The sequence below is a fragment of the Cryptomeria japonica genome, chromosome 3 (assembly GCF_030272615.1).
Source record: "Cryptomeria japonica chromosome 3, Sugi_1.0, whole genome shotgun sequence".
In the NCBI taxonomy this organism is placed as follows: Eukaryota; Viridiplantae; Streptophyta; class Pinopsida; order Cupressales; family Cupressaceae; genus Cryptomeria; species Cryptomeria japonica.
In genome coordinates, this window is record NC_081407.1 from 245,890,831 (window position 1) to 245,962,919 (window position 72,089).

General features: G+C 34.2%; 1 protein-coding gene across 1 annotated transcript; it reads right to left on the reverse strand.

Annotated features, from left to right (window-relative positions):
- Positions 1-33,583: 33,583 nt before the first annotated feature.
- LOC131074366 (peroxidase P7) lies at positions 33,584-35,756 on the reverse strand. The gene is made up of 4 exons (XM_058010961.2): positions 35,321-35,756; positions 34,869-35,051; positions 34,555-34,720; positions 33,584-34,195 (listed from the first exon to the last, which is right to left on the reverse strand). Exons 1-4 carry the CDS (start codon positions 35,522-35,524, stop codon positions 33,804-33,806), a joined length of 945 nt encoding a protein of 314 aa, XP_057866944.2. The 5' UTR covers positions 35,525-35,756; the 3' UTR covers positions 33,584-33,803.
- Between the last annotated feature and the right edge of the window lie 36,333 nt (positions 35,757-72,089).

A 72,089-nucleotide genomic window follows, 5' to 3' on the forward strand; every position in this document is an offset into this window, starting at 1 on the left:
TTCTTGCATTTGTCATCCCTAAACCACTTTGCTCAGTGATCTGAGAGCAAAGACATTGGTTTGAGGGACCTTGTGAGATAGAGAACCATGGAACCAACCTTGGGAAGCTAAACCATACTTCATGACTCCATAGCTTGCACCAAGAAGTCCCGTGGGTGTGTGAGCAAGGCTCCCTAGAGCTCCGTTTTTCACATTTTAAGTTCTATCGACTCGCTTTTCCCGCATACAATTATCAATCCATGTTTACAATTCTCACCAATGAAATGGTGATAATTGTCAACATAAGACTGCTTGAGAAGACCTCATGGTTACCCTAGGGGGTAAGGGTTAAGGTTAGATTATGGTTATCCATTGGATAAAAATTTTACCCAAAGGATAAAATATTGTGCAAGGGTTGAAGGGATAACTGTGGTCAAAGCAATGAATGCTTGATGAGACCCTTGGGTTAGATGAGGGTTGAGTTAGAGAGAAAGTCTCTAATCATGCAAGAGGGTTGAGTTAACCATTAATGATTTGGAAGACTTTCAAGGTTAGCTTGTTGAAGACATAAATCCTTTAATGGTTTTCAAAGACTTTGAAGGTTTGAGAAGTGACTTCCCTTTGCTTAGGGATGTGACAATATTTAGGGGATGGGTTTAGGGTAAATTGGAAGGGATTAGAAGAATCGAAAAGGGGGTTTAGGGAGGTAAGTGGGATATGTAGGCGAATGCAAGTGGATGGGGGGGGGGGGGGTGTAATTTTAATTAAAATAAATTATCTTATTTCAACTTAAATAGATGCAACTTGCATAAATACAAGTGGGGGATTTAAATAAATAATTTAGACTTATTTATTTGCAATGAACAATTTAATTAAATATAAATTTAATTAAAAGGGGAGAAAGGGGAATTAATTAAATAAAATGTTTTATTTAATTAAAGACTATGAGAGACTTAGGTGAATTTAATTAAATAAATTGAATAACTTATTTAATCAAATAGATGAATGTGAATAATTTAATTAAACAAAATTTAATTAAATAGAGGAATGCGGTTAAAATGAATATTAAATATTCACTTAGGAAAGTGGTCATTTTTATACGTCTACATGTATGTTTCTCAAGAATTTTGCTAGGTTGTGAACCTATTGATTCATCAATAGAGTACACGATCAATGGTTTTCCAAGTTTATGAACTTCTTAGTTATGTTGATGACCCATAGGAAGTGATCCTTGACTTATCCAGGTGCCAAGTTTTGATTGTAGTGTACATTGTAAGCTTATCGTGGGATATAAAAAGCTGGGCCCAACTATGACCACAATAGTTTTATAAGGTGATATGCGTTCCTCCTACTTAGAATAGGTTTCCCACTATGTGGGCCCCATAACGATGACTTGTAAAGTGGTCTATTTCCTAGTGATTATTGATTGGTTAGTAACTCTAAATGCATATAATCCTCCTAGTGAAAGATATTCAAATCAAGTAAAAACTTGTGATCACCAATGATTTAGCCCATTCTAATTGAGATAAATGACCAATATTCAAACACAAGAACAACTAGCTGTGAACATTCAATTTGATCTAAGAAGAAGCATCAGTGGAATTGATTGCTATCTATCTGATGCTTGACTTGTGCTTTCTCATTGGGATAGTAAGGTTTCTCACATTGTTCTTTCTGGTGAGCCTAAAGGCTCTGGCTCAAAAGCCCACCAACAAGACTCAATGGTGTTTTTTTGAGCATTGAGTCACAATTACCATTCAAGATGATTCTCCAACCACTAGGTTTCATCCATCACGCTATAGTTGAATCCCTTGAATTTATTTCTCATGAGAAAGAAAGCAATGTCTATGTTCCATTTATTGCTTATTTGTGTCCTTTTTCAAAGGCTCATTCTCAAATCATTAAAATCATGGGAGAACTACTTCATATTGGAAAGAAGTTAAGGTAGAAAAACAACTTCCTACACTAATATTGAGAGGAGGATTATGCACAAAATTTTAGATCTTTACAATCGTTATAAATTTTAGTGTCATAAATTGTACTCCTTTAATTATGAGTCCAATTTCACACTCTCCCTTGAACTTATTTTAATTTTCCCATTACACTATGCATTATATGACCTTTCATTGCATTAAATTAATGTTTAATTCAATATTATGAATCTATTTTACTTTTCAATACATCAACACTTTCCTATTTGGACCCTCATTTTAAGTGTACCCTTTATCTTATTTCATTTTAAAATTATATGGGTCCTATGTCGTTTTAAGTTCAATGCACTTTTTCTTGCACTTAAATATTGTCTTTTTCATATAGGTCACAATTTTGGTATCAAAGCCTTTTTATTCCTATAAATTTGTGCTTTTTTGTCGAGTCAATGCTATCTATAGACATTGACCGATGCTTTTTGGATAAAATTTTGAGAGGATAAAGAGTCAATCTTGCCATTTCTAAACCTATCCCCAATGTGAAAATGATTATTTTAAGTCAGCCACAAAGTAATTTTACTTTGAGATCCCTATACATAAGATCATTCCTAATTCATTTCATCACCTCATTCTTTACATCCACAAGTTTCATTCCTAGAACTATCATTTCATTTCAAGATAAAATCTAAGTCTAAGGAGCAACAAGCTACAACAAAGCATAGTCTTTGAACGCCATTTGAATTTCTTTGTTCTCACAACCTTAGTTAAAGAATCTACAACATTCCTCAATGTCTCTATCTTAACTAGCTTCACCTTTCCATCCTCAATTATATCTCTAACAAAATGGTATTGAGCATCAATTTTTTTTGGTCTTGGCATGAAATGTTGGGTTCTTAGCTAGGCAATTCATACTTTGACGATCACAATAAACTATCAACGTACCTTATTTTATTTTAATATCTAAACATAATCTCTTATTTTATTTATTTTCCTCTAGCATTCTTCATTCGGATGATGGATCACATTGTGTGATTCGAAAAATTGATGCAAAAAACTATGACACAATCAAACCCAAAAAACAACATTGAATAAAACTATGGATTGTGGAAACCTAATATCCGTAATAGTCTCTTAAGACAAATTGATTCTTTACAAGAATGAGTAGCTTCCATATGCGTATCTTTAGTAGTGGCTGAAGCAACCATATCCTATCACTTAGTCATCCAACTAATTGCACCACCAAATAAAGTAAACACATAAGCATTGGTGGATATTTTGGTATTGACATCACCTCCCCAATCTCAATCTACATAACCATGAATATAAAGGGAAATCTTGTCTCCTATCAAATTACCATACCACTAAAATATTTTTCTTTTATGCACATTCTTTTCCTAATTAATAACATTAAAATACATTTAATTTTTTTTTTTAATCATAATTTTTTTTAAAAAAAATTGATATAAATATAAACATATGGATATGGTTGAGATTAATTCTATCCTCTTGCATCCTTGTCCTCAATTTTGAACCATCGATTTAAAAAATGAGGTTGTCCATTTCATATATAATGTCTAGCTTTATCAAATTGGAGTTATTTTTAAAATATTATGTTTATTATTTAAGGTGGGCATCTCTATGTATATTGCTATGAAACCCATTTAAATACATAAAAACATCCATATTGGTAGACATTATATTTATTAAGGGAGGCCACAAGATAAAATATTCATCTATTAAAAAATCAGGGATAGTTACTTAATCTCCATCTTCATGGTGGTGGTCATTGAGTTGATCTGTCTACAATATTTTGTAAATGGTTTCATAAAAAATATTATAGCATTGTTCGCTCTTACCCATCAGGAAAGCACTTTTGAAAATATCACAATTATCTTAGATTCTTGGAGGAGGAAGAATATGTTATTGAGAAATTAAATATTTCATCAAACAATGTTCAATTGGGTTCTTTCTCCTTGAAGTTTTTGTAGAACCACTATTTCACTCTCTAAGAGTCAAATAGCATGGATATGCTTGACTCCCACTCATAATTCTTTTTATCTCAAACCATCCAAGTTCTCATTGACCTCCCTAAGAAGTATTTCATGCATGGTACTCATAAGAAGTAGTTAGCTCTAGATGTTCTTTTATTATAGGAAGTGAAGATTATTGGTTTCATGCTTTTTGTTGTATGTTGTGCCATGTCTTTTTAGTAATATTTTTTGTAAGAATAATGATGTTGTAGGTGGAAGGTTTACCACCTTTTATCTCCTTATTTTTAAATATAAAATTAAAACGATTAAAATAAGAAATTTTCAATAAAATATTTTGATATATAATTAATTTACTTATAATAAGCTCTCACCATCTGTAAGAGAGTGCAACCTTTTTAACCCTCTTTCCCAATTTATAAAATAAAAATCTTAGAGAAAGCAATTCTACAACAAGAATTAAAGACTTGACACTCCAATATTAAGGTTACCTATGTTGTTTGATTTTACTTGAATAATGCTTTGAAACCCATGATAGCTAAGCTAACCCGCACATTTAAATAAATAAAAAACATTCATATTGGTAGCCAATATATTTATCAATGAAGGCCACAACATAAAATTCATATGTATAAAAAAATTAGGGATAAAAATTGAATCTCCATCTTCATGGTGGTGGTCATTGAGCTGATCTATCTACAACATTTTGCAAATGGTTTTATAAAAAGTACTATAACATTGTTCACTCTTACCCATCACCAAAGAACTTGTGAAAATATCACAAATATCTTCTAAATATTCTTAGAGGAAGAATATGTTATTTGAGAAATGAAATGTTTCATCAAACAACACTCAGTTAGGTTCTTTTCCCTTGAAGTTTTTGTAGAACCATTATTGCACTCTCTAAGAGTTAGATAGAGAGGATATGCTTGAATCATACTCATAATTTTGAGCACTGAGTTAAATATTCTAAGAGTTAGATAGAAGTATTTCATGCATGATAAACATAAGAAGTATTCAACTCTAGATGTTCTTTTCTTATATGAAGTGAAGATTATTGCTTTTGTGCTTTTTGTTTTATTTTGTGCCATATGACTTGCTAGCAATATATTATGTATAAATAATTATGTTGTAGGTAGAGGGGTTGTCACCTATCTCTCTCCTTAGTGACACCCTTCTCTTTGCAATCATACCATGTTGTTGGTTTTTTAGATGATGTTGCACAAGCAATTATATGTTTGTATAGAGGTATTAAAGGCAAGGCGGGGTGGGGGGTGGGGGGGTGTAGGGGCAAAACAAAATTCCTCAGCTCTGGGTGATATTCTTTGATTTTGACAAATTGACAGTTGATCATAGGGTTCTTAGGCCTCTTAAGTGCAATGGTAGTGTCGACTTTGGCCCAAAATGATTAGAAATGGTAGGTACCTTTTGGATCTTGCAACCACATCTCAATTTTAAACCCTCATAGATTTATCCTTCAATGTCTGATTTGAATGAAACAAAAGGAAAAACTAACTTTATCGAACCTTTTAAATCCAATTGTGAACTCAAATTGACACCACCAAGCTCCAATTAAGATCTTTAATTTGTAGAGGGAATTATAAACGTCTTCCTTTCTGATTTGGTATTTTGTAAATTAGCTTATTGTGTTGGATAATGAATTTCTCTAATCGTGAATGAATTGGATGTATTTCTCTCTTTCTCCTTTCTAGAAATTAAATCTATTTGCATCTTGTGTACTTAGGGCATGTTTATGTCTTCTTGTGCTCAAAAGTATCACATTGAGGTAAAGTAAACGAAATTATATTTATGCATATGTTAAGTCTTCATGTGATTAAGTTTTTCCTAGGACTATTAAAATGATTACTTTATCTTTTGAACTTTGGTTTCCTTCTTGTAATATGTAGTTGACCTAATCTTGATAGAAAATAGTAATAGGGTATGGTGTTATTTTAAATGTTTGATTTAGCTGCCCCTAGTTGAGTGTTATATGTTTCTTCTATCACATTCACTCGAACCTCTGATAGTGTGTTAAGGGGGAAAACCGTGGAGAATGGATCTAGGCATGTTGGGAAATCAAACAATATTATTTAAGAAATAAAAGTTTAATCTCTATGTAAAAACTTTTTGTAACCTTTTTGAATAATTAGATGGACTAGGAAGAAGTATATAGTGGATCTAGTAGACTATGCTATATGATTGGTGATTTTGGTGTTAATATTGAAAATAATATCGTACTATGAACCAATCTTTATTCAACGTGTAAGGATTATGCATCTTAGTAGAAAAATAATGTATTAAATAGATATGAAATTGAGTACTTAATCTAGAAAATATGTTATATTTGCCCAGATATGTGGAAATAAGTGTATGTGTGAGATGTTGTATTAGATTTATATCTTTCATTTTTATGGTGTTTATAGATGTTAAGGAAGTGTTTTCATTTTGAAAAGTGTAAGTTTTGATGTGGTACTTTATGATATGCCCACTTTCATGAATCTCTGCTTTGCAAGAATATTTGTAGAATAAGAATTTAGAATTACTTAACATAAGTGTTATGGCTATGTGTTCTTGTTTGATTGTCTTATCCTTGCGACTTCCAGGAGTAAGTCGAACCCTGGGGAGGAGGATGTAATGCCCCTCCCTCGGCCAGACTCTGTTTAACTTAGTTTGAATTTGGTTGATTTTTTTGGTGGTATATGTGACTGGATGATAATCTCTTATGTGATGTTTTTTATTATGCAGGTTATGCATTTATCTTAAAGGATGGTTAGATGTTAGATTATATGTGTGTATAATGACCTTGGGCTGACATATCTTCTTTATGAATGAGATATTTCTTGTGTTCATCTACTTGAATCCAGGTATGAGTCTATATGGGGTGTGAGGGGATGATCTTCTATCACCCACTTCGGAGGGACATAGACTGTCAGGACTCTCCTCCACCGATGTGCCTGTTATGTTGGAATAATGATTTTGTGTGCGTGACAATTTGTTTATGCAATTGCAGGTACCGAGCATCAACTCCACTTGAATCTTCAGGTCTGAGCATGCTCTTTGACCCAATGGAAAAGTGGAAAAGGAGTTATCAGTCAACCCCTATACTTTACCCCCTCTATTAGGTAAACTTGAGGTTGTGGTTAGCCTTGTGTGGTCAGTTTACCCTTGTGTCATGTGGTAGTCCATAGTCGTTGTCTCCGTGTTAGTCAGTGTGAAGTTAATTGTCTTATGAAATGACATTTTAATACTTTGATTATTCACTTGAGTTAATAAAATAAAATAGTGCTAGTGTAGAATAAATTAATTAGTGTCGCATAGAATTGATTTTATTTTAAATAGTATTTTATATCTTGGAGTAATTATTTAATGTTATAATGCTTGTTTAAATTATTTTGATTAATTAAATTGGTTATTGTTTTTAAGATATTAAGATTTTATATATATATATATATATATATATATTCATATATGTATTTTAATAATTTAGTTGTTATGTGAATCTTATTTTATAATTCTTGCTTTATTTAAAAAAGAATAAATAACTAAATTCTCCACTCTTTGATTAAAATAATTATTATATTTAAAAAGAAATATTTTTTTTGGATATGGGCTTTTTTTGGATATGGGCATTTAATTATTCCTGTGCATGTTGAGAGTTATAGAAAGAATTAAATAACTTTTTCTGAGAGGAATCTGAGATTCAGGACAGAGACGGCTCCCGTGAGTTTTCTTGGTTATGGTTTGTGGGGGTAGAAGAGATTTTGGGTGAAGATAACCTGGATGTAGGAGAAGAAATTTGGGGAAAAGTGGGATGCTGGCTTGGAATTCATTGGGGGGGGGGGGGGGGGTTGAAGTTTTCTGGATCTTGTGCATCATGTTTTGTCTGTGGAATTCCTTGGGAATTTATGCTTTTATCTCTGTGTGATTTGCAAATAACGAAAATAGGTAGGGTTTCAGATTTCTTTTCTTTCGTGTAAGTAAATTTTTCCTTTCTATTCAATTCGATTGAGAATCAATTTGGTTTCGGTTATGGAAAAGAGTATATAAAATAATTGTTTGAATATGGGTTTAGATTTTTAGGAAAATGGGATTGGATTAGACCTGTTCGTATATCTGTGCTATGAAATTCTAATTTTGAAAAAACTTAGATTATATTATGTGGCGTTCAACTTGCAAGGTTTTAATTTATTCTGCATTATAATCTCATTTCATAATCTAGGGGTTTATTGAATTTATTATAAATTTGTGTTTTGGGTTTGTAGAATTTGATTATAAATCTATGTAATGGGCTTGTTGAATTTTAATTTTAAATTGGGTATTGAGCATTTTTAATTCATTTGATTTTTACCTAGAAAGCTCTCTGTGTTTCCTATCTTCATGATTCTGGATATATATATATATATATATATATATATATATATATATATATACACACACGTAGTGTGATAAAATTGTGACCCTAGCAATTTTTGACTGCATTAGGGTCCTCACGCATGCGAAATCAAATCCCCTAGCCTGATTGGAGACCAGAGACTGCTCAACCCTCAGAATCTCTTCTCCCTTGGCCTTCGCACCAGGGATAACTTTAAGAAACTCCCCCCGGGCAACTGTGTAAAATCTTGGCGAATCAGACATTATTTTCGGGGGGGAATTTTCATATCGATGGCACATTTTTTTTTTAAATGACGAAAAAATTATTTTGTATTGGTGATTTTTTTTCTAGGGTACGAAAATGCCATAAATTTCTGGCGAATAATACCTTGTTCTATGTGGAAAATATTTATTGTGGGAGGCGAATAATTATTGTTAAAAGGAACAAATATATAATTGTATGAGCGAAAAATTTTACTCCGAAGGAAAAATTATTTAAATGTATTGGCAATTTTTATCCACCACTTGAAAATTATTTAAATGTATTGGCAATTTTTATCCACCGCTTGAAAATTATTTAATTTGTTTTGGCGAATATTTTGTTATTTATGGTACAATATATAATTCATTGGCGATTTCATAAATTCATTGCCATTAATAGACAAGGCACATCACATCAGTACATCACATCACATAATACATTGAGTCTGGACTCTGCACGATGTATCAATAAGTGCGACCTCTTTGACACGTAAAGGATGACACATACCTAAAATCTATCAATGATTTTAAACTGTTCGATGATCGTATATCAATGGCTGAAGTTTTACTTCTGCCCAATTTTCTGAAGAGAACATAACTCACCAGAAAGTGCCCGAAATGGAATTGGATTCAATATACATGTATCAAATGTCACGAATCATGATGGATAATTTCGTTCATTTAATATATATTTATTCACTTACGGCAATCCACTCTGTCCCCACGACTTCCAATGTGATACTTGCCAATTTGGTACTGGTTCATAGCTGTTTCCAATTTCGCACACTTGTGCATTTATGGGAAAGATTTGCAGAGATACGAAAGATTTAAATATTTTTATAGCAGTTAATACTGTTAAAGAAGTAATTATTACAATCAAGAGCTTCAACAATTTATATACGATCTCTGCTTCTTTCATCTTCAATTAGCCTTTGCCATTTGGTAGATAAATCGTCAGAGCTCACGGTATATTAGGTTTATAGGCTCACTGCTTAGGTTGTTTAATTTGTTAATCTGTTTTCTCAAGATGGACACTCCCATCTGCTTGAGAAGCATTTCTGCAGAGGACAAGAGGGCCTTTCTAGGATCCATTAGAGACCCAACCCTCCAATCAGTCTGCAAGGAGGTTGGGTCATTCACCAATGAAGCCGTGTGGATGGTGCTGGGCAGAGAATTTCTGCGAAACGAAAATAGGTACCGTGTTAACACAGACCTTACATCTCGCTTCTTAGCGTCTCTTTTGGACTTGGGAGGAGATAAGGTGGATATGTTGATGCTGTTGAGGAAGGTTTTTAAGGAAGACTTCCTTGTAGATGACATTACTCTTGTCGTTGTTGCAGAAGTAGGGGTGGGGATCCCTTGGGCGAGTGATTTATCCAAGCTTCTCCTCCCTGACCAAACACTGCCAGTGGCCAGGCAACCGTTTCTCCTAAACCTGAATGCAGAGCAGCTGACGCGTCACAGAAAATGGGCGCGGATTGGTAGGGACTTCCTCCAGAAATGGTTCCTCCTGGACAACTTTCCAAACTACATGTGGCTTGAAGAATTCTCTCAGCTTATGCTGTCTGAAGAATTTTACATGGAAGGAGGGCCAGATTCTTAGGGCAAAATTGTAAACAATTCCACTACCTATAGTTTTTTTTTCCTATGTCCTTGAACTCTAATAGGTTGAGTGTCAGTGGCTCACTCATTTTGGCTTTTAAGTTTTTGGGGGACTCAAGTCTTTGACGAAAAAATTGTAAATTTCAAAAGCATAAATATTAATGATAATTTTTCAAATTCCAGTTTGTTTCACTTTGCCTCTTACAGTCTTATGGATATAAAAATTCTTTCTATAATTCTATTTCATTTTTATTAATTAATTTCTTTCAAATGCTTTTTGAATATGAGCTACGTTATTTCAATTATTTGTTAAACAATGGAAATAAATTTAATACCGTGATCTTTTTATGTAATGCTATTAAAAAAAAAAATTCAATTCATTCCATTAATTATTTGTACATTGATTATGGTTGATTATAATTTTATAAATATATACTATTACTATATAGTCATTCAAAATACAAAATTTCAAAAGTTGCAAGATACAAAAGTTTATCGGTCAAGGTTTTTTCATTCAATTAATTGAAAAGTCTCAAGATACAAAATTTGTCCACAACTTATAGCAAGCAGACAAAAAAACTAGTTCATTGCCGATAGGCCGCTCACTCAGTCTCACTATCCCCTTGGGTCACCTCCTCCCAGTCCCTTCCCTCCTCGGAGGTCGATGCTTTGGCTTTCCCTTTTGCCACTTTAGCTTTCATTTTTGGAATGCAGTTTAGGAACCCGAAGTCGGGGTCACCCTCCAAGCTTGCCAGTAGCTGTATGACCCTTCCTTCTTCAACCCTATCTCTCAATGCCCTACCAACCTCCATCCTTGCCACCACATGCAAAGCATTCAGGACTTCATCCACCCTCGTTAATTTAACAAAGAGTTTCATCGCTTCCCACCCCACTCGGGCTCGTTCACGGCACTGGTATTTGATTTCATCCTCTGGGCCACGAATAAAAGGAAGCAATTCCTCCTGGTCGTCCCCTTCCATAATTTGAATGCCAACTCCCGACACCACCAACTCCAATATTTAATCCAAGCTAATAAAAAACTCCCCATCAATCAATTTGACCAATGTGAATTTTACCTTTTCCACCTTCGGTTCGAATTCACAGGCCCACGCCATAATCAGAGAGTAAACCTCCATGTTAGTTCAATACCGATGACTGATATGTGCCACCTCCTCTGCAAGCATCAGTCAAGCTGCCACCCACAACTTCTCCTCTTTAAACCTGAATAGTCCTTGCATTCGTTTATTAGATACTTTGCCCAAAAAGGGCACCAACTTCTTGTCTGTTTGAAGTGTGAAATTGGCCTCCATTGTCACCTGCAATTTCAAAGTCACTTCTTGCAAAAAATGTCTTACAGAAGGTACGATTTTATGAACTACAGATTTGTTTAGTAGTTGCTTCAAAGCAAAAAGTGGTACATAGATCAAAAGGTAAAAAAATATGCCTCCGTCTTAACTCTTATATGCCAGGTAATGAATGTGCACGATAAGAGATTAATGCCATGAGATCACGAAAAAGATTTCCTACCATCCTCCCCTTCCTCCTTTCGTGCGGCATGCCGCAGACAACTCCTTGTGCAACAATTAATTGCCACCTTGGCATTTGTACTTTCCAAATTTGCTCACCTTAACAGGTTGAGGACTGCAATTGCACATTTTTTTAAATTAATAGACTAAATTTATGTTGAAATTTTATATATATTTTTAAACTATTTTTGAAAATTATATATTGTAAACATATTTTCAAAGAATTTTGTTAAACTTTAAATTAATAGTTTAGATTTAATATTGAATGTTTTCTTTTTAATATTAAACTGTTACCTTTCAAATTGCATATCAAAATTTATATTTTTATTTAGTTATTTGTTTTATTCTAGAAACTAAGTTTCATGTTTTATACTATTTTTGAATTTAAAATTTTTACAAATAATATTAACATTATATTTAATAGTTATCTCAAACTATTGCCCAATGCCCGGAATTGAACATTTTAAATTTAATTAAATAGAATTAAGTGAAAGTCTATAGTTTATAGACTATAAATCTCTTTTTCGGGCGAAATTTTAAAATGATTAAGTAGACTTTAAAAACAGACCCAAAAAGTAACACGAGTATGGTGACGTGCCAGAAAAAATGGCGAAAGTCATGGGACCCACTTCATCTAAAAACAGGTACCATCGATCGTTGGATGAACAAATATCAACGGCTAGGGTGGATTTCGGCCCGAATGTGGGAAGTGAACACCTTTCTGAGAACTTTGCTTGGAATTGGACATTTTAAATTTAATTAAATATAATTAAGTCTAAAAATCTCTTTTTCGGACGGAATTTTAAAATGATTAAATAGACTAAAAATCAAACCAGAAAAGTGACACGAGTATGGTGACGTGCCAGAAAAATGGTAGAAGTCATGGGACCCACTACATCTTAAAACAGGTACCATCGACCGTTGGATGAACAAAGATCAACGACTAGGGTGGATTTCGGCCTGAATGTGGGAAGTGAACACCTTTATGAGAACTTCGCCCGGAATTGGACATTTTATATGTAATTAAATATAATTAAGTCTATAAAGCTTTTTTTCGGGAGGAGGTTTAAAATGATTAAATAGACTAAAAATTAAACACGAAAAGTGACACGATTATGGTGACATGCCAGAAAAATGGCAGAAGTCGCAAGACCCACTACATCTTAAAATAGGTACCATCGATCGTCAGATGAACAAAGATCAACGACTTAGGGTGGAATTCGGCCCGAATGTAGGAAGTGAACACATTTGGGAGAACTTTGCTCGGAAATGAAACGTTTTAAATTTAATTAAATATAAGTAAGTCTATAAAGCACTTTTTTGGACGGAAGTTTAAAATTATTAAACAGACTTAAAAAATAGACTCGTAAAGTCACAACAGGTATTTTGGTCCCTCATCCGTTGGATGAGCAAAGATCAATGGCTTAGGGTGGATTTCGGTCCGAATGTGGGAAGTGAACACATTTGGGAGAACTTCACCCAGAATTGAACGTATTACATTTAATGTCCTCAGAATTTATACTGAAGTAGTGAATGTTTTGTCCTTCGGCATCGAATAGTTATTAATAATAATTAATAAAATTACAACATGATTCTTAATGTCCTCAGAATTTATACTGAAGTAGTGAATGTTTTGTCCTTCGGCATCGAATAGTTATTAATAATAATTAATAAAATTACAACATGATTCTTAATGTCCTCAGAATTTATACTGAAGTAATGAATGTTTTGTCCTTCGACATCAAATAGTTATTAATAGTAATTAATAAAATTACAACATGATTCTTGATATTTTGCCATTTAGGTTTTACTTTTCTACTTTTTAGAGTTTTCAAAATAAGAGACTCGTAAATCATAATTGTCTTTCATTTCTTGGACAAACCTGTAAATCGATGGAGATTCAAAAACAACTACTAGATTGAGGAATGCAAGTTGCAATAGAGACTGTCTACGCCAATCTAGTGAAATAGAAATTCCAATTTTCGGGTAAAATCTAGAACACCTACATCTCGCCTTTTTTGCTTTTGGTAATCCCGTGGTCCAATTTGAGGGTTAGCGTTTTCAAGTTTTTATCTAGCATTATTTTGAATTATTAACAATAATAGTGATGGGGAAAACGGGAAGCAGTAGTTCTACAAGAAGCCAAGTGAAAAACAAAATGTACCTAACTGAACTGGTTAAAACACTAGGTTTCACTGATGAATACCATGATATTTATGACCCTGCTATCCATGGTGAAAAGCGTATCATAGATATTAGATATACATTGTCTAGTAAGGCGACAGATGCATCCAAGGCAAAATTTATTGTTTTCAGCCCAATGTTACAACAAAAAACATATAAAATCGCATCGTGGGATGTTGGATTGGGAAGCATGGTGTTACCTGAAGTATTCCCTTGCCCTAATTTTGTCATGGTCTGCGTCAAAAATTATGATGAAGATAAATAAGCAATTGTCAATAAAAATACAAAAGAGGAAATTCTATCCATAAACGAGGGAGAATTTGCTCGTTTGTTGAACCTGAGATTTGAAGCCCAAAATTCAAACGTCCAAATTGACCTTGAAAAGATGGCAGGGAATTATAAGAGTCTCGATCCAAGTCGCAGAGATTCATTTATCAAAGCTCTAATAAAGATTGGTACTGGTATTGTGTTGGATCAGAATCATAAGCCTCCTCATGATTCTAAAATTTTTGTTCCATGGGTTGGGGATACTATTTCCTTGCTATCATTTTGCCTGGGATTGGAAAATGATAGGGAAGTGGGTGCAAGCCTTTTTGAATTGATTTATAATATCCATTGTGCAGGTCAGCCAGTAAGATATAATTTTATTGAGCACATTGTAAAATCCATGCAAAAACAGTTACTAATGATCAAAAAAGGTTCCTGTAAGACATTTAGGTTCTCATCCTACTTGTGCTATCTCCTTCTATCCAAGTATCGTGCAATATTTGAGACCAACAAGCTTCAAATTGTGAGCTATAAGATTGATGAGAAGACTGGGAAGAGAACAGAGTGTCCAATATATGATTGGACCCCAAAGATAAGGATGCATGGTAACAGAAAGAACTACAACCATTTTGTAGACTTCTTTTTGGCACCAATGTATAATGAAATTACAAGCACTCCAATGCCTAGGTTGCCTATGTCTTGTAGAGATTGCATTCAACTCGGAAGTCAAATAGAATTGGTTGACTGGTTCTTCATGGAAGAATTCACTATGTTAAGGTTTTACAGATCGACAGTAAAACCATACAGACTTCCAATACATGTGACAGAGAGGGTATTTGCATTAGAGTATGTACGACAATTGGAGAGCATAGATAGACACTTCCATGGTCAGCAAAAGAAGAGCATATTTCCTTCCTTGCCTTTCTCATGTGGAGGGTTCACATTTGAGAGAAAAGCATTCATTGTGGCACATGATTTCTTGACAGTTTTTAACTTTGGTGATGAGGGTCTCTAGCAGTATGATCCAATTAGTGTAGTTCAAGCAAGGCTTAAGAAAAATGAGAACTCTTCAGCGTTATGTCAACATAAAAGTAAGCCATTGCTAGAAAAGCTTAGAAACAAGGACTCTTGGGATGAGGTTAAAAAAGAGATGGAGAAAATTGCAGTTGACAATAACATTTCAATAGAAGAAATTTCATCACAAATTATGGCATTGCAAATGCACATAGAGAGGACAACAGAGGAGGGTCAGGGCATCCAAAATAGGAGGTCCTATAATTTCTACCTAAAATATGCTAATCCATCTAAAAAAACTATTCCCAAATCAATTCTGCACGAATGTAAAGAGAATTATTTCACTCAAACCAAAATAAATGATTTTTGGACTATGAGGAGGAATCTCGGTGAACCAAAGACAAGTGCAGAATTTGAGAGCATCGACGAGGATGCAAAGTTTAGCAAATTGTGGGTTATGGAGCATGGTGGGACTGAAGGTGATGATGATGAGCATGAGGTTTCCGTTGAGCCCCCTCCAACAACTACTACAGTCCCAAAAATATCAGGTGGAGTTAGTGAGTCCATGAAAGAAAAATATAGCAAAGGGGCAAACCCTGTGGAAAAAATGGGTTTTGAAGGTGGTGGTCTAGGTACCAGAGGAGATGTCATTTGGTATCCACTTCAGGTACAACTTCCATCACAGTCAAAATCAAAAGGTCCTTATAAACCAGTCATTGGACTTGATTCTTTAGATTCATCACGGATTGGTACTACTCATTACCCTCAGGGTCCACCTTCATTTGTTTCAGGTTCAAATCCACAACCACCACCACATCATGGTATTCCCATTGGTGGTGAATCAAGTACCACTACCACTGGCAGGGAATCTGGGGATAGTATTCCTATTATTGTTCAGTCAAGTGCCGCTGTGATTGTAGGGTTGGCATGGGGTCTACTACTGATACTAGTTGTCTTGGTGTTGGACAAGGGCAACAACAAAATATCTCTCGCAAGAGGCCACTAGAGGTAGATACTCAATCTCATACTATTGAGAATCCTATATCAAGTGCCACTGATACTACAAATCAATCATTTGTAGCTTCAGATCACACACCTCAAAAGACTATGAAAACTACACATGAAAGTGTCAGTGGGAGTGGGACGACAACAGGAACTGTTGTTGGTAATCCTGGTCAAGCATTAGTTACAACCATAGGAATAAGTGGAACTGGAGCCTATGGTATTCCTATGTCACCTTTCAAACATTCAATTGCTTCAGCAAGCCCAGATTTTCAATTTCGTGATTACTATGAAAAATATGAACACACAACAAAAGCAAATAAAGAAAAAAAGAAAGCATTTCATAGGAATTCTGTGTCTGAAGTTGTAAACGAACAACCTGCAAAGAATAGGGTATTTCCAACATATGACCCACAGAAAGATATGATGGAGTTCATGGTTGTTATGCCCTCGGACACATCTAATGATAAAAATCCACCACAGAGTCAGATAGATCCCTCTCAATTTCAAGTTGGCACCCTCCAAATGGATTTTTCCAAAGTACATAATGTGGACAAAATTAGTGTGTCAAAAAGGACTAACGAAGTGGTCTACACTTCACTGCTAAAGGTGGAAAGAGAAAAAAATAAACTAGAGAAACAAATAGAAAAGTTACAGGAAGACCTGGAAAACGAAAAAATCAAGGAGGAAAGCAACAGATAGCAAGTGCAATTATTTACAGAAAAGGATTAAAAATTCGGGCTCTGCAGTAGAAATTGCAGAGCAGGAGAAGAAGGATGCAGAATTGAAGGACCTGACTGAAAAACTGGCTAAAAGCAGTTAAAAAAATGTTGAGGAAAAAGCCAGTTTTCAAAAATTATACAAAAGTTATGAGTCTGCTGCCACAAAAATAAGAAAGTTACAGGACCTATTGGATCATGGGAAGGAAAAAGAAAAACATTTGCAAGAGGAAGTAGAGGAAGAAAGGAAAAAATGTGCACAAATGAAAGAAGACCTGCACAATGCAAATGATAAAATAAAAACTTTGGAGGATAGATTGAAAGATAATATGAAAAATGCAACGAAGTATATACAAGAAAATATTTGGCGGTGAATAATGCAGAGTAGTGAGAAGTTGTGTGAATGGTTTCAATTGACTGAAAGTATGAGACATATTTTTATAAAAATCAAATGGGCACTATGAGAAGAGCACACATGTTTATTCAAAAGAGGAAATGGCAAAAAAGATTATGAAAGTAGTCTACAGTTCCAGTGACAGCTACTTGGCATCCAGGGGAATTAAGAGCCGCATTGATGCCACAGTTAAGACATCATCTATCATTCAAAAATGCCAGAAGCTAAGGGAAACATCAGAAGTTATGGACAATTGTGGAAAAAAGATAGTGAAGCTGCAAGAAATGAAAAATAATTTGATTAAACTTGGTTTGCCAAAGCCTGTTGACACATCAAATAAATTCATTGGAGAAGAAGCTTACAAAAAAATCATGGAGATAAAAATGAAGTCTGATTTAGACTTGCTTCCAAAGGACACAACTCCCAAAAGCTTTCTAGAATTCATCCAACCATTTACAACTCTAAATACGGTATTGGATGAAACAGTGATGTCAAGTAAATCTTATAAATATGGAATGTTGATGAGGTTGGAGTTGACTTTCCATAGTTTACAGAATATTGACCTTCCATTAGATGAAGAGTGGAGAACCCTACAAAAACTGGCACAGAATTCTTAAGAATCATAGTATGTATTGCACAATTTTCTTCTTTTATTCTTAATTTCAAGGTTTTATGTTTTTTTTGTTTGCTATTTTGCTAATCCAGCCTATGAATCTATGATGCACTGGCTAATGCTATTTTGCTAATCCAGCCTACGAATCTATTTTATGAATAGGAAAAAAATAGCACTCGCTATTGCTATTTTGCTAATCCAGCCTATGAATCTATGATGCATAGTGCAAAACTTCAGCCAGTAAATTTGTATTCTCAAATTCTCCCTTGCTTTAACATTTATGCATTTCTCTATTTCTGATTAGTAGGTTTTAGGCACTGCTATTATCTATGTTTAATTTGTCATGGCATGAATTAATATTTAATTTCGAACTCTATTTTTTGAACGGGAGACATCAAACATGTAGCAGATGTTAAATTGCTAATACGGCCTGTGATGGCCATATAAATATGTGCTAAGTTTGTGATTTTGATGTTCAATGTTCACATATTGCAAACTTGCAATTCGACCTGAAGTTGTTGTTGCTCCCTTGTTTCTATAAAAGGGAATTCAGGGTCATTTGCAATTTTGCAAAGGGTTCTACTTCTGAAACTTTGTATTCACTTTTGCATGGACATTGGAGAATAACACAGGACTTGTTGTTGCTCTCTTGTTTTTATAAAAGGGAATTCAGGGTCATTTGCAAAGGGTTCTGAAACTTTGTATTCACTTTTGCAATTGGTATGGAGAATCACACAGATTGGAATTTGGTGTATTACTATTGAATGAATTGTATCATATGGCTATATTTTGAAAGAATTAATGAAAATCTAAGTTCTCGACATGTGTATTACTATTGAATAAATTGTATCATATGGTTCTGAAATGTATCACACAGATTTGAGACTCAAACATGTATAAATAAACAATAAACATCTTTGTATCAATAAACACATTATGCTTTTTTTTTATTATGCTATTTTAAATCTGGAAATAGAAAGTTGAAAAATATAATTACAAATCAATATTAAATTCTAATTGCAAAAAGTAATATGCTTTTGTAATATGAATGATGAGATACAGTAATAAGATTAATAAATACCAATCCCTTACAGTTGTCATTCACCCTCATCAAATTCAGTGCTTTCTTGATTCCGGTTTGTGGTTTCTTCACTCTAAGTCTAAGTCTGCATATCTTCGCCGAACTGCATCTCAATGCTACTAGTAGCTCCAGTAGTCCCACTGGCACTTTGGTTTGAAGTGTTGCCCAAACCTCTTCTTTCACATTTGGACCTCCAGATTTGCAATGCTCTATCATAAGGAAAAGTGTGGACATCATACCTAGATGTATAGAGCCTGAAGCAATTTTCCAAATTTTTGTCTAGTTTGTTTCTTAGCTTTGATTTTAGGAACCCCAAAGCACTGAAAACTCTCTCATCTTCCACCGAACCCAATATCATGGTAAGACATAAATAACAAGCTTCACATATTCTGGTATTGAATCACGCAAGGATTTGTTCTCAGCTATATATTTCCAAACCCTTGTTACTGATCCCTCTTCGTGGGGGTTATCCATTTTGGCATATTGTTCTTTCATAGTGTATGCAAAATGAGTTGATTGCTCTCGAAGATGAGTTTCGTCTAATATTCCATTTATAGTTACTCCATTAAATTCTCTGGAAATGCAAAATTGTTTTACCAAAGTCAGTAGCTTACTTCGAAAATCAGATGCACTGTTGAGGCTCCAATAATGAGGAAAGACAATAGACATGGCTTCGAGTAGGTTGTCAGGAGGGAATCTGCTTCTAATTTGTGAGAAAAGATCATATGCAATTTTCTTCACAGAAGTAGTTACAGTCTCAACAATCTTGTCAAAATCTTCCTTTGTAACTCTTGCTAGTTTCTTCTTGGGGCGCTTTCCTGGTTCCTCGGGGTCAACCATAGCATAGTAGTGCATTGGTATCTCAACTCCCCATACATTGGCACATACCTCCCCATCTGCATCGATTTGTAAAAATTTATTAGGATTGTTCAAATCTGTGAGTGTCCGCCACTTAACAAATTTTTCATCAGATAGTGTTGGTTGATTTCGATAGAGATTGTCGAGGGTCAGGTATGTCATCTTACATAGCATAGCATATTCTACAATATACAGAGCTCTTTTTTGGGCAGCCTTCATAATATTCCTCATTTCCTCTAGCATGGGCAGAAGAGCTACTAAAGTTAAGAGTGTCTCTAAATTACTTAACCTGCCAAGAAGTTCAGGAAATTTTGGTTGATCTGATTCGTCGCGAGTTGTGTGAAATAGTCCAATCAAGGATGGATATTTTGAAAACACTTGATGCGCTGGACCATCCAAAGAGATCCATCTGGTATCATTATCCTTGAGAAGCTTGTTCCCATCAGTTAATCCATCAGCAAAGTTTTGAAATTCCATAAATCACTTGGGACTTCGACATAAGTGTGAGTAGAGCTCTTTGATTAAAATTTCAATTTTTTTAACCGAAGCAAACTTGCTCACAATTCCAAAAGATAGATTCATTTTGTGAGCCATGCAGTGAATTGCAGTAATGTACGGTGCAAATGAAGTTTCAATCTTTGTACAAAGTCCGTTCCTGTGACCTTGCATTACTGAAGCTCCATCTGCTCCAACACAAACCAATTTTTTGGCCACTGTCATGTCATCCATACCTCCCTATTCAATTAAACTTCTCTTTACTAGTTGAAATAAATTTTCCGCTGTCGCACTCTCCTTCATTTTAGCGACAGATAGTAGATGAGGTTGGCGGGTATGATTCTCTATAGTATAAACATGCATGCATACCCATGAAGTATTGTCTACTGTGGTAACTTTGTCTAAAGAAAATGCAATGGAGTTTGACTCTCTTATTTTTTCCTGTACATCTTCTTTTTCAACCTCAGCAAGACAACTTGCCCATTCCCATCCACTGTTTACTGACCAGTGTCCATTAGGATAGTTAGGAACTTTCAAAAAGTGTAATAAACCACTAATTGATGGGAAATCTATCATAGCACACCCTCTGCTCAAAATATGAAAAACAACGCTTAACTGAACAACTTTTCCCAGTTGTTCTATTTGCATTGCTTTTCCAAAAACAGCTTCAATAGAACCTTTAACTTCAGCAGGCTTCATTTGTAATTTCTCATGAAAATAATACTCTTCGGCATTCCTCACATGCTTTCATTAATCCTTTGTTTTCCATCTTATCACTGATTTTTCAACCTCGTCTATCATTTGTTTTTCATAAACTTTACCCATACGCTTTTCTATGGTGTCAAATTTTAGCTGCAACCTAATTTCCTTGTTATGTTTCCAAGTGCAAATCTTACACCTGTATTCTATTGGAGGCTCGCCTTCAATTGGATTCTCGACTGGTTCAATGAATGGATACTTTGATGCCCAATTAATTTGAAAATTCCTCACTGACATATCCCACTCCCGATCCTTTTTTGATTGTGGCTCACCCTTTTTTGATATGGCTATTCTTTTCCCCTTCAGTGCATTATCATCAATGGCATTATCACCCAAGTCGATTATATCATTCCGGCTAACTTGGGTATCTACCAGATAATCTTCTTCAAGATCATCCTGATCTGAGATATCAGGTTCATCGCTGTCTTCAACATGCGGTGCAGGTGGTGAATTTTGTACTTGTACTTGTGATGATGTACCTTCCTGATTTTCACATCCAATGCCAAAGTATGAAGACAACGTTCTGCTTTTTGTTGGCCTCTCCTGGCCTTCCCCACATTCAGGTTTCCTACCCCTCTTCCTGTTCGACATCTCCAACGAAATAAAGGCTGCCAAAAAAATATCAATTTGCTGAAGAAGCAATAATAGGCTATAATGTATAATATACCACTTCAAAAATATGATCGCTCACCTTTAGGCTTTAGGTCACTAGCAGTCGCCAATACAGTCAACGACTCAACAACAATGATTTTCCTTGGTCTGAAACTTTGCTATTGATTAGAATTCAGAGCCTAGAACCCACCAGATTGTGTTGAGATATTGAGATAGATCTGATCTTTGGATGTATTTATACCAATCCTTATATGGTGAATTCTGCGGGAATTTAATATGGTATACAAATATTTGGCGAATCCCACGTAACTATAACATGACTTATGTAATTTTTGAGGTGATTATAGGTCATCCAAATAATAGCCGAATACAATATAGTTGGCGAAAGTTGGGGTGAATGGAGACACGCGTCAGCAAGATGTTAGGCGAATTGGGTCCCCCTGGCTAACAAATCTTCACATGCCTATAGGCGAATTAAGGTCATCTATTAAGGCAACCTCGGAGAGTGTAGGTGAAACAATTAAATTTACCGTGTGTCCACCATATATTGTATTGGCGAAATCATCGCATAGAAACATTTATTTGCATAAAACATATGGTGATTGGGCCATGACTATGATGGAAATTGATAATGTTCTGGCGACATGGCCACCCCAAACGGTACAAAATATTTGCCATTTCCGACATGGCCGACATGAAAAATTTGCCATTGGCGAATATTCGCCACTAAAGTAAACTCTGCTTCGCACCACCCTGTTTGCACTTTGCCTTGCAGAAAGGGGTAGGACAGGGGCATGGCACCCCTATCCCTGCCCTATTTTGGGGCAGGACCCTTTCCTGAGCTTACATTGTAGGTTATGCAGTGAGTGGGAAAACTTCCCCGATGTCGGCCTGTGACAAAAATCAGTTTCATTAACCCTAATTGACAAGTATCTAAGTGGAATTTGTCCTCTCATTTGCATAAGTTGGATGAGTGGGAAGTTTACATGAGATCAAGAATTCAAGAGCATTCAAGCATTCCTTTCAAACATTGAGCATTCTCAAGTCTCCCTTCAAGGCTAGGTGTTGCATTCAAGTCAAGGATTCAACCATTGAAGAGGAGATTGATTCCAACATTTAATTCCACACAAGAATTTCTATCAACATTTCTATCACAACCTCCCTTGAGGTGATTTACATTTCAGTCTTTCATTTACATTTACTTGCAAGTACTTTCTTTCATTACTTGGTTAATTCCAAAACTGGGGTTTGACCTGAAGGCAAACCCCCAATCCCAACCCCTTTTCCTCTCTTTTCTGTGTGTAGGTTGCAGGTGCCAAGATGTACTTTTGGATTTGGGATCCATTTGTAGAGGCAAAAAAACCCTTTTCATTTTGTGGATTTTTGGAAGGATCGTGTACATTCCCGCCACGGTCCAAGCAAATTTTCCTCAAATTCACAAGGTGACTTCGTCTTGACATATTATTGCCAGATCCAGGTGCACAGCTTTATCGCATACTCCGATCTCAAGTTATAATAAGTTCTTTGTCACTTTTACACTTAGTCTCTATACATAATTCAATCGATTCCTTTCAATTTCAAATAGAAGAGGGGATTAACTTATCATTCCCATTTCATTCAGAATTCTATCTTCTTCTTTGGAGGTTGAATCTAGTGAATTTTCCTCCCCTCTTCCAATGTAATGCGTGAAAAGTGCTTGAAGGGAAATCCGTAGTGAAACTCTCATCTCTCCTTGGAGGGAAAGGGTAGTTTTCCTCTTGATCTCTCATTCACACATTTTTCACCCACCATTACATTTTGGTGAACCCGATGTCTTGCATGCTTTCCTTTGAACAAAATTGCATATTTTTCATTTGCAAGTTTCAAATTTCTGCAAACTTAGTGGTTAAATCATCAAAAACCCTAATTTTTTGAATTAAAATTGAACTTGTGATTTGTAAAAATTGCTTGTGGTTATCTTAGATCTGAAAATTGTTTTGTTTGTCAAATTCAATTTCCTCATTGTCTTGTTCAATTTGCAAATCAAATTTACAAAATTAAGCGATTACTTGTTGAAACCCTAATTTTCAAAAATCATCTTGAACTTGTGCAAAAATTGGATTTCCATTTAATTTTCAAATTTATGATTGTTCTTAGACTTGTTTTGATTTCTACAATTCATATTTTCAATTTCCCTCCTTTTTCCCAAAATTCAAATTTCAAATTAAGTGGTTAGGTCATAAAACCCTACTTTTCAAATTTAATTGGATTTTGTGCAAATTTCAATCAATTTCATTCAAATTCATATTTCTAAACATTTTTCAAGGTGTCCCTATCCATCAGGTTTGACATTTTTCAAATTTGCCGTTTAATTCCTCTTTTTCTTCAAAACCCTAATAGGGTCCTATTTTTACATTTGAACCTTAATTTCGCCCATCTAGAAATCGTATAATTCGCCATTTTTGGGGGGTTGGCTTTGAAATCATCGTAATATTCATCCCTGAAAAATTTCAAAAAAGTTGGTCGGACCATGTGCATTCCCGCCATGGTCCTCGACTTTTTTCCCAAAATTTTGGGAGACTGTTATGACTGTATTTAATCGTTTAAATCTAGAAGATTGGTTGATTTTGTTGATTTTTGATTCATCTAGAATCGGAAATACCTCCAAAATTCAACATTTCAAAATTCAAGATTTTTAAAAAAATTAAGAGGTTAATTATAGTCTGCCCTGATTTTAAAAATTCTGATTTTAAAATTAAATGGTATTCCCTTGACGCTAATTTTAAAATTCCAATTTCCTTTCATTTTTTGAAATTGTGTTATCCTCTTCTTCCAACAAACTTTAAATTGTTTAATCAGTATTTTCTTACATTTTGCATTAATCAATTTTGTAAGCTTTGTTCCAAAATTCAAAATTCAAATTTTTCCTCTAGTGCATGAGTTTCACCACTATTAGTCCTACCTATACTATCCCCGTTAGACGAAGCATTAGAATTAAGGCCTCCCAAGGCTTAATTATTGAGGAGATGAAGCCTAATTTGGGTGACTTCTTTAATGAGGATCATGCTAATTCTTCCCATCCTAATCATGTGCCTATTCACCCCATTGATGAATCCCATGATGAAGAAGAAGCTTTAACAAGGGTCTCTATAGATCAACTTTCCACATTGGACAATCAATTTGATAACTTTCAACAATGGATGTCCCAAGAATACCCTAATAGTAAAGCTCTTCCATTAATTGAAGGCCTTAAACTCATGATTCAAAGTGATAAGAATAAAATTGATATATTATGTGGCATTTCCCATATTGTTGATTCTAATGTCATGCCTATCAAGAGTTGTGCTGAGAACCTAGGTTATTCACAACCTTCAACACAAGTCAATCCTTCTATTCCTTTGACTACTCTTATGACTAGTATTCCTAGTCTTACCTCCAACATCATGACTACATCAACTCAAAATTTCATTCCTACAACCATTGGTCATGGGGGCAATTCCTCTTCTTTATTTAATCCTCCATCTTTACCTATGTCTTCCATAAGTATTCCTATTATTCCTCAACCAATCAATGTGACACAAGGGGAAAATTCCTTCAACAACTTTGTTCCTCCTTTAAGTGTCCCTTTTCCTACCCAATCATCACCTATTCCTACTTATCATAATGTCCCACCACCTTATTCTCAATCCATGCCTTCCTTCCATAACATCACACTGCCTTCTCAATCAACAATGTCTAACATCAATTCTTCTACCGAAGTGACAATTAACAATCTTGCTCAATTTGTGTCTTCCTTACAACAACAAATTTCTTCTACGAGTCAATCCAAGTTTAGTGTGCCCACTTTGATGTTGCGAGCCCACTTTCTCTTGATATTGTTAAAGTCATGCCACTTAAACATGTTGAGGTTCCTCAATTAGAACTCTATAATGGAAAAGGTGATCCTCTTATGCATGTCAAAATATTTCAAACCTTGTGTACCGATTTTGCTTATGATCAAAGATTGCTTGCAAAATTGTTTACAAGAACACTAATAGATAAGGCTTTACAATGGTATTTCTCTTTTCCTTCTTATTCTATCACTTCCTTTCAACAACTGGCAATTGCTTTCATCCAACAATTTCAAAACAATATTGGTCCTAAAATCACTTTGATTGATTTAATACATTGTAAACAAGGTGTTAAAGAAAAAGTGACTAATTTCATTGGTAGATATAAGCATTTATGTTCTCAAATTTCTTTTCATGTACCTGATAATGATATTCAAAGAATTTTAATTCCTAATTTGCAAAAAGATATCAGGGAAAAGCTTCTTTTTTCTGAGTTTACTTCCTTTCCGCAGTTGTGCGCAACACTCCACAATTATCAACTGGCTGTGAGTCAAATGGAGCAATCCACTCCTATGGCTCCGAGTGATAAGGGGGAGAGTGTTCAACAACCGTTTGCAAAGTTAAAACCAACAAAAAGATTCATCAAGTTCAATGATACAATCAACAACAACAATGTGAATGCTACAATAGGTGTGCCTTCTATTTCTAATTTTTTCCAAAGAGAAAGACAATTTACTTCTTTGAACGAATCTTTACATAGTATTATGTCTCAGTTATTGCAAAGAAATGTTATCAAACTTCCTCCTATCAAACCAGTTGATCCTTCTAAACTTGCATCCCCTTATTTTGATAACAATTCATTTTGTCAATTTCATCATCAGCCTGGTCATGATATTGATAAATGTTTGACACTGAAAAATAAGATTCAAGATTTTATTGATAATAATACTATATCTGTGGTAGGTGTGACTGATAAAGGGAATACATCAGTAGCTCCTCCTAATCAAAATCTTAAGATTTTCACTGATCTTTTGCCTTCTCATACCTCTAAAGTTATTGAGATTGTGCCTAATTCTTTCTCTTTTGAGGAATTCACCTCTATGGCTCTGAACTTAGTAAATATGATAGAAAAACAAGATATGCCTAAGGATCCTTGTATTGTATTTGACCCTAGTGAGACCATTAGAGCACCTGATGGCCCTTTATACATAGTTGCAAAGGTTAAGGATATCCCTTGCCATGGTGCCCTTATTAATCCCTCTTGCATGGTTAATGTTATCACAGAGGAGTATCTTTTCACTTTACGGTTGCATAAACCAATATAAGATGCTTCTAATGTGGTTGTAAAGTTATTTGATGGATTCTCTTATGCTAACATTGGCTCTATCACCCTTCCTATTGAAGTTCATACTAAATCCATGGATGTTGACTTTGTTATCATACCCTCTTCTGAGCAATTCCGTGTGAAGTTGGGCTATCTTTTGATATCTTCCATGAAGGCTATTGCTTCTCCAATGCACAAGTGTCTGAAATTCCCTCACAATGGAGAAATCATAACCGTGAACCATAGCTTATTTTGCCCATCCAAAAGAAGCCCCGATGTTCCTATTGATTTCTTTTGGCCTGAACAATTTCAATCTCTTGAGAACCATCAAGGAGTGATACTCTTTTTAAATCTTATAAAAAATGGAAGAAAGATATGATCATATCCTTAAGTCAACCTAGATCCCCAACAATTGACATTCCTATTATTCTTCAGGATGAGGTTCTTCCCCTCACGGATAGAACTAATCTCCCTCCTAAGGAAGATTGTCAACCTATTCCTATGGATGTGACTATACCTTCTCCTAAGAACAACAACAATATTCTTCCTAACGTTAGACCTATACCTCCTCCTCATGATGGACCTGGTCTCCTTCCTACACCTAATATTCCTCCTTTGTATAGCGCAGTTCCACCTCCTTCCTCTTATCGAGAGAAGAGGCCTGCTTCTCCTCTTGTTCAACCTAAAAGACCTCAACCTAAACCTTCAACTATCAAGGAGAGAAACATTCCTACTTTTTCAAGTGTTCCTCCTCCTTCTCAACCTTCCACTAAGACTCACTGGAATCGTTGTGCGAGAGATCACCGACGAAGACGCCGTGTTTGAGCTCATGAAGCTATCCCTCAAAATACTCAATCTCCTCAGACTCCAACAATTGACATGATTCCCTTTTCTCCTAAGCAAGATGTTCAACCTACATCTCCAAACCATAAGTTGCACAAAACATGTGATGGCTTTACTCCTATTCGTGTTCTTTCTCCCCTTTCTCTAAACTTTGATGAAGAAATGGGTGAAAATGTTATTCATGATGGCAATACAACTCCTAACGCTTCTGATAGTGAGTATGAATATGTTGATGTGGACAAGCATTTATCAAATGAATTTTCACAAACTTTAATCCCAGCTCCTAGAATCGAACACAGTGACTTACAACATGAGCATAGTCCTTGTTTGGATCTTGTGATAGATACATCTATTGTGCTCAATGTTGCTCCTCTGGCATGTTGCACACTTTCCCAAAACAGTGATCAGCAAGATCGAGAGGTGGATGTCATGATAGATTAGCAATATTAGCACTGTAGATCTTCTCTCTCTCTCTCTCTCTCTCTCTCTCTCCTGTCTTTCTCTTTTGTGACAATTCTTCTATGTGTATCCCTCTTCTTCTATTATCCCCTAAATGTCTACTTGGGGACAATGCAAAGCATTGAGATCTTTTCTTGGTCTCTTTCATGTTGACTCAAAAGATATCCTCTCTTCCCTTTCTTCTAAGGTAGTGTCCTTCTTTGGGGAATGATGACTATTATATGCACATACACATACATGATATACATGAGTTATCATACAACATAGTGACCCCAAGGAAAGCGAAACTACCATGTACCTCATGTTTTGTGCTCATTATCCTTTCGTTTATTTCTTGATTGGGGGATAAATCCTTGTGATAACATGCTTCCCCTCTTCTCTCTCTCTTGGGTGTATCTTACCTTAAAGAAATCGCTCCCGATAAGGCATGCATGATCGCTTTAACATGGGGGCATACACTCCGCTCATATTTTCATTCTTGATACTTAGAATTTCTTAGTGAACTTTGTGTTGCTTTGTAATCTTTGGTATCCTTTCTTTCATGACTCATAGTGAGGGGAACTTTGCTACTTACAGTCATGGTTCTCCCCTTCTCGATCTTCCCTTTTACTTTGTCAATCAAAGTCGTAAGATCCTAAGTCCACTGGGGGCTTGGCGCATCTTGCCTCCTTGACGTGGTAAAAGTCTTTCAATCATGTTTCCTTGTACTTTACCAGAAGTATTGGTGTATGCTCATACTCCCTCTAAAATGGGGGCTAAATTTAGTGTCATAAAATTGTGAGCCTAGAAATTTTTGACCGCATTAGGGTCCTCACGCATGCAAAATCGAAACCCTTAGCCTGATCAGAGACTGCTCAACCCTCAAAATCTACTTCTCCCTTGGCCTCTGCACCACCCTGTCTACACTCTGCCCTAGAGAAAGGGGAAGGAAAGGGGAGTGTCTGTCCTGTCCCACCTAGGATAGGGGCGTGGCACCCTTGTCCTCCTAGGATAAGGGCGTGGCACCCTTGTCCCTGCCCTATTTTGGGGCAGGATCCTTTCCTGAGCTTGCATTGTAGGTTGTGCAGTGAGCAAGAAAACTTCCCCGATGTCAGCCTGTGACGAAAATCAGTTTCATTAACCCTAATTGACAAGTATTTAAGTGGCATTTGTCCTCTCATTTGCATAATTTGGATGAGTGGGAATTTTATATGAGATCAAGCATTCAAGAGTATTCAAGCATTCCTTTCAAGCATTGAGCATTCTCAAGTCTCCCTTCAAGGCTAAGGGTTGCATTCAAGTCAAGGATTCAACCATTGAAGAGGAGATTGATTCCAACATTAGCATTTCTATAAACATTGTTATCACAACCTCCCTTGAGGTGATTTACATTTCAGTCTTTCATTTACATTTACTTGCAAGTACTTTATTTCATTACTTGGTTAATTCCAAAACTGGGGTTTGACCTGAAGGCAAACCCCCAATCCCAACCCCCTTTCCTCTATTTTCTGTGTGTAAGTTGTAGGTGCGATACCGTACTTTTGGATTTGGACTCAATTTGTAGGGGCAGAAAAACCCTTTTTGTTTCGTGGATTTTTTGGAGGATTGTGTACATTCATGCCATGGTTCGGGTAACTTTTCTTCAAATTCGTAGGGCGACTTCCTCTTGACATATTACTGCCAGATCCAGGTGCACAACTTCATCCCATACTCCAATCTCAAGTTATAATCAGTTCTTTGTCACTTTTGCACTTAGTCTCTATACATAATTCAATTGATTCCTTTCAATTTCAAATAGAAGAGGGGATTAACTTATCATTCCCATTTCATTTAGAATTTTATCTTCTTCTTTGGAGGTTGAATCTAGTGAATTTTCCTCCCCTCTTCCAATGTAATGCGTGAAAAGTGTTTGAAGGGAAATCCGTAGTGAAACTCTCATCTCTCCTTGGAGGGAAAGGGTAGTTTTCCTCTTGATCTCTCATTCACACATTTTTCACCCACCATTACATTTTGGTGACATTACTATATATATATATATATATATATATATATATATATATATATATATATATATATATATATATATATATATATATATATATATATATATATATATATATATTTGTAGGGTTCCATTTTTTATTTTATTCGAAATATTTTTGTTTGATCCATGTTTCATATTGTCCTACAGATTGTTTTAAATTTGTTCTCTGCGATTTTAGTTATTGATGTCGATTTTGTGGTTTGGGGGTGCTGTGGACACCCACGGTGGTGGGAACCCCCTCTCACCATGGCTTCCATGGTGATGGGAGAACCCCCACCCACCGTTGGGGGGGGGGTCCAGGATGGTAAAACCCCGACAACGATTCCCATTTCTTGCAATCTATAAAAAAATAAAAGTAATAGTTTGCCATTTTTTTTTAAGTTGTACCAAAGTTAATATTTCTTGATGTTTTTTTTATGTGGGCAGATTCATTTGGAAAGGTATATTGTTAATGGTCAAATTTTTAGATGAGGATATATATATATTAGAGATCATTTTATTATTATGTTAATATAAATGCACTTGTATACGTATTTTGATGTTGGTCAACTATTTAGATAAATATGTTTATTTCCATTGTTTAGAAACTGAAGCTTATTTCGATGAGATAGAATAAAATAATAAATTAGATATTTTAGATTGATAGATTCGAGTATGGAGTTTAGTTTACGTAATATATAAATGCATGTATAATTGTTAAATGTAGACTTATTTGGGTATCAGATATATTTTCGAGATATAAATGCACTTAGATTTATATTTGAGCTATTACTTATTATTAACTAATCATGTGGTTAAGTTCTTCTTAGGATTATTTTATGCATGTTTTCATATTAACTTGGATAATCTTCTTTTAATTTGTAATTGATTAAATATAATACAAGCAAATTTGTAGGAATGGACTACAATGTATGTGAAATAACATGATGTTAGTAAAATGAGCTATTGGAATCTATGTTGATTTGGAACCTTTTGATGTACTAGTGTTATCATGGTCTCGTGGTGGATTTGAATGAACTTGTTTGTATTTGTCATAATGAGACCTTGCTTTTGTTTCTAGATGTTGTCTTTCATTGTGGGGATACTCAGATGTGTGGTTTATGCGTTTGAATTCCAGAGGCTTAGGAAGGGAGTTTGAGGATTCTTTATTGTATAGTCATGCTTTACTTTGATGAATTTATTCTAGTCTTGTTTGTTTTGGAAGCTAGATAGTATTCCTAGCCTACCTTGGATTCTCCCTGTATGTTATCTTATTCTAGCAAAAGAGTTGAGCCTTGCTATCGTACTTTGGTGAATCACCATCTTGAGATTTTCGGTTTGATCTGTGGTGTTGCTTGGATTCCTACGAGAAATCTTGGGAGAGTGGCTTTCGTTGGGGGCCGAGACCCAAAGTGATTGCCAGGGTAACTCAATGAGAGTTTTGTAATCAAGTGATAACATAAAATAATGGACTTGGGTGGGTAGCTAGATAACATTAAAAGATTAATTCTTGTTGCCTCTCTTGTGCTTAGGTGCTAGTATAGGGCTAAGGTAAGTAGAGAAGGGCATGAAATGACTTCCACCAATCTTGTCCCTTCGAAAGTTTGGTGTGGTCCACTAGTGTTTGTATGGGGATCAGGGGTCAGGAGAGGTTACCAGGGTAACCCAGGATGGGGGCCAAGACCTAGTGAAGACCTACTAGGGTAACTCATGACAACCTAGTGATGACACTCTTCCCCATTGCTACCTAGTGGTAACTTGCGTCTTTTGATTCCTTCTGTGGATTGTTTTTGGAACTCTAGAAGTGGTTGGGCAACTTATGTTGGTTTATCCTTTTGTGGATTGCTTTGGGCCTCTAGAAGTGGGTTATTAACTTTGGTGTTTCCTTTGACATTACTGTTGTGAGCCTCTTGTGGATTCTCTTGTTAGTCTCTTATGAGCATAGCTTGTGGATTATTTTGTGGTTCTTGAATGGTACCTTTGTATGTTTGCTTCTGTCTTGTGGGTCTAATTGATACCTCCTAGCACGGGGGGTGGACCTATTGGTACCACATGGTTGGGTGGAGTGCTATTCACACCTATTGAGTATTAGATGTTGTTCAACCTTGAGTTACATCATTATGGGGCCTTGAGGACGAATGCTAGTTGTTAATTGTGTATCACTTTTTATTTTGATGGATGTATCTCTCTTGCATATGTAATGCTATCTTTAATATATATATATATATATATATATATATATATATATATATATATATATATATATATATATATATATATATATTATTAGCATTTCCATTGTTTTTGTTGTTTAAGTCCTCTTGGCCTCATAGCCGGGTGTGACATCCTTACTCATAGCACCTAAAATTGAGAAATAGCATTGAGCTCGTTCAAAGTCAAATGTAACTACCACCATAATGCTTCACCTCCCTCATTATTGCATGTCAACTACTATCAAGATTCTAGGAGAATCTTAATTACAAATTATTCTCCATTTACACCTAGGTGTCCATGGTTGTTTTCTAGGAGTGTTGGAGACACATAGATATATACATAAGATTTGTAAGGTCAATGACACCTTAATCCTAATAATTTGTGCAACATAATTTAGATGGATATGATGTATCAATGGAATGCATTTGATTTCTTATATGTGGATGGTATATTATTTTTATATTGATTTGAATAACAATAAATTTTGTGAAACATTGTTTTTTAAATACATTTCATGTACAAAATGTGGATGCTATATGCTCATGATACATGTACCCCCCATCCACACACACACACACAATTTTGTTAAAAATGAAGTAAAATAAGGGATTTTGCCTCTTCATAAAATAGTATGAATTTAGAATATGAATGATTATGATGTTGTGAGTTGCTATAAATATTACTTGTAATATTACATTTTGATATGTAGATATAATTATTAAAGAATGTTGTGATTATTAATGATCACATAACATATTTTTAATATAAATGTAAAACATTAAAACAATTGTAACTAATTGAATAATTAGTTAATGATACATTAAATTAAATCATTAAAAAGATAAAAAAAAAATATATAACTAGATGTCCAACATATCAAATTGAAACTATTTTGAAAATGTTATGTTTATTATTAAATACTACTATTTACAGTAAAAGATAAAAGTTTTTGTTAACAAACTCAGGGTATTACACTCCACCTCTTATTGCTATTATAAAATATCTTTACACATTAATGAACCTATTATCTATTAATATAACTATTTTAAATTTATTATGATTTAATATTGTTAAATTATTGATAGTAACAACCCAACAACTTGAAGCTTCACTAGAAAATCACCTCACATTATTATTATATATTAAAATAGGGATTAAACACTTGATACTCCAATATTGAGGCTGCCCATGTTTTTTTGAGTTTACCTACTAAACAGGTGGCATCTCTATGAATAATGCTATGAAACCCATTACAGCTAACCTGGCTTACACATTTAAATAAATAAAAACACTCATATAGGTAGTCACCATATTTATTAATGGAGGCCACAGCATAAAATATTCATCTGTGCAAAACAAGCAGGGATAGTTACTGAATCTCCATCTTCCTGGTGGTGATCATTGTACTGATCTGTCTTACAATAGTTTGCAAATGGTTTCATAAAAAATACAATAACAAATATGTTATCTGCTACTACACATGAATGGAATGTTTTATTCTAGTTAGCTCTACGACAGTTCAATCTGATTTCTCCTGCAGTACCAGTCAGAGGTTTGATGTTTCCCATCTTCACCATGGCAGCTGCAAAATCAGTGAAAAAAGTTTGGAGATCCTCAGCATATTTTTTGACCAGAGAATCAGTAGAACCTCCATTGAAGAGCTCCTGGTCTGAGTGGAGAAGTCCTTTGTGTTGTAAAAGATTTTTGAAATAGTCATTGTTGAATAGAGTGGGTGTCCTAAAGTCTAGAGGAGCCAGATTGTCATCCCCTGAATTTGCTTGTGAAGGGCAATTTGATTGCAGTGATTTCGCATATGAGCTGTCAATGTTGGTGTCATTGTAGATGTGGCCTCTAAAACTTGAGCAGCGAGCTTGTCCAATCGTATGACCTCCTGATACATCACCATATACAATAAGATCGTTTATATTATCTTTTATAAAATAGCGTTAAACATATTTATCAAAAAAGATCGATGGAAATAGTCACACAACTAAAATTCAAATGAGACTACATCACTACAGTAGTCAGCAACAAACATTACAACAATAAAAAACAAATGAAATGACCAGAACAACCACAGACATTTGAGTAATAAATTTAAGAAAGAGAAAGTTCCACCCTCATGAAAAGAATGATAATGAAATGTGATAAGAGTTTCAAACAAGACCCCACAATTCTCTTCATGTACAGTTATTTCTAAAGCTTTCCTTTTCCCAATAAAATGTTTAGAATTGTACTTAAATTAATTACCTGAAAGAACCACCATATCTTGAATAGAAAGACCCTGGTTTCGAAAGCTTTTAGTTATGTTGGTGAGGTTCAAAGTTGGAGCAGGAATGCTGGTGTTGGCCAGTGGGGCATTTGCATTTTTGGAATCCCTCCTTCCAAGTGGTACAGTCCATTTTGGACCTCCCAACTGTTTTCATTAAGGCAATTCATTGCATCAGATAGGAGTGACAAAGAAAACGATCTACATAATAAGTGGAATAATAGATAAATAAAATAACTACTTCTATAATGATATTTTTAGATATGACAATAATTGAATTAGATAGATCACGAACTTCTACAACAGAATCACGAGCTGCTAGGGTCAAAATGTCTGCACAAGAAACAACTCCAGTGCAAGCTTCCTCCACTTTGGTTTTTATATGATCTATCACCTCAAAACCTCTGGCAGAACGGTTATTAGGCACTGCAAACTTTTCTGATGCAGAGCCATCTAGTAGTATGGATGCATCACAACCCTACACAAAACAGAATAACCATGGAAATTAGATTTTCATTGGATTCAAATAAGAATCTGAGCTTAAAATTGTGTTAGATTTATTGTCAATCTTTAGTATAATATTAGCAAGATATAGTTTTTGTCTAGATTAGAAACAATCTGTTAAACTTATACAGATCATTACTGGATCTCTCTTCCTGATAAAATTATATAAACAAAGAGCATATGAAAATAACCAGCTATATAAATTTGAAACAGAAAGAAAAACTATGGTGTTTCAGATTTTACTTGAACAAAACAGTCATGAAAGTGGAGTCGAAGAATTGAAGCACCAATCCTAGGCTCTTTTGCCACAGCTTTTTTCACTTCAGATCTGACTATGGACAGTAGATTTGGACAGGAGTGGCTGTAATGGTCAGCCCTAAGCCATGCATGAGCAGAGGTAAAACACAAGCCCAAAATCCAGAGTTTTAACAGACAAGATACATCCATTATTTCAATGCCAAGTATGCTCAGAGAGTTGCAGAACTAATGGGTTATATCATCTCCTTTTTATAGATGCCATGAATACAATTTGATACAGAGAATATCCCATCCTTGAATGGCCTGGTATATTGAATGCAAAACACGTACAACGAGTAAAACATCTAGAGCTTTAATCGATATTTCATTTCAAAAAAATCATTCCACTGGCCAATCTGATTAATGGTGGAAAACAAAGCGTACTAACCAAATTGAATGCTATCTTTTTTCTTTTCATTTTCCCATTTTTGTCCCAATGTCAGGCAGTATTTAATTTAGTTGAAATGTCAAAGAGCCTTTGATTTTGTTATAATGATAAAACTGTCAATCATAAGTAAAAAACATATAGTACAATGATAAAATTGTCAATCATGAGTAAAATTATAGAGTATTTCTTAAAAAAAATTTAATGGGTGTGGTTGAAATATTAGTTAATTGACAAGTGACAGAAAAATATCTTAAGCTGGGGGACAATTTCCAGCTCCACCCCAATTTTTCTGGGCAGCCCTAAAATGTAGAGGCTGCTATTTTTCAAAAGAAGATGCAAAATAATCCTGTAATATAAATTTTTTTCTTTCATGAGATCTCCTGCTCCATGAAAATAGATCTCCACCTTTTCTTAATAAAACTTCACATAATGAAAGTGTGACCATCAAACATGAGACAACCACCCAACAACTACAATAAATTTAAACTACAAATCTTTTATTTAAATTGAACTATTGAGTATGTTATATTTAAATTAAACTCAAACCATGAGTGGATTAATGTTTTAATAGTTTCAAAAGAGCATAAATGGCAGAATCTCTTTCATTGAGAATTTGAATATAAATGGAGGAAAACAAAAATAATAATATTGGGACACACTGATGTACCATGGCATGGATCACATCAAGCTTTATATTGCTTTCACCATTAAGACTAGGCTGACTTTTGCTGGAGGTAGTGGTGTCATTTATGTCATAAATAGTGGTGGGACAAACATAGCATGCTGCCATAAAGATGTCCCTTATCATGGGCATGGAGTGTTCCATGTGTTTTTGGCATTTGTCGGTGATCACACAATATACAAAATAAGTAATTGTGTATAAAATGAAAAATATAAAAGAATTTTCAGTATGATAATCTTAATAGTGTTTTTTCAAAGAAGGAAACATTTCTAATGAGGAGTTATGAATCGGTGAAATCATAAATGAGGGATCTCGTCTTTGACATAAACATTCAATAATAACATTCCAATGGAGTTTAAATCTTGGACGCAAGAACCACAATACTACCATTTAACCATCACTCCATGCTAATATCAACAAACAAGTGTAATAGTGTTAAAAACAAAAGAAAAGTGGTTGAGAGAATGAATCAGTGAAATCATAAATGAGGGATCTCGTCTGTGACATAAACATTCAATAATAACATTCTAATGGAATTTAAATCTTGGGCGCAAGAACCACAATACTACCATTTAACCATCACTCCATGCTAATATCGACAAACACGTGTAATAGTGTTAAAAACAAAATGAAAGTGATTGAGAGAATGACTTTAGGTTGGATTATAGCTATAAGCATTGACAGATCTATAAATAAGTAATGGAGATTTTAAGTTTTTATAAAAGTTGTAACGTAAATTATAAGGTTTTATAAAAAAATTAATATAATTTAATTTATTCTATGATATGTACAATGGAGATTGAGTTTCATATATGACTAGTATAAATATTTTAAATATATCTATTTAAATGAGACAAAAGATATAAGTATATTAGGGAAATTTTAAATAAAGTATTGTAGTTTATTAGTTTTTACAAATTTTTTACTCAGATTTAATTTATTTTATGATAAGTAAGGTGGAGATTGGGCTTGGAATATAACTTGACATGCAGAGGTACGTATAGCCTAGCATAACATTATTAATTGGTTGGCCAACTTCTTTGTTGTTATTAGTTGATTGGTATTTCCTTTCTTCTTGCTATAGCAACTCAATACAAAAGATAATGTCTATATTAGGTTTGTTACACAAAAAAAATAGAAGCCTCCAAATTAACCTCTTAGCATATTTTAAATAGATATATACATATTAATTTAGAATGTACATATTATCATATATTACTTATATATCTATAATGATAAAATTCACAATGCCTATGCCACATCATATTTAATTTTGAACTCATAAATAGCTAAGGGATAGAAAAAAGATATATTATTCTTTTTAAGTTTTATGTAAAAACTACTTAATTTCTTTTAAAGACATAAATTTTAACTTTGATTTAAGTACTTTTTTAAAATATTATTTGATTTAAGTAGATTATGCTATTGCAAAATTCTCTTGCACTACCTTTTCTCATATTCAGTTGAATTAGATTTATCAAAGCCCCTCCCAATAAAAGTCGCTTTGTAAGTGCTTGATAATTCTTAGAATTAGTCCTTGGATATTGGTGTCTAATGATTACACCTTAAGATTTCAAGATTTTCACTTAGTAGAAGGATGCACTTTTCATGAACATATTATGATGAATGTGGTCAATCTTGAATTTTATTTGAAGGCTCTTGAGCCCCTTTCTATTGATGGGTTGGTGCTCTCCCTTCCACTTATGTTTCTTAAAGTTCCTATTATAAGAATTTAACCTAATTTAGACACTTTTATTGTCTAGATCATGACAGAGTACCAAAACAACTCCTTTACAAATAACTTGCTAGTCATAAAAATATAACTACTATGATTTTTTCATTGTCTAGGTCATGGAAGAGGACCGACATCATGTGTTCTGGTTATGAGCTAATAATTTTTAGAAATGTGACCATCATATTGAACAACAATTAATATTGAATTCCACAAATAAGAACAACTATATGAAGTGACTAGTGGACCTAAATGGTATAAATGGTGAGTAGTTTGAAACTAAGATGTCCTTTGGACCAATGAAAATCCCAAAACACTAAAGGTGCATAAATAAATGACACCATTGATTAGAAGGACTAAAAAGGAGATCTACTACTAAAATAAAAAGCTTCAAATCTATGTTAAACCACTCATTGAAATTAGTATATTTTCATGTGTCCACTAGCATTAATTATTCAAATGAATGGAAAACAACAAGTGTAAGGCTTCATATTCAAAGAATATAAACATTATGTTTCATTCAAAGTACTATTCAAATTGATGAATAACTAAATGTGATTCTATTATTCTAAAGCCAAAGCCTAAGTTTTCTATAAATTATCTATAGCCACATAAAATTGCATTGAGATTTAGGTTATTCAAATTTTGGTGAAATGAAAAAATCCTCTATAATTTAAATATTTCATAAGTGAAAAGTACAATCTTACTCTTTTCTAAAGAAATGAATTATTATATTTTTGCCAAATATTTTGGTTTCAATTTTTTTATATTATTTTCCATATTTTATAAATTTATAGCCTTTCTAATTTTCTAGAATATATCCTTAAAGAGGGATTGGATGATACTCTTCTTAGTAACATGTTTCCTTCAAGAATCTCCTCTATTAGATGTCAATTCAACTTTAGGGTCCTAAAGGCAAAGGTGTTGATTAATTAGAAGAGACATTATCAAATATTTATTATTCCTCCATCATTGCCACTTTTACTAATGGTTCTTAAGTGCATTACTAGTTTGTGCTTTTGGGCTTGGTTGGTGTCACAAATGTTTGATTTTCTTGTTCAAGGTGGTAGATATTGACTGTGTAGTTTGTTGGGGTCCTCTTTCATAGGTTCATTTCATTAAGATACAAAAAAGATTTATCCCATATGTTTTATTTCTTGTGTCCTTTAGGTAGCTCTCCATCACATATTATCTCATGAAAAAGTAATAGCAAGCACACATGAGTGTTCATTGCCACTTTTACTAATGGTTCTTAAGTGCATTATTAGTTTGTTCTTTTGGGCTTGGTTGGTGTCACACATGTTTGATTTTTTTGTCCAAGAAGGTGGTAGATATTGACTGTGTAGTTTGTTGGGGTCCTCTTTCATAGGTTCATTTCATTAAGATATAAAAAAGATTTATCCCATATGTTTTATTTCTTGTGTCCTTTAGGTAGCTCTCCATCACATATTATCTCATGAAAAAGTAATAGCAAGAACACATGAGTGTTCATGTAAGAACCTATTATTATAAAACTTTGTAATGTAAAAGAAGTTGACAATTATTAATTATCTATGTGAGATGAGAATTACCATTTTCTACAAAGAGAATATTCATGTATATTGAATATTTATAAGGGAATATTAGGAGAGAATTAATGCAACATTCACTATGCACAACAAGAATTTAAATATTTCTATTTATTTTATTATATTTGTGAATTATCAAATTTTTAAAGAAAAACCAAATAATTCTTCATTTAAGATCTTGGAACTATCTTTATTATATTGATTGTAATTTTGTGAGTTAATTTTTCTTTAAAATGCATATTTCCTATTAAGAATGTGTCAATTGGATATTTCAAGAATACCATAAAATGTTAAGTTGAACAATTTTCTTAATGTAGTCTCTTACAGTTTTAAGTATCAAATTTATTTTCACCATAATAGATAACTAAGTAGATTTCCATCTTTGGTGAAGAGTTTGCTTCTGACATTAGCCACACAAAGTGTGGTCGATTAGTTGTGAGAGATATGAAATTTTATTTGCAATTATTGAATCATTAGTTGTAACCAACTCTTAATTCAAGACTACTCCTTCAATGAATTTTTAAATGATACATTATCTTACCATATTTTAAATAGCTTAGGGTGATTGTGATCTAGCATGAATACTATGGGTTGATATATATTATCTCTTACTTTGTTACCTAAGCTTTATTCCTAAATTTCTCTACCTTGTCAACATCATCTACATGTCTTTCAATAGGATAACCAAATTGTGCTAGTGACAACCAATTTGGGTTTACATCTACTTTAATATGAAGCTAATCCTATAAATTAGTCACTCTATTTGGTATTTTATATGAATGGTTGGTACTACATTATTTAGAGGAATTGTAGGGAATGCCTTGTAAGTTTGGTAGAACTCAAAGAATTAAGGAGGTAGGAGCTCTCTCTCATGTCTTGGTCCTATCCAATCATGGTAGTTATATTTCTTATCATTTTAGTCTTTGTAAGGTCAAATAATCCTCAAGGTTGATGGAATCTTATTAAAGTAAACTATGAGGCAAGTTAAGGGCTAAAATAAGAAGAAAACTCAATAGTAAACATACATAAATAATTCACCCCTACACATAAACACATCTCATATAACACTATATCTAAATATAATCGCATTCATAAGAATACCTTGTTGAAATAATCAATATCGTATTAGCAATAAATTTCACATCTTATTTAATACAAAACGTAACATTTAAATTGAACAGCTCAATTTTATTATAGCATCTAAATCAATATCATAATTAACATATAATTAAATATTTAAATTAATTCAAAAAACAATATATCATGAAGCTAATTAAATCAACTATGTAATATAAGATTAAATCTTGAATCGTAATATGATATCTATAAATATCATATGTAAATGTCAAAGTAAAATAGTTAACATAGTCTGATACAATGGAATTTTAAAACTAAAATGATTGTTGAACAATGAATCATAGGGTACACTTAGTGTCATAAATATCATAAAATAAGTGGACCTTATATTGTTAGAATGGTAGATTTTCCTACTTGAAAGCAACTGATTAACAACTAGAATGACTTGTTCTCTACAAGACAAATGATATAATCTAAGAGTCACAAATCATGTTGAAAACATTTTATCAAATATATGATTATTTAAAATGACAAAGGAAACCTTATTTTAAAATTAAAACTATTATTTTCAAAATTACTTAATATAACAAATAAATCCTATTTTCTCTCTAAAATTTTTAATTTTTTCAATCCTTTAAAAAGATTCAATTTATAATTTCAAAAACAAACTTAATTGAAAAAACTATTATAATTCATTTTCTTTAAAATACTTAGTATGTAAAGGAAATTCAACGTTAAAATAGAAATTACAAACAATCATTAAATTTACAAACATTACTCATTAAATTGAATTACAAACCAAAAGGTACGTAGAAATAGAATGCCATTTCTAATTAAATTCAAACATCTTTTTTATCATTTCTTTGGACAATGATTGCAATTGACTATCTAACGTATTTAACATAGTGGTTAATTGTTCATTTAAGTGCCATTGCTTTCATTATGAATTTTGTACCAATACATTTGCTTTCAATGTCACATCCATTCCTTTCTATGGAAAACAAGAAATTTAATCTAATTTAATTTAGAATAATTTAATTTAGAAAATAAATGATATGTTATTTAAGATTAGAAAAAAAATTATGAGATAATGTTGAATTTAAAAATTTGGAAATATGTGTTGATTCAATCTATTCATACGTGGAGACACTTTGAAAGTCTATTGCTATAATAAAATTCGGAAATGTGTTGATTCAACATATTCATACGTGGAAACATTTTGAAGGTCTATTGTTATAATGTTTGTCAAAAGAAGTTGCAAAAGTGACAATTGAGTTTTATCAAGGAGACTCTTGTAGAGATTTTAAAGCCAACACTATGATCCATAAGGTTTTTTGAGTTGAATAATGATAGCCTTTTATTTTATGCTAGCATAACCACAATTGTGAGAGAATATAATATTTATCAAAGGATTTCTAGAAGAATGAAATATACAAGAACGTTTCCATTAAAAGTGGTGCATGTGAATACTCTATTTCATTAGTGGATGGATTGAATTCATCAGAAAAAAAACACTAAAATAAAAAGAAATAGTTTCATATGAATCCTAGTATCCACAAATTAATCTACCAAGAGGGTGGAAGCTATTTCAACAGACAAATACCACCTCAAAAGTTATTATCAATTTTGTCATGGATTATATCATTACAAGATTTGGAATGCCCAACTAGATTATAATATATAATACCATTTTCTCCATAAAGTGAGTTGACAATGTACATATTATCATATATTACTTATATATCTATAATGATAAAATTCACAATGCCTATGCCATATCATATTTAATTTTGAACTCATAAATAGCTAAGAGATAGAAAAAAGATATATTATTCTTTTTAAATTTTATGTAAAAACTACTTAATTTCTTTTAAAGACATAAATTTTAACTTTGATTTAAGTACTTTTTAAAAATATTATTTGATTTAAGTAGATTATGCTATTGCAAAATTCTCTTGCACTACCTTTTCTCATATTCAGTTGAATTAGATTTATCAAAGCCCCTCCCAATAAAAGTCGCTTTGTAAGTGCTTGATAATTCTTAGAATTAGTCCTTGGATTTTGGTGTCTAATGATTACACCTTAAGATTTCAAGATTTTCACTTAGTAGAAGGATGCACTTTTCATGAACATATTATGATGAATGTGGTCAATCTTGAATTTTATTTGAAGGCTCTTGAGCCCCTTGCTATTGATGGGTTGGTGCTCTCCCTTCCACTTATGTTTCTTAAAGTTCCTATTATAAGAATTTAACCTAATTTAGACACTTTTATTGTCTAGATCATGACAGAGTACCAAAACAACTCCTTTACAAATAACTTGCTAGTCATAAAAATATAACTACTATGATTTTTTCATTGTCTAGGTCATGGAAGAGTACCGACATCATGTGTTATGGTTATGAGCTAATAATTTTTAGAAATGTGACCATCATATTGAACAACAATTAATATTGAATTCCACAAATAAGAACAACTATATGAAGTGACTAGTGGACCTAAATGGTATAAATGGTGAGTAGTTAGAAACTAAGATGTCCTTTGGACCAATGAAAATCCCAAAACACTAAAGGTACATAAATAAATGACACCATTGATTAGAAGGACTAAAAAGGAGATCTACTACTAAAATAAAAAGCTTCAAATCTATGTTAAACCACTCATTGAAATTAGTATATTTTCATGTGTCCACTAGCATTAATTATTCAAATGAATGGAAAACAACAAGTGTAAGGCTTCATATTCAAAGAATATAAACATTACGTTTCATTCAAAGTACTATTCAAATTGATGAATAACTAAATGTGATTCTATTATTCTAAAGCCAAAGCCTAAGTTTTCTATAAATTATCTATAGCCACATAAAATTGCATTGAGATTTAGGTTATTCAAATTTTGGTGAAATGAAAAAATCCTCTATAATTTAAATATTTTATAAGTGAAAAGTACAATCTTACTCTTTTCTAAAGAAATGAATTATTATATTTTTGCCAAATATTTTGGTTTCAATTTTTTATATTATTTTCCATATTTTATAAATTTATAGCCTTACTAATTTTCTAGAATATATCCTTAAAGAGGGATTGGATGATACTCTTCTTAGTAACATGTTTCCTTCAAGAATCTCCTCTATTAGATGTCAATTCAACTTTAGGGTCCTAAAGGCAAAGGTGTTGATTAATTAGAAGAGACATTATCAAATATTTATTATTCCTCCATCATTGCCACTTTTACTAATGGTTCTTAAGTGCATTACTAGTTTGTGCTTTTGGGCTTGGTTGGTGTCACGCATGTTTGATTTTTTTGTTCAAGGTGGTAGATATTGACTGTGTAGTTTGTTGGGGTCCTCTTTCGTAGGTTCATTTCATTAAGATACAAAAAAGATTTATCCCATATGTTTTATTTCTTGTGTCCTTTAGGTAGCTCTCCATCACATATTATCTCACGAAAAAGTAATAGCAAGCACGCATGAGTGTTCATTGCCACTTTTACTAATGGTTCTTAAGTGCATTATTAGTTTGTTCTTTTGGGCTTGGTTGGTGTCACACATGTTTGATTTTTTTGTCCAAGAAGGTGGTAGATATTGACTGTGTAGTTTGTTGGGGTCCTCTTTCGTAGGTTCATTTCATTAAGATATAAAAAAGATTTATCCCATATGTTTTATTTCTTGTGTCCTTTAGATAGCTCTCCATCACATATTATCTCATGAAAAAGTAATAGCAAGAACACATGAGTGTTCATGTAAGAACCTATTATTATAAAACTTTGTAATGTAAAAGAAGTTGACAATTATTAATTATCTATGTGAGATGAGAATTACCATTTTCTACAAAGAGAATATTCATGTATATTGAATATTTATAAGGGAATATTAGGAGAGAATTCATGCAACATTCACTATGCACAACAAGAATTTAAATATTTCTATTTATTTTATTATATTTGTGAATTATCAAATTTTTAAAGAAAAACCAAATAATTCTTCATTTAAGATCTTGGAACTATCTTTATTATATTGATTGTAATTTTGTGAGTTAATTTTTCTTTAAAATGCATATTTCCTATTAAGAATGTGTCAATTGGATATTTCAAGAATACCATAAAATGTTAAGTTGAACAATTTTCTTAATGTAGTCTCTTACAGTTTTAAGTATCGAATTTATTTTCACCATAATAGATAACTAAGTAGATTTCCATCTTTGGTGAAGAGTTTTCTTCTGACATTAACCACACAAAGTGTGGTCAATTAGTTGTGAGAGATATGAATTTTTATTTGCAATTATTGAATCATTAGTTGTAACCAACTCTTAATTCAAGACTACTCCTTCAATGAATTTTTAAATGATACATTATCTTACCATATTTTAAATAGCTTAGGGTGATTGTGATCTAGCATGAATACTATGGGTTGATATATATTATCTCTTACTTTGTTACCTAAGCTTTATTCCTAAATTTCTCTACCTTGTCAACATCATCTACTTGTCTTTCAATAGGATAACCAAATTGTGCTAGTGACAACCAATTTGGGTTTACATCTACTTTAATATGAAGCTAAACCTATAAATTAGTCACTCTATTTGGTATTTTATATGAATGGTTGGTACTACATTATTTAGAGGAATTGTAGGGAATGCCTTGTAAGTTTGGTAGAACTCAAAGAATTAAGGAGGTAGGAGCTCTCTCTCATGTCTTGGTCCTATCCAATCATGGTAGTTATATTTCTTATCATTTTAGTCTTTGTAAGGTCAAATAATCCTCAAGGTTGATGCAATCTTATTAAAGTAAACTATGAGGCAAGTTAAGGGCTAAAATAAGAAGAAAACTCAATAGTAAACATACATAAATAATTCACCCCTACACATAAACACATCTCATATAACACTATATCTAAATATAATCGCATTCATAAGAATACCTTGTTGAAATAATCAATATCGTATTAGCAATAAATTTCACATCTTATTTAATACAAAACGTAACATTTAAATTGAACAGCTCAATTTTATTATAGCATCTAAATCAATATCATAATTAACATATAATTAAATATTTAAATTAATTCAAAAAACAATATATCATGAAGCTAATTAAATCAACTATGTAATATAAGATTAAATCTTGAATCGTAATATGATATCTATAAATATCATATGTAAATGTCAAAGTAAAATAGTTAACATAGTCTGATACAATGGAATTTTAAAACTAAAATGATTGTTGAACAATGAATCATAGGGTACACTTAGTGTCATAAAGATCATAAAATAAGTGGACCTTATATTGTTAGAATGGTAGATTTTCCTACTTGAAAGCAACTGATTAACAACTAGAATGACTTGTTCTCTACAAGACAAATGATATAATCTAAGAGTCACAAATCATGTTGAAAACATTTTATCAAATATATGATTATTTAAAATGACAAAGGAAACCTTATTTTAAAATTAAAACTATTATTTTCAAAATTACTTAATATAACAAATAAATCCTATTTTCTCTCTAAAATTTTTAATTTTTTCAATCCTTTAAAAAGATTCAATTTATAATTTCAAAAACAAACTTAATTGAAAAAACTATTATAATTCATTTTCTTTAAAATACTTAGGATGTAAAGGAAATTCAACGTTAAAACAGAAGTTACAAACAATCATTAAATTTACAAACATTACTCATTAAATTGAATTACAAACCAAAAGGTACGTAGAAATAGAATGCCATTTCTAATTAAATTCAAACATCTTTTTTATCATTTCTTTGGACAATGATTGCAATTTACTATCTAACGTATTTAACATAGTGGTCAATTGTTCATTTAATTGCCATTGCTTTCATTATGAATTTTGTACCAATACATTTGCTTTCAATGTCACATCCATTCCTTTCTATGGAAAACAAGAAATTTAATCTAATTTAATTTAGAATAATTTAATTTAGAAAATAAATGATATGTTATTTAAGATTAGAAAAAAAATTATGAGATAATGTTGAATTTAAAAATTTGGAAATATGTGTTGATTCAATCTATTCATACGTGGAGACACTTTGAAAGTCTATTGTTATAATAAAATTCGGAAATGTGTTGATTCAACATATTCATACGTGGAAACATTTTGAAGGTCTATTGTTACAATGTTTGTCAAAAGAAGTTGCAAAAGTGACAATTGAGTTTTATCAAGGAGACTCTCGTAGAGATTTTAAAGCCAACACTATGATCCATAAGATTTTTTGAGTTGAATAATGATAGCCTTTTATTTTATGCTAGCATAACCACAATTGTGAGAAAATATAATATTTATCAAAGGATTTCTAGAAGAATGAAGTATACAAGAACGTTTCCATTAAAAGTGGTGCATGTGGATACTCTATTTCATTAGTGGGTGGATTGAATTAATCAGAAAAAAAAACACTAAAATAAAAAGAAATAGTTTCATATGAATCCTAGTATCCACAAATTAATCTACCAAGAGGGTGGAAGCTATTTCAACAGACAAATACCACCTCAAAAGTTATTATCAATTTTGTCATGGATTATATCATTACAAGATTTGGAATGCCCCACTAGATTATAATATATAATACTATTTTCTCCATAAAGTGAGTTGACAAAGGTTTGTGAGAAAAACAAGTTAAAATGGACACCCACCAAAACATGACATAACATTGTTTTCTTTTTTTCTAATGACATTGAGGTAGTGACCTTATGTAATGATATTGATTTGTAAGCACAAGTTTCTTCAACCCTCATTGAAATTATATGCTAGAAATGTTACATCATTGCAAATAACATAGAATTTGGAATGAATTCAAGCTATATATTTATTAAACTATTAAAAGATTGTAAATGAAAATTCATACAAGGTATATCTCTTTCAAATTGATTTCAATCAACTTCTATTTATGCATGTCATGAAATTCAAGCATGTTTAGACACTTGACTTGTTCTTGATGGTTCTTGATGGTTTAAATGTTTGATTAGAAAAGAAAAAAAAAGGATTAGGGTGAAGAGAAAGTAAAAAAACTCATATTAAGTGACCAACGATAAATTCCAACATTTTCTATCAGATTTCAATGATTAGAAAAATCATATAAACTAATTAGTATTCACACAACCATGCATAGATTCAATGCAATCATTAAATAAAATACAAACATACAATTTTTCAAGCTCATCAAATCAAATTGTCATTTTTATGTAGTAATTTGAGATGAGACTTTATGCAAGCATATTCAATCACCAATTTTATCAATTTATTCAACTTAGATAAATAAAGTAAAGCATCCCATCACCATGATCAGAATATCATTCAATAATCGATAGGCATAACCCCTTAATTGAACATATAGGAAAACTCATAAAATTTAGTAGAAAATCCACACTAAAATTTATAATTATGTTTGTATGTGATATCAAAAGATCATTTTCTAACCCCGAGAATAGTCATTAGGAGTGAATTAAATAATATTCACAACCTCCACAATTTGTGGAACTACCAAATCTTAATTGAAATTTCACCCTAGGTAGCTCAAAACTAAGAGTGCCTACCATTTCATATGCCACCTCAAATCTTATTGATCTATTACATTTTTTAAAACCAAAATTAAACACAATTTTTTTAAGAACTTTGAAAGGCATTTGAGAATTCCTTGATAGTATCGTTTAGGTGGGATACTTGTGGTACTTCATTTTTACACCTTTTGAGAAAGTTGACTTCTCCATATCGCCTTGCAACTCTTCAAAATTAGTTAACTTATCGTGGAAATTTTGTATCATTAACTTAGTTTCCATCTTCTTTCAATAAAATCTTTTGTGATAGGTTTGTGAAGATGATAAACAAAGTCTTTGCCTATTTTTTAAAATGATTTGACCAACAAATAAGTTTTCCAAAATGTACATAAATGATATTCAATAAATTACTTGACATTTTTAATGGCCTAGTTGGATAAGTTCTTATTCTTGTTCAACTTACCTTTGTACTTCTTCAACATTTTCACCCTTAGCTAACTAGATTTTAGCCATTCTTGAGGATTATCTTGATCTTCCTATTCAAAAACTACTTCTTTTAGAAATTTTCAAATCTAGCAAATTTCATCTTCTATAGCATTGGGATGTAATACTCCCACATCATCAGGTCTTCTTCAATTTTTTACTCCATTTGGTGAACTAGAATAGCCTCATCATTAATTGAGTAATATCCCTTTATTTCCTTTCTAATTGCTCTACTTCCTAGAGCTTGCAAGCTATCTCTCCATTCTTTGATTCTTGAAAGGAGACCTTCAAGATCTTGATGTTGAGGATCCTTATTAAACATTTCTTACAAAATTGAAGAAGGGTCATGTAGCGTCCTAAAATTGTGACACTTGCAATTTCGACTGCATTTCGGTCTTCACGATGGTGACGCAACACGGAACCTGAATGGAGACCCCGAAACTTGTCCATGACACCAAAAACTGCATTTTCTTGCACCCTGGCCTGAACCTCCTTTGCACCCTGCTGTCCCGGGAGGTGGGGCCAGAGCGCCCAGTGCCCTGGTCCCTGGCCCTATTTTGGGCCCGGTCTCCTATGGGACTTCGGGTCTTTTTGTTTGCAAATTGGAAAATTAACATTTCCTGGTCGGCCTAAGGTCGGGAAAATCAGTCTATCAACCCTAATTGACAAGTATATAAACTACATTTTCCTCTTTCATTGGATATGATGGAAAAAAGGCGAAAGCGATATTCAAACATTCAAGCATTCAAGCATTCCTTCAAGCAATTGATCATTCTAAGTCTCCATTCAAGGCTAAGTGTTGCATTCAAGACAAGGATTCAACCATTGAAGAGGAGATCACATGCTACAACATACAACATACAACATACAACAACATCTATACCTTCGCACATAAGGATACAAACATCCTTACAACAAGGTATTAGTACTTGTTTTACATTACAGTCATTCACATTTACAGCATTTCTCATTTCTTGGTTAATTCCAAAACCGGGGTTTGACCTAAAGGCAAACCCCTAATCCCTAACCCCCCAATCGTCTTCGCTTTTCTATGTGTAGGTTGCAGGTACGCGGCTGAAATTGAAGATCTGGAATCCTTGTGCAGAGACGAACAGATCCCCCTTCGTTTCGCGGATTTTTCGGAGGACCGTGTGCATGCCGGGCGCCATCGTCCCGTCAACTTTTGCTCAAATTTGCAGGACAACGCCGTATCGACATTTTACTGCTAATTCCAGGTCCGCAGCTTCATCCTATATCCCTATCTCAGTTTATAAGCGAATCTTTCTCACTTTCTATGCATTCCTAGCTTAATCATTCTATGCACATTCTTTACAAAAGAGGGTAGCCTTGTTGTCTTAACCCTTGAAACTCATTTAGAATCCAATCTTGCATTGTGTGGGATTGGATCTTGTGGATTTCAACCCCTCTTTTGAATGTAAAGTTTCCCCTAAGTGAAAACCATCAACCCTAGCAACCTCCCTTCTCTCTCCTTGGAGTTGGAAGAGGGGAGAGCAACTAGGGTTCGACCGATTTTCCGCTTTACATTTTGGTGAACCCGACGTGAACATCCTTTCTGATTATTCATGGTTAGATTTGAAAATTGGCTGCCTTGATTACATTTCCATGTTTGATCTTTTGCAAAATTTTAGAGGTCAATTGCATAAAAGCCCTAAAATTTCTTTTTAGTAATTGAACTTGTGAAATATTTAATTGTTAATGCTTGCTTCAGATCTGCCCTTCTATTACAAATTATCAATTCATATTTGTGCTTTAATTTTGAAAATTAAGTGGTTAAGTGTCAAAACCCTAATTTTTGAAACCCTCTTGATTCAACCTTTGTCCGACAATTTCACTGATCAAAACATCTCCAAATCAGCTGTAACTTTGGATTCCGCAATAAAATCACAATATCTTTCATCCCTGAAAATTTGGAAAAAAGTTGCGAGGACCGTGTGCACTCCGAGCGCCATCGTCCCCGACATTTTTTCTGAAATTTCAGGAGCAAGATCTTACTGTATTTTCCTGCTAAAATCCAAAATTTTGGCTGATTTTATCAATTATAACACTTTCAAAATTACAGTCAAAGTTGGTCTTGTGATTGCTTGGTTTAAGGCTCCTAATCATTCAAAAAATTGGTGAAATCAAAATTTTGTGTCAAATGTTCTTACTGCCATAAATCTGAAAAGTGTGTTTGCATTCATTCGAAATTTCAGTGCTTTATTCAAATTCTTGCAATTTGTGACTTTTGAAATTAAGTGCTTAATTACAACAACTTTGATTTCCGCTTTCAAAATTGAATTTTGCGTGAAATTGAGTCAATTTTTAAAATCCAAAACTTGCATTGCTTTTGACATTCCCTCTAAAATCATAAAATTCAAAATTTCAGTTTCCCTCTCTTTTTCAAAATTCAAATTTTGCATTTTTCGACAATCTGGGTAGGGTTCAATTTTGAGATTGCAACTTTGATTTGGCCTATCTACAGATCGTAAAATCAGTCAATCTTTTCAGATTAGCTCTAAAATCATCATAACTTTCATCCCTGCAAATTTCGAAAAAAGTTGCAAGGACCGTGTGCACTCCGGGCGCCACGGTCCCTGACATTTTTTCCGAAATTTCAGGAGATTGTCGTGATTGCATTTAACAGCCTAAATCTAGAAGATTGGCTGATTTTACTGAAATTTGCTACCTCTAAATTCAAAATCTTCTCTCCCTTTCTAGTGCATGAGTTTTACAACAATAAGCCCTACTTACACTATTCCTGTTAGACGAAGCCTTAGAATTAAGTCTTTCCAAGGTTTAATTACTGAGGAGATGGAACCTAATTTGAATAGCCTTTTTAACGAGGACATGGGTAATTCCTCTAATCCTCCTAATGATGAAGAAGCTCTCCATGAGGTTTCTGTAGAACAAATTGCGAAATTGGATAACCAATTTGACGATTTTCGACAATGGATGTCTCAAGAATACCCCGATAGTCAAGCTCTTCCTTTAATTGAGGGTCTAAAACATATGCTTCAAAGTGATAAGAATGGAATTGATATTTTGCGTGGTATTGCACACATTGTGGATTCGAATGTGATGCCTATGAAGAGTTGCGCTGAAACTTTAGGTTATACACAACCTCCCACTCAAGTCAATCATTCTATTCCTTTAACAACTTCTATTGCTAGCATACCTACCTTTACATCAAACATAATGGCTACTTCTATACAAGACATTCCGCCTATGATTACCAGTCATGGGGGCAATCCTTCCTCTTCAATTAACCCTCTTCCTTCATTCAATCCGACTTCTTCATTCATTCCTTCAATGAGTGTTCCTATTACATCTCCACAAATGAACATGACGCAAGGGGGCAATTCATTCAACCATTCCATTCCTCCTTGTAGTGTTCCTCCTTTCCACTCCTCTCCTATGACTAACTATCATAGTGTCCCGCCACCTTACTCTTTACCTTCTTTCAATAACATAACACCTCCATCTCAATCTAACACATCTAATATGAATTCTTCGACTGAAGCGACCATTAACAATCTTGCACAAACTGTCTCTTCTTTACAGCAACAAATTGCCTCTATGAATCAATCTAAGTTTAGTGTGCCCACATTTGATGTTGCGAGCCCACTTTCTCTTGACATTGTTCGAGCCATCCCCCCTAAACATGTTGAAATCCCACATTTGGAGCTTTATAATGGTAAAGGTGATCCTCTAACACATGTTAAGACTTTTCAAACAATATGTACCGATTTTGCTTATGACCAAAGGTTGCTTGCAAAACTGTTTACTAGAACATTAAGAGACAAAGCCCTACAATGGTATTGCTCGTTGCCTTCTTATTCTATTACTTCTTTTGAACAACTTGCAAATGCTTTCATTCAACAATTTCAAAACAATATAAGTCCTAAAGTTACTTTGATTGATTTAATGCATTGTAAACAAGGTGTTAAAGAAAAAGTGACTGATTTCATTGGTAGATATAAACATTTGCATGCTCAAATTTCTTTTCCAGTGCCTGATAATGATATTCAAAGAATCTTTATTTCTAATTTACAAAAAGATATTCGAGACAAACTTCTATTTTCTGAGTTTACTTCTTTCCAACAGTTGTGTGCAACTCTTCACAATTATCAACTGACTGTGAGTCAAATGGAACAATCACATCCTATGGCTCCGAGTGATAAGGGTGATAGCAGTCAACAACCATTTGGGAAGTTTAAACTGAACAAAGATTCCATCAAATTCAATGAAAACATCATCAACAACAATGTAAATGCAGCATCAGGTGTGCCTCCTATTTCTAAATTTTTCAAGAAAGAAAGAAAGTATACTCCTTTGAATGAATCATTGCATAGTATTATGAATAAGTTATTGGAACAAAATGTGCTTACTCTTCCTCCTATAAGGCAAATAGATCCTGCAAAGATTACTTCACCTTATTTTGATAACAAATCTTTTTGTCAATTTCATCGTCAGCCTGGGCATGATACTGAAAAATGTTTTTCTTTAAAGGGTAAGATTCAAGATTTGATTGATAATAATACTATTTCTATTTCTGGAGTGAATGATAAAGGCAATACATCTGTAGCTCCTCCTAACCAAAATCTTCAGATTTTTACTGATCCATTACCTTCCCATACCTCTAATGCGATTGAGACTAATGATTCCTCTTTATCGTCTGATGGTCTTGTGTCTATGACTCTGAATGTGATTAACTTTGTAGAGCAGCAAGAAAACCCTAAAGAACCTTCCATCACATTTGATTCTAGTGAAACTATCAGGGCACCTGATGGTCCTTTATACATAGTTGCAAAAGTTAAGGATACACCTTGCCGTGGAGTGCTTATTGATCCTTCCTGCATGGTTAATGTTATTACCGAAGAATTTATTTTTACTTTGCAATTGAATCAAGTGATCTATGACAAAACAGATGTGGTTGTGAAATTATTTGATGCATTTTCTTCTCCTGCAATTGGTTCTATTACATTACCTATTGAAGTCCGTAACAAATCCCTTGATGTGAACTTTGCTATTATCCCTTCATCCGAACAATTTCATGTGAAGCTTGGCTATCCTTGGCTATCTTCCATGAAAGCTATTGCTTCTCCTATTCATAAGTGTTTGAAATTTCCCCATAATGGTGAAATTGTTACCGTCAATCATAGTCTCTTTAAACCAGCTGAAAGAACTTCTAGCGTTCCTATTGATTATTTTTGGCCTAAACAATTCTAGTCTCTTCCTCCGCGAAGTGATCATCTTTTCAAATCTTATCAAAAGTGGAAAACAGATATGATCCTATCTCTAAGTGAACCTAGAACACCCAAACTTGATATTCCTATCATTCTTGAGAAGGAAGTTCTTCCTTTAAAAGATAAAACTAATGTCTTTCCTCAAGAAGATTCCCAACCCATCCCTATGGATGTGACTATGTCTATGCCTAATAAACCTTCTAAAAGTAGACCTATACCTCCTCGTCATGATGGACTTGGTCTTCTTCCTAAACCAAAAATTCCTCCTTTATATGGAGCAGTTCCTCCTCCTTCCTTTTATAGAGAGAAGAGACCTTCTTCTTCTCCTATTTTCCAGCCTAAGAGACCACAACCTAAACACCCAAGTGATAAGGATGCGAACATTCCTCCTCCTCAATCTTCTCCACTTCCTACTAAGACTAGACGAAATCGTTCTACGCGTGAACGTCGACGAAAGCGTCGTCTTAGAGCTCAAGCAGCTGCTTCTCAAACTTCCCAATCTCCAAAAACACCTTCAACAAGCATTATTCCATTTTCTCCAAAATCTCCTAAACATAAGATGCATGATGGTCTTGATCCTGTGTGAGTTAAAGATCCTATTTTTATAAATCTTGATGATGCTATAGATGAAAATGTTATTCATGATGAACATGTTACTCCTCTTGCTTCTGATAGTGAATATGAACTTGTTGATATTGATAACCATTTATCTAATGAATTTTCTAAAGCACTTATCCTAGCTCCTAGACAAGAACAACGTGGCTTGGAACATGAACATAGCCCTTGTTTGGATCTTGTGATAGCTCCATCTGCTGCGTTGGATGTTCCTCCTCTAGCATGTTCCCTGCCTTCCCGAAACATTGATCAGCAAGATCGGGAGGTAGATGACGTGCTAGACTAGTTACATTAGCATAGCAGATTCTCTCCTCCTCTCTTTCGTTACTTCTTCTATATGTTATTCTCATTCTTCTATTTGTTGTCCTTAGTGTTGTCTACTTGAGGATGATGCAAAACATTGAGATCTCTTTTGGTCTCTCTCATGTTGACTCAAAAGACACGTGTTCCCTTCTTCTAGGTGACCTTCCTTGATTGGGGAATGAAGAAAAATTATGCATACATACATATGATATATATACATGACTTATCATACAGCATACTGACCCCGAGGAAAGCGAAGTCACCTCGTGCTTTGTGTTTTGTGTCTATTATCCTTGGGTTTATCTCACACTTGGGGGCTAAATCTTTGTGATAATGTGCTCCTTTCCCTTCTCATTTCTTATGTGTATCACTACGTTAAAACAATCACCCCCGTTGAGGCGTGTGCGATCGCTTTAACGTAGGGGGGCATACACCCTGTCTATCCCTTCAGGATACTTGAAAATTTCTTGGTGAACTTAGCTTTGCCTTGAAAATTTTTTGGTATTTTCTCTTGCATGACTCATAGTGAGGGAACCTTACTACTGACAGTCATGGTTCTCCCTTGTGATCTTCCCTTTTTCTTTGTCAATCAAAGTCGTAAGATTCCTAGTCCACTGGGGGCTTGGTGTGTCTTGCCTCCTTGACATGGTGAAAGTCTTTCAATGTTGTTTCCTTGTACTTTACCGGAAGTATGAGCATACGCTTATACTCCCGCTAAAGTGGGGGCTAAATGTAGCGTCCTAAAATTGCGACACTTGCAATTTCGACTGCATTTCGGTCTTCACGATGGCGACGCAACACGGAACCTGAATGGAGACCCCGAAACTTGTCCACGACACCAAAAACTGCATTTTCTTGCACCCTGGCCTGAACCTCCTTTGCACCCTGCTGTCCCGGGAGGTGGGACCAGAGCGCCCAGCACCCTGGTCCTTCAGGACCAGGGCGCCTAGCGCCCTGGTCCCCCAGGACCATGGCGCCCAGCGCCCTGGTCCCCCAGGACCATGGCGCCCAGCGCCCTGGTCCCCCAGGACCATGGCGCCCAGCGCCCTGGTCCCCCAGGACCATGGCGCCCAGCGCCTTAGTCCCTGGCCCTATTTTGGGCCCGGTCTCCTATGGGACTTTGGGTCTTTTTGTTTGCAAATTGGAAAATTAACATTTCCTGGTCGGCCTAAGGTCGGGAAAATCAGTCTATCAACCCTAATTGACAAGTATATAAACTACATTTTCCTCTTTCATTGGATATGATGGAAAAAAGGCGAAAGCGATATTCAAACATTCAAGCATTCAAGCATTCCTTCAAGCAATTGATCATTCTAAGTCTCCATTCAAGGCTAAGTGTTGCATTCAAGACAAGGATTCAACCATTGAAGAGGAGATCACATGCTACAACATACAACATACAACATACAACAACATCTATACCTTCGCACATAAGGATACAAACATCCTTACAACAAGGTATTAGTACTTGTTTTACATTACAGTCATTCACATTTACAGCATTTCTCATTTCTTGGTTAATTCCAAAACTGGGGTTTGACCTAAAGGCAAACCCCTAATCCCTAACCCCCCAATCGTCTTTGCTTTTCTATGTGTAGGTTGGAGGTACGCGGCTGAAATTGAAGATCTGGAATCCTTTTGCAGAGACGAACAGATCCCCCTTCGTTTCGCGGATTTTTCGGAGGACCGTGTGCACGCCGGGCGCCATCGTCCCGTCAACTTTTGCCCAAATTTGCAGGACAACACCGTATCGACATTTTACTGCTAATTCCAGGTCCGCAGCTTCATCCTATATCCCTATCTCAGTTTATAAGCGAATCTTTCTCACTTTCTATGCATTCCTAGCTTAATCATTCTATGCACATTCTTTACAAAAGAGGGTAGCCTTGTTGTCTTAACCCTTGAAACTCATTTAGAATCCAATATTGCATTGTGTGGGATTGGATCTTGTGGATTTCAACCCCTCTTTTGAATGTAAAGTTTCCCCTAAGTGAAAACCATCAACCCTAGCAACCTCTCTTCTCTCTCCTTGGAGTTGGAAGAGGGGAGAGCAACTAGGGTTCGACCGATTTTCCGCTTTACAGGTCATCAAAATTCGTTGGCCCAACTAAATGGTCTATATAAATCATGAGCTTTGCTACTTGAATCTTTATCTCTTCTTTAGTGTTTTTGTATTCCTACATCCTAATCAAAATTATAGGGATGGACTTCTATAGAAACTATTTTTCTTCCTCTGAAGTCTAAACTCCTAAATCCATTTCTTGGATTTGGTAGTCATCTAGCTAATATTAACTTAAGGCTTGTCAATTATGGGAATTGCAACTTCTGCAATCTTATGCACTTATTCATTTATGGTGACTATGGAGATCCTTCTTTCTCTTTTTCTCCTAGTATCAAGAGTCTTAAAAGCCTCTATGAAAATTGAGATGTATTCCTCCTCTTTTTAGAGATAATTCTTTTTCCTATTTTTCATAATATGATTAAGACATGTTAGTAGGTTGAAAGTGTCTTATGTTGATGCCTTTGGTGGAGAGTGGGGATTTGATCCAACTTCCTCAAAGTGGACTTCTTGGTCTTGTTGTTGTTAGAGAGGAGACTGTTGTGAAGGAGAAATCTTTTCCATATGCCATTACTACTACTATAGCTCACTGTCTTTACACATCCTTTTTATCCCATTTTTACTATTTTTGAGGTGCCCCGATTTGAAAAGTACAAGGAAAAAGATGATTTATAAACATATTTTAACCTTCACTATATTTTTCAATAATTTTATTGTTTAGGACTATTTACGAGAAAAAATCCTTCTAGCTGTTGGAAGTATGTGTTGTTGTGGTTGTCATTAATGTCAAAATTGTTGTTCTAGATTGGTCTGGAATATTTGTGGTGCAAAGTTATCTTGCTATGTTGATGTTGTAGTTGTTCTATTGGTTGTTCCAGAAGTGTTTGGGTTCAGAAAGTGTTGCTGATGTTGTTTGTTATGGTTATCTTTGTTGGATATAGTTTTGGTATATGGATATGATAGTTCTGTGGTCCAGAAATATCTTTGTGTTCTCTAGGTGTTGTGACATTGTTTGTTTCTGGTCATGATATTCTATGTTAGACCTATCCTTAGGTTTGGATATGATTTGTGGGAGTTTGTTTGATGTGTTATGGGTCTCATCGTAGCGTGTGGAGATCCGAATTTAAGATATTTGCATTGGAGAGTATGTTTTGATCGTTAATTACTTATATGGATGCACAATATGTGGATATGTTGTTGGTTATGTTCTAGTGATTGCGGATTAGTGAATTGATCTTTCAAAGACGTGCTTTAGTCCTGTTGTGAGGTATTCACACATCGCCCAATCGCAAATGGGGACTCCCACTTTTTCCTTCTTTTTAGGTAGTGTTAGAATCCATAACTATTAGCCTTTGCATTAGAAGGGTATAGGTGGTCAAAAAGCCAAGAGTCAAGTGGATAGATTGTGTGAAGTGTGAAATGAGTGAGTTTGTGAAGTCTAGATATCATGAGAGTCAAGTATGAGAAGAGGGATTGCTGGCTATAGGGCCATTTAAAGTGCTCCTCTTGAGGAGTGAAATTACCTTCATGTGTACCCCTTGTAGAATGAACTCCTTGTGCCTCTCCCATAGAGAGATAATTCATCCTAAGGCTACATGATGAGTATTGTATGATGCATCAAAGTTGAGAGAATGAGCAAAAGAGAGGAAATCAGTGAGTTAGAACCTTCCCTACATGTGCATACCCTAAGGAGAGTACTTCATGACCATCACCCTTGGAGCGAATTCCCTTAAAAAGTATTATTTGAATGTGAATTAGAGCATTTGAAATGAAGATAGTGAGCATGGTTTTGATTTGAGATCACCTCTTCTTGGGAGAAAAGTTTACTTCATGAACTCGTTGATAGGGACGAAGTTTGCATTTTAGGCCTTCATAGGGAAAGTTTGACATGGTATTGTGAATTAAAGCTTGAGAAACCTAAGGAATGAATCAATATGCGATAAAATTATTGAAGACAAGATCATTCGAAATCTACTTCATCTCCAAGAGGTTTACTTCATGTTTGAGCATAAGTGAACGAACTTCACAATTTGAGATAGATGAGCAAATTTCACCTTTAGCAACATAGGAGTGAATTTCATAAACTAAAGTAAGAGTGGTTTTAAGAGCAAGATCGAAGGCGAAGTTTAAGAGTCGCTTCATGTGATGGATGATAGGATCTAACTTCATGTTTGGAACTACGTGAGCGAACTTCATGCTACATGAGAAAACTTCACAAATTGGAGTACATGAGCAAACTTCAAGAATCAAACCACATGAGTGAACTTCATGTTTGGAGCTACATGAGAGAACTTCACAAATTGGAGTACATGAGCGAACTTCATGAACTCAAGAACATGAGAACTTCATAAACTCAAGCATATGAGTGAACTTAACAAAATGTGATAAATGAGCAAACTTCATGTTTGGAGGGAGATGAGCGAAATTCATGTTGGAAGTAGAGAAGCGAAGGAGATTGCGTTTACCTTGAGTTGATTCAATTTGGAGAAAACTTCATTTTCAAACACCCAAGAACACACTTCAAAAAATGTGATAGATGAGCGAACTTCACAAAATTGAGGACATGAGTGAACTTCACAAAATGGAGGAGATGAGAGAACTTCACAAATCAACCTACATGAGAGAACTTCAAGAATCAACATGCATGAGCGAACTTCATGAGTTGAAGGAGAGGAGAAAATTTCTTTCATTTACTCAAAATAGGATGCCAAACAACCAATAGATCATTTTCTTGTGCTAATTTGATGTCTTAACAGAGAACAACTTTGAATTTGAATGACGAAAGGTAAGTTAGAGGACTACTTCATGAACTAAGGTACATGAGCGAGCTTCAACTTCGTGAACTAAGGTACATGAGTGAGCTTAAACTTTATGAACTGAGGTACATGACCAAACTTCATGTTCTGAGCTTCAAGAGAAAATTTCAAGAGTAAAAGTTATGGAGTGAACTCTACTCCATGTGTTCCTAATTGAAGGCAAATTTGAAAGATTGATTACAAGATCACTACCTTTTATTGATTTGATGTTTGGAAAGAGTCATTTTGAGTTGAGAAAATGAAAGGTGAAAGTTCAAATATCACTTCATGTGAAGCAAGGTCTAGGTGAACTTCATGAGTAGGGGTTTGGGAGTGAACTTCATCTGCTCAACTCTCAGAGTGAAATTCCTATAGAGGCCTCTCTTAAAGGCAGTTCATCATGTTTGCATCAGTAAATGATGGAAATAATCAATGTTAGAACCCATAGAGTGAAGAGAAATAGTAAAAAACAAGTTCAAAGATCACTTCATGAGCAACAACGTGAGAGCGAACTTCATGTGTGAACTTCAGGTGTCCCTTCCTTAGAGCGACCTCAACTTCAAATGCTCCTTCATGAAGGAGAATTCTCTCTAAATTATCTTATTACACCTGCAAACCACATGAAATCACATAATTATATCAATCTAGAAGGTTGTATAAGGTATATATCATGTATGTTTGATGCGCATTTGTTTGTTTTATAGGAGATGAAGAAAGAAATCAAGGGGATCATATTGGAGGAGGATTTAAACAAGCCTCTCAAAGAGAAAATTTCAACATTAAGTTTAAAATAAAGGAAGATATCCTCAAAGAGGAAAGCTTCATTTACAAGCACAAAATTCCTAAGAGGAATCTCAAACTCTCATCGCACCATAAAGACATGAAGAGATCAAAGGAGCACGATAAAGAAGTTATACAATCACCCAAAGATAAGAAAACGAAGATGGAGGAATGACTTAACTACCTCAATGCTTCTCATCATCACACCAAACATTGAGCAAGCTTGTAATGTTGAGTATCAAATCTTCCAAGTCTACAAGCAATTGAAGTAGCATCCTAGTCATCACTCACCAAATTAGGGAGTTCCACATCAACATATCTAGATGTAATGTATCTGACTCATAGATGGAGGCACAAATTTTGAGGCACCTATCCCTGTTATCCGTTGGTCAAATATTCTGGAGATGACATGTGTCAAAATGATGTAATTACTTCATTGACCATAATTGAGTTTGTTGTAATAAACCCTAATTAGGGTTTTCATTGTAAAATCTCAGCCATTGATCTTGAATTGATCTGAGCCATTGAGTTGTAGTGAGAGCATTATAAAAGGCTTAGACTCTTCATTTGTAAAGGTTAATAGTTAGTAGCAGGGGAATTAGTGAATAAGAATAGAATATAAGTTAGGGTAGATTAGGAGAAGGAAGAATTATTGTTATGACTTGTAAATGAGATACTCTTTTCATTGAAGTTGTGAAATTTGTTATTTCAACAAGTGTCATGGTTCTACTTCTCATTTTTTTTTAATGGTGATTAGATGGAATGAAAGAATTTATTGAATGCATTTGTGTGATTGTAAGTGTGCCTTGTGTGGTCAACTGGAATGATATGAGATTAACTTCAAATCGTTATACATCCATTGCTTATGCATTAACTTGAGCATGGTGATCAATGTTTGATGGTGTTGATTCAAATATCTTTGAAATTGCCTTAGAAGATTGCACTGAGCTTGTGTCGAATTGTTCAAGTTAATGGTGAGACCTCACCCAGTAGGATTCCATCTAATCATTCACCCATATTCTTGCATTCTAGGCTTTAAGATAGAGTTCTTCAAACCTTTATCTTTTGCCCTTTTTTCAAACTCAAGCTAGTCTAGGACAAAAGACATCACAAGATTACAACATCAGATGATCAAGTTCCAGTGATTCAAGGATTAAACAATTCAATGTAAGTCCCCTTTGTGATACCAACAATCACATCAACCAATAGAGCTTATCCATTTGTCAAGACCTAATATTTATGAACCTTGGAGTTGTCTCAAGTGATCCTTAAGATAATCTTCAACATTTGAGTAACTTTGTTCAAGAGAGGATAAGATACTTTTGGGTATTTTATTATGTGTTCACATATGCGTAAAAAACTCATCAACATGTCCCCTCTTTCTCTTGGAGCGGATCAATGTGTGTATTTTTGGTCTCGGAAGTATATTTTGGTTTAGGTCGACTTGGTTCAAGCTTTGATGATCTATCTTGTATATAAGGATGAGTGTGATTGAGTTAAGTGTATGATGATGAGGTGTGGAGTGTAGATGTATAATGCAAAGATAGTCAGTGAGGTTTGGTGAAGAGCAGTGAGGAAGAGTTGTGTTTGAATGATATGCAAGTTGTGCTAAGATTGTGATAGAGATTTGAGATAGAGTGTTGGCAGTTGAGGTTTGAGTTATGTGTGTTGATGTCGGTTACTTGATGCAGAGTTCAAGGACAACTTCATGATAAGGGGATCCTTCTTTTTATATCATTTTTTTATCTTTCCCTATTGCAGTTAGCTTCAGGTTTGCAATTCCTATTTTGTATCTTTCCCCATGAGTAGTTAGCCTTGGTGTGCAAGTTCAGAGCAGTGAGCTCTTTTCATAACCTGATATACATAGTGGATATATTTTTGTGGCCTATTTCTCACCATGGTTTTTCTCTTTTTGGGTTTTCCACATAGAAAATCTTGTTGTTCATATGTTGAATGTGTGTTGTTTAATTGTTTATATGCTATATTAATTTCTATTTTGGACTGATTCACCCCCCTCTTAGTCCTACCTTGGATTCAACAATTGGTATCATAGCAAGGTTCCTCTTGAGTAAGCTTAACCGCTTGAGGTAGATCCAGCATAGCATAGGACATGCATTACATAGTTTCAATCTGTGATGGAGAAATTATCCATAATGGAAGGAGACAATAGAGTCATATTTGGAGACATTGCATGATAGAATTTGGGAAATCATTCAGACTAGATATACACCTCTGTAGGGTGGTGCTCAAACTTTGGATGCGATAAAGTTGAAGGAGATTAACCCAAAGGCTAGAGCTATAACCTTTAGTTGTATAAGTGATTCAGTGTTTGAAAGGGTAAAATGATTGAAGGAAGCTAAAGCTGTGTGGAACAAGCTGTGTTTGGCATATGAAGGATATCTGAAGACCAAACAGGCTAGGCTGATGAATCTGAAGCAGAGGTATGAGTATCTGAGAATGATGGAAGATGAAAGTGTTGAGAACTATATTCATAGAGTGACTGATCTTGTTGATGACATTGGAGCTGCTGGTGGACATTTGGAGGAATGTGATATTGTCCATAAGATATTGTTGACTTTGCCTAAATTCTACAAGCCACAAAGATGTGCTATACAAGAGAGCAATGATTTTGAGTAATTATGCTATTGATATGCTTATTGGTACTTTAGCATCTTTTGAGATTTTAGAAATGGATGAAGAGAAGAGAGAAAAGAAAGAAGCAACATTTAATGTTTCAAGACATGATGATCCAGAATGCAATGGAGATCTAGATGAAGTTGAAACAAATTTTGTGATAAGATTACATCGAGGCATTAGAAAATACAAAGGTAAGTTACCTCTGAAATGCTTTTCTTGTGGTAGAATTGGACATTATGCTTCTAATTGCACTTACATAGAAGACTAGTTAAGAGACTAGATGATGATGAGAAGAGAAATTAGTTTAGAAGACACAACTTTAACAAAAGAGAGAAGAAGGACTTATGTTCTATTGAGGAACATACATACGAAGATGAAGTCGATAATGACTCAAATCAAGAATCCTGGTTTCTAGTAATTGAAGAGAAGGAGGATGCCTTGAAGGAACTGAAATAAGAGAGAATAGTCAAGACTACGTTGCATGCTAAGATAGAACCAAATACATGTATTATAGACTCTAGATGTTCAAATCATATGACTGGTGATAAAGATAGGTTTATCAATCTCAAGAAATATGATGGAGGATTAATTAAATTTGTCGAAGAAGATGGTGCAACTATTCGAGGTATTGAAAGTATTACTATTGATGGTAAGCATAAAACCGATGATGTTTATTATGTTGAAGGATTAATTGGTAAGTGCAAGTCAGATATGTAGAAAAGGATATGAAGTTTTGTTTAGTAGCACCGAACGTGTGATAAGAAAAGATAAGATTGGTAGAAGAGTTGTAGAAGGAGTTATAACAAGTGGGAATGTTTATTACATAAAGGATGTGAAGGAGAATAAATGTTTGCTAGCACAGAAGGTTGAGATTGTTCCAATGATAGAGAAGCCAAGCGATTTGGAAGAGAGAAAAGAGAAGAAGAAGAAGATGAAGACTCAACAAAAGTTCCTACCAAGAATGTTTAGGAGCATCATTAAAAAAATCAAATAATTGGAGACAAGACAAAAGGTGTACAAACAAGAAGGAAGATTGTAGAAGCTCAAGAATAGGACAATGACTATTTTCTATCAATGATTGAGCTGAAGACTTATGAGGAAGAAAGTAAAGATGAAAGTTGGGTAAAAGAAATGGAAGAAGAACTAAGTCAGATTCAGAAGAACAAGACTTAGGGGTTGGTACCTAGACCGGTGGATAATAATGTAATAGAAACTAAGTGGGTATTCATAAATAAGCTAAATGAGAAAGGACAAGGAATAAAGCAAGACTGATATGTAAAGGATATTCTTAGGTGGAAGGTATAGAATTTGAAGAAATTTTTTCTCCAATAGTAAGGATCGAAGCTATTTGTATGTTTCTTGTGTTTTCTACTTACAAGAACTTTAGAGTTTATCAAATGGATGTCAAATCAATATTTTTGAATGTAGATCTAGAAGAAGAAGTTTACATTGAGCAACCAGATGGTTTTAGACTGACAAAAGATCTAAATATGGTGTGTAGACTAAAGAAAGTATTGTATGGACTCAAATAGACACCTAGGGTCTGGTATGTGAGATTGGACATGTATTTGTTTTAACAAAATTTTAGGAAAGGTACAACATATAGTAATATGTATTTGAAGATTGATGGAGATAAATTGTTGATTGTTATAGTTTATGTTGATGACATTATATTTGGAGGAAATGATACCTTATGTAAAGAGTTTGCTAAAGAGATGTAGAAAGTATTTGAGATGTCAATGATTGCTGAGTTGTCTTTCTTTCTTGGGTTGCAAGTTAATCAATCAGAAAATGGAATTTTTATCTCTTAGAGAAAGTATGTGAAGGAAATGTTGAAGAAATTTGATTTTGATGGTTGCAAATCGGTTACAACTTGTTTAACCATTGGATGCAAGTTGAGAAAAGATGATGAGTCTCCAAAAGTTGAACAAAAGAAGTACAACTCAATGATTGGTGGATTATTGTATTTGACTGTGTCCATATCGGATATCATGTAGGTTTTGTCTTTGATAGCGATATTTCTGACAAATTCGAATGTGACACGTGATAAAGCTATGAAAAGAATTTTTAGATATTTGAAAGGTATTGTGGATTTTGGTACAAAAAAGGTGCAAATTTTACGTTGAAAGCCTATGTAGATGTAGATTGGGTTGGAAGTTTTGATGAACAAAAGAGTACTAGTGGTGGTACATTCTTTTTAGGGGGACAGATTGGTCTCCTAGTTTAGTAAGAAACAAGATTTGGTTTCCCTATCTACTAATGAAGCAGAGTATATTGCAACAACATCTTGTTGCACTCAAGTAATGTGGATGAGGAAAACTCTTAACGATATCAACGTAACATATGATGAAGAAATTTAGGTATTGTAGACACATAAATCTGTCCACAAATTAAATGAATATTTAATATTTATTTAATACACTAATAGTCCTCTATTAATTAAATTTATATTTAATTAATTCACCATTAACCTTTTCTTCTATCCTAGTTAAATAAATTTAATAAATTTATTTAATTACTAATTATAGTCCCATCTATTGAATAAATTTATTTAATTCCCCTTTCTTCTTATTTAAATAAATTAAACATTTATTTAAAATCCAGTTTTAAATAAATCAAATATTTATTTAAAAATGCCTCATCCACTTGCATTCTCCTACAAATGCAAGTTGCATATTTTAGTTGAAATAAATGATTTTATTTTAATTAAAATTCCACTTTATCCTAACCCACTTGCTTCTAGATTCTTCTAACCTCCTTCTAGATTCTTCTAACCCCTTCTAAAATAGCTTAATCCCTCTTCTAATTATTTGCACAATCCTAAACCAAACTTAACCCCCAACCCATCATCTCAACCATTTAAGACTCTTACAGAGTCATAAATGCTTCTCGTCTTCAACACTCCAACCCACATGGGTCTTGACCCTTTAGTCAAGGCTTAACCATGGGTAAAATTTGCACAAGAGTTTACCCATTGGATAATAACCTTACCCTTGGATAAAAGATTTATCCAATAACCCAACCCACATGAAGTTACCCTCATGTCTTCTCAGGAATTAAATGTTCCTCCCCTCTCCTCTCAAGCCATCTCATGCTGACACTTGTCATCTTGGGATTGGGTTGAAAACCATCACATGGATCATGAATCATGCAATGTTGGCCCTCCACAAACTAGATCAATCCTGACCATCCAATCTTCTATTTTTTCTATAAATAGAACCCTTCTTTTCAAGCAAAGGAAGAAGCATTAGAGCATTGTTATTATAGTGGAGCTTGCATAGATAACTAGATCTTTCTCATAGCATCATTATTTGCATTTGCATAGAATTTGTTTATAATTTCCAACCATCTTGAATCTCCATATGACATCCATGGCTAGTGCTAAAAGTTGTGAGCTTCATTCATTTGGAACTTGGAGAGGGGACTAATGTTGAACTTTGTTTGTGCCTTGTACCCATTTCTATCAGCATCACCTATTATGTGTGACAATACAAGTGCAATAAACATTTCAAAGAATCTAGTTTTGCATTCAAGAACAAAGCATATATCAATCAGATATCACTACTTAAGGGAGAAAGTTGTTGCGAAAGAAGTTTGATTGGATTATATTCATACAAAAGAACATGTTGCAGATATTTTCACTAAGGCATTGGCAAAGGATACATTTGAATTTCTTCGGGAGATGCTTGGGGTCATTGCCTCTCCTTCTTTTAGCTAGGTGTTTGTAGTGTTGCTGAGACCCTTGTCCTTGATGGCAAGGGGGGAGAGATTGAGTAGTTTGAGATAGAGATTTATTTCATTTTTTTTTTTTGGGGGGGGGGGGGGGGGATAGATTTGTTTCTCTTGAGGAGAGATAGTGTAGTATGGGAGAGATAGAGATGTGATGAGATATGATATGTTTGATAAAAAAATCTCATTGAGATATTGAGTAGTATTTATGATAGAGCAATATTGTTTTGCAGTTTGATCAAGTTTTGGTTGCAAGTTGAGTTTTTATCGAGTGTTGTCAAGTATCGCCATCAATGGCAAAGGGGGATATTGTTAGAAGTATGTGTTGTTGTAGTTGTCCTTGATTTCAAACTTGTTGTTCTGGATTGGTCTAGAATGTTTGTGGTGCAGAGTTATCATGCTATGTTGATGTTGCAGTTGTTCTATTGGTTGTTCCGGAAGTGTTCAGTTTTGAAAAGCATTGTCGATGTTGTTTGTTATGGTTATCTTTTTTGGATATAGTTTTTGGTATCATGGATATGATAGTTTTATGGTCTGTAAATATCCTTGTGTTCTTTGGGAGTTGTGGCATTGTTCATTGTTGGTCATGATATTCTATGTTAGACCTATCCTTAGGTCTAGATATTATTTATGGGAGATTTTTTGATGTGTTATGGTCTCACTGTAGCTTGTGGAGAGCCAGATTTAAGTTATTTTCACTGGAGAGTATTTTTTGACTGTTAATTTCTTAAATGATGTGTAGCATGTGGATATGTTTCGGTGATTGCGGATCAGTAAATTGATCTTTGGGAGATGTGTTTTGGTCCCCTTTTTCTCCTAGAGTGGATCAACGTGTGTGTTTTTGGTTTGGGAAGTATATTTTGGTTTAGGTTGACTTGGTTCAAGCTTTGATGATCTATCTTGTATATAAGGATGAGTGTGATTGAGTTAAGTGTATGATGATGGGGTGTGGAGTGTAGATGTATGATGCGAAGATAGTCAGTGAGGCTAGGTGAAGATCGGTGAAGAAGATTTGTGTCCAGATGATATGCAAGAATTATTGAGACTCTGACAGATATTTGAGAAAGAGTGTTGGTAGTTGAGGTATGAGTTGTGTGTGTTGATGTCATTCACTTGATACAGAGTTCAAGGATATCTTTATTATCAAAAGATCCTTCTTTTCATATTATTTTTGAATCTTGCCCTATTGCAGTTAGCTTCAGGTTTGAAAGTCCTCTTTTGTATCTTGCCCCATGATGTTGGACATTACTACTGCCGCTAGGATATGTTGTTGTCATTGATGTCAACAGATTCTTGTTTCGATGATTGCAGATTGGTTTATTGGGATCATGGTTTGGTGTATGGAGTATTTCTAGTATCATTATATTCTTTTGTATTGGTTTTGGTGATCTCAGAAGCTTAATTGATCATATCATATGATCCGGTTTGCAGTTTGTTCATGTGATCAGTGCTTTGCAGAGTTTAGTATTTGGTCCAGTATATTCTGGTGTGATCAGATCTTGAGCTGATTTTTTGGGAGATTGTTTGGGATGGTCATGTGTATCTTCATTTTAGATGGTTCGTTATTTGGTGCTCCTCAAGTTATATTTCTTCATGATAGTTGTTATCATTTGAGTGTTCTTGAGGTTCAAATGTTGATCGATGAAGATTTGATAAGTGGTGTTGGTACAATTGTTAGTGATGATTCTAATGTGCTTATTGGTGTTTCCTAATTGTGTCCTATTCATTTTGATGATCCGTATTGATCATTGTGTGAGTTCTTGGTGATTTTGTTGAACCGGTGATGTTCTTCATGTTATGCAGTATTCTCGGTGGTGTAACATGTTGTGGTTGATCTTGGTATGATTACCAGTGATGATGAGAATTTGGAAATTTGAATTAGGTGTTAGTAGCAACCAAGAAGGAAGACTGAGAGGGGGGGGGGGGTGAACCAGTATTCACTGAAATACCAAACTTAATCATAAAACATAGATTTGATAAAAAGCAGTAATAAGACAAATAAGAAAATTGAAAGCACAACATACAACACCAGGATTTTGATGTGGAAAACCTGGTTAAGGGAAAAACAATGGTGGGAACCTACCCATAGTAAGATGATACTCTGCAGTAGTATGTGAAAATATTATAATGGGGAATGCACATGCATTCAGGCACACTGCCTAGAGCTCACTGCTCAAATATAATGGCTCAGAAGGCTACAACCCTCGGGAAGTCTCATTGACTTACAACAAGATTCAGACTACAATCCGGAAAAATGAATTGAAAGGATAGCATCTCCAAATGCTTGATTATAGTTCCGGTTAAGCACAGATGTCTGCCCTGCAACTCCAATCTCATCTCAAACTCAACACCAAAGGATAAATCACTTGTTTGCACACAAACCTCTCTCTGATAATGTAGACATAACATCGACACCAAAATTACATGAATATATCTCCTATATATATAATTCATCAACCTTGACAACAAGGTCGGCTAAACCCTCAACCCTCAATTATAAAATTATATCACATGATACAAAGATTGACCACTAGACCAATATAATGGTTTACATAGCATAACATGGTTCCAAAAAAAATTCCCAAATTCTCAACTCCACCGGAAATTGTGCCAAGATCAACCGCAAAATGCTACACCACCAAGAAAACCGCATAACATAAAAATCATCACCGGTTGATAGAAACCATCAAAAGCTCGCACAATGATCAATGCAAATCATTCAAACAAATAGGACATGACTAGGAAACACTAGCAAGCACGTTAGAATCACCAGGAACAACTGCACCAACACCACTTATCAAATCTTCATCAATCAACATCTTAAAGCTAAAGAACATAACCAATCGGCAACTGTCACAAAAAAAAGATAACTTGCAGAGAACCAAATCACGAACCATCTAAAATGAAGATACACAAGACCATCACAAGCAATATCCCAAAAACTAAGTATAAGACCTGATCACACCAAAATATACTGGGGGATATACCGAGCTTTGCAAAACAATGATCAACAAAACAAAACAACTATGTTGACATCAATGAAAACAACATATCCTAGAAACAACAATGACCAACAATATCCAACATTAGGTTCATGTTATATCATGTATATCATTATATTGGTTCGGTGGTCGATCTTTGTATCATGTGATGTAATTTTGTAATTAGGTGTTGAGGGTTTACTCGACCTTTTTGTCAAGGTTGATGATTTGTATAAATATGTGTAATAGTCATGTAATTTAGGAATCAAGGTTGTGTCTTCATTATTAGAGAGTGGTGTATGTGTGAACAAGTGGTTCATCTTTCGACATTGTGATTAAGTAGAGATTGGTGTTGCAGAGCAGAAAATTGTACTTAACTATAACTGTCATTAGGCATTTACAGATGACATTCTTTTAGTTCATTTGATTCTGGATTGTTGTCCGAACACTTTGTAAGTCAGTGAGACTTCCTTGTAAGGTAGTGAACCTTCCTTGAAGCTTGTAGCCTTCTGGTTTATTATATCTTGAGTTGTAAGATCTAGTCAGTGTGCCTGAATGTTGGTGCATTCCCCATTGAAATATTTACACATACTACTATAGAGTATCATCTTATTGTGGGTAGGTTCCCACCATGGTTTTTCCCTTAACTGAGTTTTCCATGTCAAAATCTTGGTGTTGTGTGTTGTGCTACTTTGTTGCTACTGCAGTTTATCAGAATTATATTTGTGGTTGAGTTTGTAGATTCGGTAGAAAACTGATTCACCCCCCCTCTCAATTTTCTCTCATTGTTGTTGCCAACACATGAGTATTTAGTCTTGGTTTGCAAGTCTGAAGCAGTAAGCTCTTTTTTTAATTTGATATACATAGTGGATATATTTTTGTGGGTAGGTGCTCACCGTGGTTTTTCCCTGTTTGGGTTTCCCACGTAGAAAATATTGGTGTTCATGTGTTCATGTGTTGATTGTGTATTGTTGTTCAATTGTTTATGTGTTGTATCATTTTTTGTTGATGAAAACCGACATTGTAATAAAACCCTAAAAAGACTGACTTTGTTTGTTGCCCTAAAAACACATGTTATAAGCAGCTGAGATGCTTAAGGCATTGTAAGGTTGATGTACTATTTTTGCTGGATAATAAGAAAGATTGGATGGCTGTGTATGGTGGACGTAACCCATTTTGGGTGAACCACGTTAAATCTTTGTGTTATCTGTGTCCTGTTTTATTCCTTTATCTTTTGTATTTAAATTTGCATATAATTGTTAGTTCATATTTGCTTCGGATTTGCTTGAAACCCTAACAATTGGTATCAGAGCAAGGTTTTCTGTAAATTGGTAGGACTTTCAGTTTTGAGTGGGAGTAATGGAGGATTCCAAATTCAAGGTCGAAAAGTTTAACGACTAGAATTATCAGTTATGAAAAATGCAGATGGAGGATTACCTGTATCAAAAGGATTCGTGGTGGCCATTGGAAGGAAAGGCAAAGAAAGTGACCACAATGTCAGATGAAGAATGGGACATTTTAGATAGAAAGGCACTGGGATCCATTCGATTGTGCCTTGCACCATCTGTAGCTTTCAATATAATAGAAGCAAAAACAGCTGTAGATTTGATGGCGACATTGGCTAAGTTGTATGAGAAACCCTTGGCTTCGAATAAGGTATTTCTTATGAAGCATTTGTTTAATTTGAAAATGAGTGAGGGAGGATCTGTAGCGGAGCACTTAAATGAATTTAATACAATTACAAGTCAATTGTCTTTGGTAAAAATTACTTTTGCAGAAGAGGTTAGGGCTCTCTTGATTTTATGTTCTTTGCTAGAAAGTTGGAATAGCTTGGTTATGGTTGTAAGTAACTCTGTCTCTCGTAAAAATATTTTGATATTTGATGATATTGTTGGTGTTATCTTAAGCGAGGAAATGCAAAGGAAAAGCATAGGTGAGACTCCAACATCATCAAGTAGTGTTTTGAATGTGGAGAACAGAGGAAGATCAAAGGAAAGAGGAAGAGGCCTTGGGAATGAGAAGTCACGAGGGAAGTCAAAGAAAGGACACTCTCAATCTAGAGGAAAGAAAGATTGTTGGTACTACAAAAAGCCTGGCCATCTAAAGAAAGACTGTTGGTCTCAGAAAAACAAAG

Excerpts from the sequence above, each read along its gene's own strand:
- LOC131074366 (XM_058010961.2), bottom strand. The coding sequence starts at position 35,524 with ATGGATGTATCTTGTCTGTTAAAACTCTGGATTTTGGGCTTGTGTTTT. Across the intron at positions 35,052-35,320 it reads TTCATGACTGTTTTGTTCAA|GGTTGTGATGCATCCATACT; the intron begins GTAAAATCTGAA and ends TGTTTTGTGTAG. Across the intron at positions 34,196-34,554 it reads AGATATGGTGGTTCTTTCAG|GAGGTCATACGATTGGACAA; the intron begins GTAATTAATTTA and ends GTGATGTATCAG.